At 40.0% G+C, this 72,089-nt stretch overlaps 2 non-coding genes across 2 annotated transcripts; both read right to left on the bottom strand.

The window, feature by feature from the left end:
• Positions 1-7,926: 7,926 nt before the first annotated feature.
• Positions 7,927-8,034, bottom strand: LOC112752970 (small nucleolar RNA R71). The gene has a single exon (XR_003177376.1). It is a non-coding gene; the product is annotated as a small nucleolar RNA R71 (small nucleolar RNA).
• A 30,288-nt stretch (positions 8,035-38,322) lies between these two features.
• LOC112753285 (small nucleolar RNA R71) lies at positions 38,323-38,426 on the bottom strand. The gene has a single exon (XR_003177678.1). It is a non-coding gene; the product is annotated as a small nucleolar RNA R71 (small nucleolar RNA).
• Between the last annotated feature and the right edge of the window lie 33,663 nt (positions 38,427-72,089).

Below are 72,089 nucleotides of genomic sequence, written 5' to 3' on the forward strand. Positions count from 1 at the left end.
ATCTCCAGATTGGTGATCCTCTGAGAGTCTTGTGAGATTGGTTGGTTGTGGGGTGTTGGGGGTTGGAAGAGTGGGTAGTGTGGTGGTATGTAGTGATTGTTGTTGGTATGGTGGTGTTTTTGCAGGTTTGGGAAATTGGGGTTGTTGTAGTTGAAGTCCCTTTGTTCCTGCTATTGAGATTCCCTCATTCTTAGGTAAGAATGTGGCTTCCATGGTGGAAATTGTGCATTCACTGTAGTAGAATGTAGAAAATCGATTTGTCTAGTTATTGACTTCAATTGTTGCTGAGTTTGCTGGTGTAGCTGTTTGTTTTGATTCATGACTGCCTTTACTCCTTCAAGATTCATTACTTCCTTTTCTGGAATTGCATTCTGTGGTGTCTCAAATGAGTGTTGGTATTTGGCTTTTTTGTCATTGAACTCTGCAGTTTCTTGGCCAGTTGCTGTTGCTTTGAGTAGGCCATCTGAGAAGTAATCCACCGCTCTTCTTGTTTCTGAGGTTAATCCTTCATAGAACGCTTGGAAACCCACTTTGTCACTTGCTTTCTTGTATCTTTCCTATGCTTTGAACAAAGTTTCTTCCTCTCCTTGTATGAATGGATGTATTCCCTCTTTCATCTTGATGTTTTGTTGGGATGAGGAGAATTTGGCTAGAAACTTGGCAACCAAATCATCCCAACTAGTGATACTTCCTTGGGGAAAGGTTTCAAGCCATTGTGCCGCTTCATCCTTCAGTGAGAAAGGAAATAACAAGAGCTTATAGGTATCATGATTTACACTATTGAGATTGACAGCACCACAAGTCCTCAGAAAAATGGATAGGTGCTGTTTAGGATCCTCCAATGGACTTCCACCATAGGAACAATTGTTCTTGATTAGTGTAATGAGTTGCGGCTTCATGTTGTGGTGTTCTTATTTCTCAGAAACTCCTTCTTCAATGATATCCTTCCCTCTGGCCTCTCTTCTTTCCTGTGACATATGAACCAACAAACAGAACACACAGTGGTACTCTTGAAAATTGAGTATAGTCAGTTGAGACAAAACTTCAAACAGTTAGTGGGTTAGTCAAAAATTAAAGAAAAAGTGCTTGATCTAAACTACCACCTCACTTAATCATTGTCAATCTATTCAATCCCCGGCAACGGCGCCAAAAACTTGATGTGCGGAAAACGATCCGACAAAAAACTCACCGGCAAGTGTACCGGGTCGCATCAAGTAATAATAACTCACATGAGTGAGGTCGATCCCACAGGGATTGAAGGATTGAGCAATTTTAGTTTAGTAGTTGATTTAGTCAAGCAGATCAAGAGTTGGTTGAGTGATTTGTGATTAACAGAAGTTAAATTGCATGAAAAGTAAAGGGAGAGGGGTAAATTACAGGAAATTAAAGAGAACAGAAAATAAAAGTGCTGAATCTTAAAGAACAAGAAATTAAATGGCAGAAACTTAGAATGCAAGAAATGTAAATGGCTTGAATTGTAAATGGATCAGGGATGTGGGATTGCAAAAATTAAACAAGAGAGCAGTAAATCTCAACAAACAGAAACGTAGAAGATGGATCTAATTGAACCGGATCTTAAATGCAAATGAAAATAAACCTGGTGTAGCAATGTAACAAGGAAATTGAAATTGAAAGATGTAGATCTCAGGACTCAAGAGACTAGATAACCAAGTCTAGATCTCACTGCCTTCTTAGATCCAAATTTAGAATTCAATTGCAAGAGATTAAAAATCAAAACAGAAGAAAACTTGGATTCAAATCTCAATTCTCCAATGGTGCAGTGAAAGAAACAAAAAGAGATCTCAAGGTGAGATTGAGACAGAATTTCCTCAATTCTTCAACACCCAAGACTCTAAATCTCCAAATAGCTCAAAACCCAAAAGTTCTCTACTGTGAATACTCTGAAAACTCTTAAAGAAAACTCTCAAAGAAAAGCTCTCTAAGACTTCAAATCCTAAGCTATTTATACACTTTCTTCAAATGATCATTAAGCCTTGAATTGGGCCTTTAGACTTGATGGAATTGGGTTGATAGTAGCCTCCGTTGATTGCTCTTGGTGTTGGGAAGAAATCCATTAGTGAACTGGGCCATGAACCATTCACGTTTGAGTCAACGTTTGAGGCAAACGTTGACTCAAACGTCACTTGTGTAAAATTATGCAGCTAGGCCAAGATGCTGTCATCCATGTTTGGCTCAACGTTTGAGGTCAAACGTGAGCTCAAACGTGGATATCCCCATGCTCTCTTTTTGGCCAACGTTTGGCCCAACGTTTGAGGCAAACGTTGGCGCAAACGTGGCTCACTCAATGCATCAAACAGTGGTGCTCTTCCTTGCTTTTATGGCGCCAACGTTTGACCTCACGTTTGAGGCAAACGTTGGCGCAAACTTTGGTTTGCTCCAGGGGTGCTTCTCCTTGCTCATATGTGGCCAACGTTTGACCTCATGTTTGAGGCAAACGTTGGCTCAAACGTTGCCATCCCTTGCTCCTTCTTCAGCCAACGTTTGCCTCAATGTTTGAGGCAAACGTTGGTGCAAACGTTGGCTCTTCTCCAGGGTGTTCTTCATCTGCTTCTCACGTTTGAGTTAACGTTTGAGGTAAACGTTAGCTCAAACGTGAATCCCTCTTTTCAAGCCATTCTTGCAACCTTCTTCCAAACTTTATTCCACCTATCATCAACCAACATTTGCATCAAAGCTATGCTCTAATCATGAGAGTTATTCTTTTTCTTGTCATATAAGTAATTATGGCATAAAACTCATGAAAATGCATCAATTCATCCATAGTTGATTGAATCTAAGGAAACATGAAATTCCAGCCAATTGGCTTACTTGTGGCTTAAGAAAGTGCATAAAACTAAATGAAAACAAAGGAAAAAGACTAGTGAAACTAGGCTAAGATGACTTGTCATCAAAAGACTTTGTTCATTAGCCTTTGATAAGTAGCTCCCGTGTTTTTAAGACCAAAAGGCATTACGATGTAGCAGTAGTTTTCTTTTGGTGTTAAAAACGAGGTTCTTTCCTGATCAGGTGAATACATTGGGATTTGATTGTATCCAGAATATGCATCCATAAACGAAAGGTATTTATATCCTGATGAGGCATCCACCAGAGCGTCGATACTTGGGAGTGGATAAGGATCTTTTGGGCAGGCTTTGTTGAGATTGATGTAGTCAGTGCACATCCGCCATTTTCCATTTGATTTTTTCACCAAGACGACGTTGGCTAGCCATAGTGGGTACTTGACTTCTCTTATGAATCCTGCCTCCAGTAGTGCTTGTACCTGCTCCTCTACATCTTGGGATCATTCTGGCCCAAGTTTTCTTCGTCTCTACTGTACCAGCCAAGATCATGGATAGACCGCCAACTTGTGGAACATTAGTTTGGGGTCTATGCCTGGCATGTCCACCGCTTTCCATGCGAAGAGGTCGACATTATCTCGTAAGAACTCTACTAGTGATTCTTTTGCGTCTCCTTTTAGGATTGTGCCAATATTAGTTGTTTTGTCCGAGGTGTCTCCGATCTGAACTTTCTCTACTTCACCTTCGGGTTGTGGACAGAGTTCCTCTCGTCTCTGAACTCCTCCAAGATCAATTGTATGGAATTCTTCTCCTCTGCCTCTGAGGTTTAGACTTTCATTATAGCAGTGGCGCGCCATCTTTTGATCTGCTTTTATTGTAGCTATCCCTTTTGCAGTTGGGAATTTCATGCACAGATGTGGAGTTGAGACTATTGCTTCGAGTTGATTCAATGTTGTCCAACCTATTAAGGCATTGTAAGCTGAACTCACGTCGACCACTATGTAGTCTATTTTGAATGTTCAGGATTGGTTTCCTCTTAGCGAGATGTAACCAAGTGGTTGCACTGGGGTGTCTCCCAGTCCAAAAAGGCTGTTTGGGTATGCTCTAAGCTCCTTTTCTTCTAAACCAAGCTTGTCGAAGGCCGTTTTAAATAAGATGTCGGCGGAGCTCACTTGGTCTATCAGCATGCGGTGGAGATTTGCGTTTGCTAGTATGATGATGATGACCATGGGATCGTCGTGTCCCGAGATAATACCGGATGCATCTTCTTTGGTGAACGTAATTACAGGGATGTCAGGTTCTCCTTCCTTCCCCTCAACATGATATACTTCTTTAAGATATCTTTTGTGAGATGATTTGGAGATTTCTCCTCCTGCAAATCTGCCGTGTATCATGTGGACGTGTCTTTCTGGTGTACGAGGTGATTGCTCAGCTCGTCCGACATCTTCATCCCTTCTTCTCTTTCTTTGCTCATCATCTTGGGTGGCCAGAAACCGATCTAGTTTTCCTTCTCTCATGAATTTTTCTATGACGTTTTTTAAGTCGAAGCATTCGTTGGTGGAATGTCCTCGGACTCGATGATATTCACAGTATTCATTCCGATTTCTTCCTCCTCTTTTGCCTTTGAGTGGTCGAACTGGGGGTATCTTTTCTTTGTTACAGACTTCTTTGTAAATATCCACAAGGGACACCCGAAGAGGGGTGTAATTATGATACTTTTTTATTTTTTCCCCTGTTCGATCTTCCTTCCTCTTGGATTCTTTATCTTTATCTTGGTAGGTGAAACCGGATCTCGAGGCTTCTCGAAGTCGGGAATTTTCTTCCATGTTGATGTACTTCTCCGCCCACTCTTGCACCTCATCCAGAGATGTGGGGTATTTCTTTGATATAGATTGGCTAAAAGGTCCCTCCCATAGGCCGTTGATGAGGCCCATGATAGCGGCCTCTGTTGGTAGGCTTTGTATGTCTAGGCATGTTTTGTTGAATTTTTCCATGTAGTTGTGAAGCCTTTCCCAATCTCCTTGCTTGATTCCTAAGAGACTGGGGGCGTGCTTAGCCTTATCTTTTTGGATTGAAAATCTAGCCAGGAACTTTTTGGCTAAGTCATCAAAGCTTGAGCTAGATTTCGGAGGTAGGTTGTCGAACCATCTGATGGCAGTTTTGGTGAGGGTTGTTGGAAAAGCTTTGCAACGAACTGCATCCGAGGCATCGTTGAGGTACATTCTACTTCTGAAATTGCTGAGGTGATGGTTGGGGTCTGTGGTGCCATCATACAAAGTCATATCCGGAAGTTTGAAGTCTTTTGGGATTTTGGTCTTCATGATCTCCCTAGTGAATGGATCCTGATCCTTGCGAGAGCTGTCTTCAGGGGTGGATCGAGTAGTTTTGGCTTCGAGATCGGCTTCGATTTTTAGAAGTTTATCTTCCAATTCCTGGAGTCGCCTTATCTCTCTTTGTAGATCCTTTCTTGCTTCTCACTGATGTTGGGCTTCTTTCTCAAATTGCTTTAAACGATCTTGAAGCGCCTCTATCGGATTTGATGAGTTTTTGTCCCCGTTAGGGTCCGGAGTGTCTTTTGGTGTAGCGTCTGCATTTTTGTGCGGCGTTTTATCCTCTAGATTTGAATCATGGTCGTTGTCATGGTCGTCCGCCATGGTGATGGGATGACTTTCTGGTTCCCCAGCAACGGCGCCAATGTTCCGAGGGTTACCTGAAACTGTAGGTCGATCTCGGACGAGATCTTCTGTACTGGTCGGAGTTGACGTGTCCGGCTGGCGGGTGGCGGCCGGAGCTGGTGTGTCCGACTTGTTGGACTGATAGCGCTGCTAATCCTCTGTCACCGAAGGGTGGGGGGCACCTGCAAGGGATGAGTTATACCTGGGTGCTCCAGTGTATTTATAATAGTGTGGGATGAACTTCTTAGATAGATAAGTTAGTTATCTTATCTTATCTTATCTTTTGGCGAGGTCAGCTTATCTTCAATGGAACCGCCCTTATCTCTATAGGCTTGGGCTGCCTTTGGATATGGGTCGTATTCCTTGAGTTGGGCCCTTTTTTGGGCTCTCTTGTCGATTTGACCGAGCTCTTTTAGGAAGAGGTCGGATAGTCTGACCTGAAGAGGTCGGTCGCTTTGTCGCCAATCATTCCGGCTCGGATAGCTCGACCCAGGGTATGAACACTAACATTGCATGATTCCTGGAATTCTCATTAAAAATTTTGAAATCCTAATTTTCCTTTTCAAAATAATTTTCAAAAAATATACAAAAAATTAATAAAATCATAAAATCAAAAATAATTTGATGTTTCTTGTTTGAGTCTAGTGTCAAATTTTAAGTTTGGTGTCAACTGCATGTTCTAATCTTTCATAAAAAAATTTTCGAAAACTCATGCATAATGTTCTTCATGATCTTCAAGTTGTTCTTGATGAATTTCTTTGTTTTGATCTTTGCATTTTCTTGTTGTGCATCTTTTCTTGTTTTTCATATGCATTTTTAATTTGTTAGTGTCTAAACATTAAAAATTTTCAAGTTTGGTATCTTGCATATTTTTCTTTTCTAAAAAAATTTTCAAAAACATGTTCTTGATGTTCATCTTGACATTCAAAGTGTTCTTGGTGTTCATCTTGACATTCAAAGTGTTCTTGCATATTTTTCTTGTTTTGATTCATAATTTTTATGTCTTGTGTCTTTTGTGTTTTTCTCTCTCCTCATTAAAAATTCAAAAATCAAAAAAATATCTTTCCCTTATTCTCTCATAAATATTCGAAAATTTGAGTTGACTTTTTCAAAACTTTTTAAAATTTAGTTGTTTCTTATGAGTCAAGTCAAATTTTTAATTTAAAAATCCTATCTTTTCAAAATTTTTTTTAAAAAATTAAATCTTTTTCAATTTTCTTCTTAATATTTTCAAAAATTTCAAAATAATTTTCAAAAATCTTTTTCTTATTTTTGTTTCATATTTTCGAATTCATTGCTAAATTTTAATATTTTGATTCAAAAATCTCAAGTTGTTACTTGCTTATTAAGAAAGGTTCATTCTTTAAATTTTAAAATCCTATCCTTTAGTTTCTTGTTAGTCAAGTAATCAACTTTAATTTTCAAAAATCAAATCTTTTTAATTTCCCTTTTAAATCTTTTTTCAAATTAAATTTCAATCATATCTTTTTCAAAATCAATTTCAAAATCTTTTCTAACTTCTCACCCTTTCAAATTTGATTTTCAAATCTTTTTCAATTAACTACTTGACTTTTTGGTTTTTTTTTAAAAGTTTTCTATTTCAATCATATCTTTTTCAAAACCACCTAACTACTTCTCTCTCTTATTTTCGAAAAACCCCTCCCCTCTTTTTCAAAATTTCTTTTTAATTAACTATTTGCTTTAAATTTTAATTTGATTTAATTTTATTTTTTCTTTTTAAATTTTTGAATTCTAACTAAGAATTAAAATAAAAATAAAAATACTTTTATTTTATTTTATTTAATTTTCAAATTTTTCTCTTCCCCTTCTTCTATTCTTCTCTTCTTCTACTCACATAAAGGAATCTCTATACTGTGACATAGAGGATTCTATATTTTCTTTTCTGTTCTCTTCTTTTTCATATGAGCAGGAACAAGGATAAGAACATTCTTGTTGAAGCTGATCCAGAACCTGAAAGAACTCTAAAGAGGAAGCTAAGGGAAGCTAAAGCACAACTCTCTGGAGAAAATCTGACAGAAATTTTCGAAAAAGATTGAGACATGGCCGAACCCAACAACAACGCAACGAAGATGCTTGGTGACTTCACTGCACCAAATTCCAAGTTACATGGAAGAAGCATCTCAATCCCTTCCATTGGAGCAAACAATTTTGAGCTAAAGCCTCAATTAGTTTCTCTGATGCAACAGAATTGCAAGTTTCATGGACTTCCATCAGAAGATCCTTTTCAGTTTTTAACTAAATTCTTGCAAATCTGTGAGACTGTTAAGACCAATGGGGTTGATCCAGAGGTCTACAGGCTTATGCTTTTCCCATTTGCTGTAAGAGACAGAGCTAGAATATGGTTGGACTCTCAACCTAAAGATAGCCTGAACTCTTGGGATTAGCTGGTCACGGCTTTCTTAGCCAAGTTCTTTCCTCTTCAAAAGCTTAGCAAGCTTAGAGTGGATGTTCAAACCTTCAAACAGAAAGAAGGTGAATCCCTCTATGACGCTTGGGAGAGATACAAGCAACTGACCAAAAAGTGTCCTTCTGACATGCTTTCAGAATGGACCATCCTAGATATATTCTATGATGGTCTGTCTGAATTATCTAAGATGTCATTGGACCATTCTACAGGTGGATCCATTCACCTAAAGAAAACGCCTGCAGAAGCTCAGGAACTCATTGACATGGTTGCAAATAACCAGTTCATGTACACTTCTGAAAGGAATCCTGTGAGTAATGGGACACCTCAGAGGAACGGAGTTCTTGAAACTGATACTCTGAATGCCATATTGGCTCAGAATAAAATATTGACTCAGCAAGTTAATATGATTTCTCAGAGTCTGAATGGATTGCAAGCTGCATCCAACAGTACTAAAGAGGCATCTTCTGAAGAATAAGCTTATGATCCTGAGAACCCTGCAATAGCAGAGGTGAATTACATGGGAGAACCCTATGGAAACACCTATAATCCCTGACGAATGGATTTTCTATCTGTAAATAAATTCACAAATATATTATCGCATTGTAAGTATAGCTTCTAAACTAACAGAAAATCCTTTTGTACAAACGTTTGGTTGTCACAAATAACAAACCCCTTTAAAATTTATAACCGAAGTATTCAAACCTCGGGTCGTCTTCTCAAGGAATTGCAGGGAGGTGTTCTTATTATTGGTTATGAAAAATTGTGTTTTGGGGTTTTTGATTAAGATAAAAAGCAAGAATAGCAATGGCAGAGGAAATAAAATAATAACAATAAAAGCCTTGATTATGAGAGATTAATCGGAAGTTCTATCCTTGTTGGATTTTTCCCAAGATCAATTGATAATTGAAGGTTGCCTCTACTTAGTTATCCTTTACCAAGTAAAGTAAAAGAAAGTCAAGTAACTTGGAAGTCTGCTTCTATTCACAAGTTCTAATCCTCTCCCTTGGGAAGGATTAGCGTTAGTGACTAGAGAGCCAGCCAACAATGAACCCAATTATAATTTAACTCTTGAGTAATTCAACTCAAGGGTCTCCAAATATTAATCAATTCCAAAATCAAGTTAGGATCTAACTTAGAACATCAATTAATAACAAACAATAGAGGAAGTGATAAATCTGAAATACCTCAAAATGCATTAAATAAAAGAAATCAAGTTAAACATGAGAATTCATGAACCAAATTGGAAAAATAAATAAAAGGAACATTGAACCTGGAAATTGAGAAGAAATAGTTCTAAATCCTTTAAGAGGAATCCTAATCCTAAATCCTAAGAGAGAGAGGAGAGAACCACACTCTCTAAAAACTACATCTAAATTATGAAAAGTGAATAATGGAAGACATGTTAATGAATGGATGCATTCCCCCACTTTATAGCCTCTAATATGTGTTTTCTGGGCTGAAAACTGGGTCAAAAACAGTGCGAAAATCTCCTCCAGCGTATTCTGGTACGTACAGGTTGAGGGAAAGTGACGCGGAAGCGTCGTCCACGTGTTTGCGTGGATTGCGTTTCTGCCAGGTCACGCATCCGCGTGATCCATGCATTTGCATCACCTGGCTTCGGAGCAGCTATGGAAAATTATATATCAAATAGAAGCCCCAAACGTTAGCTTTGTAACGCAACTGGAACCGCGTCATTTGGACCTCTGTAGCTCAAGTTATGGTCGTTTGAGTGCCAGGAGGTCAGGCTGGACAGCTTTAGCAGTTCCTTCAGTTTCTTGTATTCCTTCCACTTTTGCATGCTTCCTTTCCATCCTCCAAGCCATTCCTGTCCTGTAATCTCTAAAAACACTTAACACACATATCAAGGCATCGAATGGTAATAAGAGAGGATTAAACATATCAAAATTAAGACCAAAGAAGCATGTTTTCAATCATAGTACAAAATCAGGAAGGAAAACGTAAACTCATGCAAATCATATGAATAAGTGTATGAAAGATTGATAAAATCCACTCAATTTAGCACAAGATAAACCATAAAATAGTGGTTTATCAATCCCTCATGGAGAAGTCATCCAAATTTCTCATGGAAGGATCAACAAAAGCCTCAACAAGGCTTTAATAATGGTGGAAGAAACAGGTTTAGCAATAGCAAGCCTTTTCCATCATCCTCTCATCAACACACAGAGAATTTTGAGCAGAATCCATCTATCTTAGCAAATATAGTCTCTGATCTATCTAAGGCCACTCTAAGTTTCATGAATGAAACAAGGTCCTCCATTAGAAATTTGGAGGCACAAGTGGGCCAGCTGAGTAAAAGAGTCACTGAAACTCCTCCTAGTACTCTCCCAAGCAATACAGAAGAAAATCCAAAGAGAGAGTGCAAGACCATTGATTTGACCATCATGGCTGAACCTACAAGGGAGGAGGGGGATATGAATCCCAATGAGGAAGACCTCATAGGACGTCCTCTGAACACTAGAGGGTTCCTCAATGAGGACCTGAAGGAATCTGAGGCTCATACAGAGACCATAGAGATTCTATTCAACCTGTTTCTGCCCTTCATGAGCTCTGATGAGTATTCTTCCTCTGAAAAGGATGAAGACATTACTGAAGAGCAAGTTGCTAAGTACCTTGGTGCAATCATGAAGCTAAATGCCAAATTATTTGGTAATGAGACTTGGGAAGATGAACCTCCCTTGCTCACCAATGAACTGAATGCATTGGATAGGCAGAAATTACCTCAAAAGAAACAGGATCCTGGTAAATTCTTAATACCCTGTATCATAGGCACCATGACCTTTGAGAAGGCTCTGTGTGACCTGGGGTCAGGCATTAACCTTATGCTACTCTTTGTAATGGAGAAACTTGGGATCTTTGAGGTGCAAGCTACCAGAATCTCATTAGAGATGGCAGACAACTCAAGAAAAAAGGCTTATGGACTAGTAGAGGATGTGCTACTAAGAGTTGAAGGCCTTTACATCCCTATTAATTTCATAATTCTAGACACTGGGAAGGATGAGCATGAATCCATCATCCTTGGAACATCCTTCCTAGCCACAGCAAAAGCTGTGATTGATGTGGACAGAGGAGAGTTGGTCCTTCAACTGAATGAGGACTACCTTGTATTTAAGACTCAAGGTTCTCCTTCTTTAACCATGGAGAGGAAGCATGAAAAGCTTCTCTCACTGCAGAGTCAACCAAAGCCCCCACAGTCAAACTCTAAGTTTGGTGTTGGGAGGCCACAACCAAACTCTAAGTTTGATGTTGGACCCCCACATTCAAACTCTAAGTTTGGTGTTGGGAGGTCCCAACAATGCTCTGAACATCTGTGAGGCTCCATGAGAGCTCACTGTCAAGCTGTTGACATTAAAGAAGCGCTTGTTGGGAAGAAACCCAATGTTATTTAATTATATCTATTTATTTTCCATTACTATTTTATGTTTTCTTTAGGTTGATGATCATGTGAAGTCACAAAAACAATTGAAAAATCAAAAACAGAATGAAAAGCAGTATTAAAAACAGCTCACCCTGGAGGAAGAGCTTACTGGCGTTTAAACGCCGATAAGAAGCATCAAACTGGCGTTTAACGCCAGAAAGAAGCATCAAGCTGGCATTAAACGCCAGAAACAAGCACCAGACTGGCGTTTAACGCCAGAACAGAGCATGGAATTGGCGTTAAACGCCAGAAACAAGCAGCAAGCTGGCGTTTAATGCCAGACATACATTCTAAGGGCGTTTTGCACGCCTAATTGGAGCAGAGACGCTAAGTCCTTGACCCCACTGGATCTGTGGACCCCAAAGGATCCCTACCTACCCCACCTCTTCTTCTCTCCTCTTCACACCTATTCATAACTCTCTTCCCCAAATACCCTTCACCAATCACCTCCATACCTCTTCCCCAAATACCCTTAACCACTCACATCCATCCACTCTTCCCTATAAACCCCACCTACCTACAAATTTCAAATTCTTTTCCCTCCCAAACCCAACCCTAATGGCCGAAACCTACCCTCCCCCCCACCCCTATATAAACCCCTCAACACTACTCCATTTTCACACATTACAACACTACTCTAATTTCTCCTTTGTGCGAGTCTGGTATTGCCCTTTTTAGTTTGTTGAGAGGTCTTTTCAACCTTCTTCTGACTTTGTTTGTCTTCACTGCTCGGGCTTTTTAGTCATAATCCAACAACTTTTTAGGTAGTGTTCCAATGGGGAACCTTTTTATAGTTTGTTTGGACGACTTTTTAGCTCCGTCTTTGAGGCCGTGCTTTTTGCTTTTTAAGTAGTGTCTTTTTTCAACACTTTGTACTTTTCAGCGAAGCACTTCTAGCTTTGGTTTTTTGACCTTTCCTTGGCCTTTGTGAGATGTTTATAGAGTGTTGGTACTTTGCTGTCCGACCTCTTTTTGATTAGATCTTTTTTAGTCCGTCTTCGGTTTAGGCGGGATGACCTTTGGGGCTAACTTGTCCGACAACTTTTTAGTGTTCTTGGTAGAACTTTTTTAGTTGGTCTGAACAATTTTGATAGCCTTGTCGTGGAGCCGTGGCTTTTTGGGCGGAGTGATAAACCACTATTTTATGGTTTATATTGTGTTTAATTGTGCAGTTTTATCAAATCTTTACCCACTTATTCATGTGATTAGCATGCATTTATAATTCCTTCCTAAAAAAACTTCATGGTTGAAAACTTGCTTTCTAGAGACTTTTAATTTTGTATTTTAATTCTCCTTTATTCCATTCAATGCCGTGATCTGTGTGTTAAGCGTTTCAGGCTTTATAGGGCATGAATGACTTGGAGATTAGAAAGGAAGCTTGCAAAAATGGAAGGAGCACAAGAAATTGAGGAGATGACCAGCGAGAAGTGACGCGGACGCATGGCTCATGCAACCGCGCGACGTAGAGGAAATTGCAGTGACGCGGACGCATGGCTCACGCGACCGCACGGATTGGAAACTGCACAAGTGACGCCAAGACGTGGACGACGCGCACGCGTGGCAAGGCAAAACGCTAGATGACACGAACGCCTGGATGACGCGATCGCGTGACGTGCGCGATCTGCAGAATCTGCAGAATTCGCTGGGGGCGATTTTAGGTCCTGTTTTGACCCAGTTTTCGGCCCAGAAAAGTAAATTGGAGCCAAGGAACATGCAGAGACCAGAACAAAACATTCATTCTGCATAATTTTAGTTTTAGATCTGATTTTACTCCTCCTCTAGGTTTTCTCTCTACACATTCATAGTTTTGAGGATTTTGATTTTATTGCTTTTTGGACTGGGATATTGAGAAGAGTTATTACCTCCGTCAAGACCTCGTCATTCTAGTTTGTTTCCTTACCTGTCACTTACTCTTCCATGTCCTTTATTTACTCAGAGTTACTCGTGGATTATTTTTAGAATTTATTTATACAAGAACTATTTTTATTTTTAATTGATCCTTTTGATTATTATTTATCATGTCTTTCAATATTTCCCTTTCTTATTTCGTGGATTTTACAATCATAATGAGCGAGTAGTTCCATAACTTGATGAGGAGTTGATTGACAGGAAGACCTTGAGTTGGATGCTCAAGAGTAAAATTATAGTTGGGTTTCGCGTTGGGTCGCCCTCTAATCACTGACACTAGTCCTTCCCAAGGGAGAGGATTAGAACTTGTGAATAGAAATTGACTTTCAACTTGCTTAACTTTCCTTTACCTGGTAAAGGATAAGTGAGCAGGCAACCTTTAATTATCACTTTTATCTTGAGAGAACTCCATCAAGGATAGGGCTTCCAACTAATCTACTCCCGGTCATGGTTCTTATTTAAATTACATAAATTCTCTGATTTAATTTCCTGTTTATCAACTCAAACCATTTTTAGAAAATATCTAATTAATAAAATAGCACATCTTCATGCAACTCATTGGGAGACGACCTGGGATTCATACTCCCAGTATTTTAATTTTAATTTTGTGACAACCACTTCTAAATTGATAAGCGGATTTTTAGTTGGTTAAGAACTGTACTTGCAATGTATCTCTTATAACAATTTCTTAACTCGCCAATTTCCGCCACGTCAATTTTTGGCGCCGTTGCCGAGGAGTTGCAATAGAGTGCTAAGTTATTCATTGGAATTTATTTATTTGCATTTTATTTTATTTTGCTACTATGAGCTACATGTTTCTTTCATTAAATGACGCGTTCACTTCCTGATCCAAGCTTGCTAGTATTTGATCCTGAGATTGAAGGAACTATTTCACGTATAAGGCAAGCTCGGCGTCGGTTAGTCCTCTCTGAGGGCGAATCTGAAACGTCACTTGAGGAAGAAACAAGCCCCCGTTCTACTGATTCGGTTGATTCACGCGCAGGTGACATGGCAGCACCTAGGAGAGTTACTATCCAGGAGGCTGGAGCCCCTGATTTCACAATACAACCGTTTCAAGCGCATCACCCAGTAGTGGCTACAGATTTTGAAATAAAGACTACACTACTCAACTTGATGCCTAAGTTTCATGGCTTACCTGCTCAAGAGCCTATCAAGCACCTGAGGGATTTCCAAGCAGCCTGTTCTACTGTTAGGCGCGATGGTGCAGATGAAACTTCTATTTTGTTAAAAGCTTTCCCATTCTCTCTTGAGGGAAAGGCGAGAGAGTGGTACTACACTCAACCCGCAGTAACTGTTTTCGACTGGGATACGCTTAGAAGAGAATTTTTGGAAAAATTCTTCCCAGCTGAAGTTATTGATAAACTGAGGAAAGACATTTCCATGATTGTCCAGCACGAGTCCGAGACTCTCTACGAATACTGGGAGTGCTTCAACAACCTTCTGGAAGTATGTCCCCACCATATGATTGACAAGATAGTGTTGCTCGGCTACGTCACACAGGGCATGAGGCCCCAAGATAAGACCACATTGGAAAGTGCTAGCAATGGGTCTATGAAAAAGTACAAGACCATTGATGAGGCATGACAATTGATCAGTGACTTGGCTGAGTCTACAAGGAATCACAGGCAGAAACAAGGCCAGTCAAAAGCTGTTGCGGAGGTATCTTCTAGCAAGGAAACTACTGCTCTGACTCAGAGTATATGTGAGATGACCAACTTACTGAAGCAGATGCAGTTGAGTCAACAACAAGCACAACAAAGCCAACAGTTAGTCCCATAGAGAGTGTGTGGGATCTTTGCTGATTACAGCCATTATACTGATGAATGCCCGCAGCTCCAGCAGGAAGACAACACTGTGGCAGCCACTCATAACTTCTATGACCGCCCCAACCAAGGGTACAATCAAGGTGGCAGTTACAACCATGGGTGGCAGGACAATCCCAACCAAGGTTGGAGGGATAATTCCAACCAGAATTGGAGAGACAACAATAACAGAGGAGGTAGAGACAATCAAGGAAATCAGAGGTGGAATAATAACAACAACAGGCAGCAGAACCAGAACCATCCTTACAGAGCACCTCACTTGAGGCAATCCCAAGGACCACAGCACAACCAACAGCAGACCTCTCAGATCACTTATCCATCTTCATCTTTTAATGACGAGTTACTACAATCTATTGATCGAAGACAGCAGGCCATGGAAAACAACCTTACTTCTACTCTAAATGGTCTGAACTCTACCTTGCAAGCTCTTATCTCTCAAATTGGATCACTAAATAACTCCAACAACTAGCCTTTGAGCTCCAGTGGAATCCCCTCTCAACCATTGCCCAATCCAAAGGGTGGCATCAATGCCATCACCCTAAGGTCCGGAACCACACTGCAAGAGAGGAATCAGGAGGAGCCAAACCCACTAGAACACGCCTCAGCTGAAGAGGTGGTGGAAGTAGAGGATGCTGAAGAGGAAGAGGACATACAAGACATGGTTGAAGAAGAAGAAGTTCAACCACAGAAAGAAGCACCAAAGGATGCAGGCGCTGCAGAAAACGTCCTTTCTATTCCATTTCCACAAATTGCGAGGAAGCCCAGGAAGCAGATGGAACTTGACCCCAAAATGGTAGAGATATTCAAAAAGGTTGAGGTAACTGTTCCCCTTTTTGATGTTATTCAGCAGGTACCTAAATACGCAAAATTTCTAAAAGATTTATGCATACATAAAGACAAAATTAATGAATTAGAAACTATTCCTTTAGGTAGCTCTATATATGCTTTAATGGGAGGTATACCTGAAAAGTGTAGTGATCCAGGTCCATGTATGGTTAATTGTACTATTGGTGGTGTGATATTTTCTGACTGCATGTGTGATTTAGGAGCATGTGTTAGTATAATGCCTTTGTCTATATATGATACTTTGAGGCTCCCTCCCTTAAAAAGGTCAGCACCTCGTTTTGTGTTAGCAGATAAAAGCATTATTACAGTGGTTGGAGTTGCTGAAGATGTATTAATGAGCATTAAGAGACTCACATTTCCCATTGACTTCTATATTCTGGAAATGCCCCCTAATGACTAAGGACGGCCATCATCAATCCTGCTTGGAACACCATTCCTGATGACTTCAAAGTTCAAGCTGGATGCATTTTCTGAAACTTATTCCTTTGAAATAGATGGCAGAATAGTGAAACTCAGTTTAAATGGAGCTATGAAGCACCCTCTGGATGACCTTTCAATCTCCCAGTATGACATCATAGTTGAAACCGTGGCTGAAGTTCACCAGGAGGAGTTAGAAGAGAAGTACACCGGATAAGATCCAAGTGTGGGGACACTCTTGGAGGAAAATGAGGGCACTTTGCCATTATCACCAACCCCAGATAATCCAGAGCCTGACAATGAGCAGAAATTAGAATTAAAGCCCCTCCCTCCACACCTAAAGTATGCTTACCTTGAGGATAAGCAGAGATTTCCAGTTATCATTGCAAGGGAACTCACTTCCCAACAAGAAGAACATCTACTCAATGTGCTGAGGAAACACAAGAAAGCAATTGGATGGAGCCTGGTGGATATAGTAAGCATCAGCCCTCAAGTTTGTGAGCACAGAATATTCCTGGAAGAGGGAGAAAAGCCTGTCCGTCAACCTCAGAGAAGACTGAATCCCACCATCTTAGAAGTTGTCAAGAAAGAAGTGACCAGGCTACTTGAAGCAGATTTCATTTACCCCATCTCAGATAGCGAATGGGTCAGTCCAGTACAAGTGGTGCCCAAGAAGTCTGGAATCACAACAGTAAGAAATGAGCATGGAGAGCTTCTGACAACTAGAGTGCAGAATTCTTGGAGAGTTTGCATTGACTATAGGCGTCTTAACCAAGTCACTCGCAAGGATCATTACCCCTTGCCGTTCATTGATCAGATGCTTGATCTCCTGTCAAGTAAATCCCATTATTGCTTTTTAGATGGTTATATAGGCTATTTTCAAATTCATATAGCTCTTGAAGATCAGGAAAAGACTACTTTTATATGTCCTTTTGGGACTTATACTTATAAGAGAATGCCCTTTGGCTTGTGCAATGCACGAGCTACTTTCCAAAGGTGCATGATGAGTCTTTTATCTGACCTTATTGAGAACTGTATGGAGGTTTTTATGGATGATTTTAGCATTTATGGTGATTCATTTAGCCTTTGCTTGGATAGTTTATCTAGAGTATTAGATAGATGTGTCAGTACAAACCTTGTATTGAATTTTGAAAAATGTCACTTTATGGTAAAACAAGGGATTGTACTTGGACATGTTGTATCTAATACTGGCATTTTTGTAGATCCAGCAAAGGTGGATGTTATTTCTAGTTTAACTTACCCCTCCTCTGTGAGGGAAGTCCGTTCGTTCCTTGGCCATGCAGGTTTTTACCGGAGATTCATTAAGGACTTCAGTAAGGTAGCACTACCCTTATCCAGACTACTGCAGAAAGATATTGAGTTCGAGTTCAGTGAGGATTGCAAACAAGCATTTGATAAGCTAAAGACTGCCCTGACTCAAGCTCCAATTGTGAGAGGACCTGACTGGAGCCAGCCATTTGAAATCATGTGCGTTGCTTCCAACCATACAGTAGGAGCAGCGTTGGCTCAGCGTGAAGGTAAGGATCCTTTTGTAATTGCTTATGCATCTAAGACTTTAGACACAGCTCAGTCTAATTACACTACTACTGAGAAAGAGCTTCTTGCTATTGTTTTTGCTCTGGATAAATTCCGAGCCTATTTACTTGGTACTAAAGTAGTAGTGTACTAAGACCATACAGCTCTAAAGTATTTATTAGCTAAAAAGGAGTCCAAACCAAGGCTTATATGTTGGATACTGCTACTACAAGAATTTGATTTAGAAATTAAGGATAGGAGTGGTAACCAGAATCTAGTGGCAGACCACTTGAGTCGCCTTGAGCACATTAAGGATACCGCCACTCCTATAAATGATAATTTCCCATTTCATGACTTACAAGTAGTATCTGAAGTAATCCCTTGGTATGCACCTGTAGCTAATTATCTAGTTAGCCGCATGATAAGCGGATAATTTATACGCTTTTTGGCATTATTTTTACACAATTTTCAGTATAATTTAATTAATTTTTAGTATATTTTTATTAGTTTTTAATTAAAATTCACATTTCTGGACTTTACTATGAGTTTGTGTGTTTTTTTGTAATTTCAGGTATTTTCTGGCTGAAATTGAGGGACTTGAGCAAAAATCAGATTCAGAGGTTGAAGAAGGACTGCAGATGCTGTCGGATTCTGACCTCCCTGCACTCAAAGTGGATTTTCTAGAGCTACAGAACTCCAAATGGCGCGCTCTCAATTGCGTTGGAAAGTAGACATCCAGTTCTTTCTAGCAATATATAGTAGTCGATACTTTGCCCGAGTTTAGATGACGCAAACTGGTGTTCAACGCCAGTTCCATGCTGTATTCTGGAGTTAAACGTCAGACACAGGTTGCAAAGTGGAGTTAAACGCCAGAAACAGGTTACAAACTGGCGTTCAACTCCAAGAGAAGCCTCTACACGTGTAAAGCTCAATACTCAGCCCAAGCACACACCAAGTGGGCCCCAAAAGTGGATTTCTGCATCATTTACTCATTTCTGTAAACCCTAGTAACTAGTTTAGTATAAATAGGACTTTTTACTATTGTATTTACATCTTCGGATCAGATCTTTGATCAGTTTTATGATATCTTAGACCTTTATAGGGGCTGGCCATTGATGCACGGAAACTTGTCTCTCAACAGATTTCCCTCGGCAAGTATACCGAATTGTCGTCAAGTAAAAACTCACAATAGAGTGAGGTCGAATCCCACAAGGATTGATTGGTCAAGAAACTTTAATTGGAGGAATGTTCTAGTTGAGCTAAGCAGAATTTGATATGAGAATTGCAGGAAATTAAATGGTGGGAAAGTAAATGGCAGAAAATGTAAATGCTGGAAATAAAGAGCTGAATATAAATGACAGAAAGTAAATTGCAGAATCTTAAATGGGGAATGGGGAATTTAGCATGAAAGTAAATGGCAAAAACGAAAGAGAATGGGTAAGATCAAAAATGGGGAATTCATTGGGCTTAGGAGATGTTGCATTCTTCGGATCAGGTTCATTTTCATCTCTTCCTCAATCAATGCATTCATTGATCTCCTTGGCAATCTTAAGTGATTGAATTCCAATTCCTTGGTAACTCAATCTATCAAATCTTGATCAATAGCCAATTCCTTTGTCTGATTGCTCATGAGAAGAGATGAGGTACGGTCACTGATTATACCACATGTATTTCCAAATCAAAGTATTGGGAGAATTATATGTCACCATATCCGCCCAAACCGCAATTTGGTCCAACTTGAGAAAGCATTTCTAGCATGATCTCTTCATTCATCTTCCAAGGTTCAGAAGAGATCCAAGTATGAATAATTTCTTTTCCAAGACAACTATCCAATTGGATGAAGATTGAAAGCTTTCAAGTAAAATAAAGAGAAAAGAAAGAAGAAGAATAATGAAAACTATTATTGTTCCATCAAATTACAACAGAGCTCCCTAACCCAATGAAAGGGGTTTAGTTGTTCATGGCTCTAGGAGTGAAAACCAAAGATGGAGAGTACATTCTGAAGTAAAACTAGAAGTTGCAGAGAAAGTAAAATTATACAGAGAGTAGTCCTCTCAATCCCCCAAAAGCTCCTCTCTAGTTCAAAACTACCTATATATATACTACTCTTCTGATCTTCCAGTTGGCTCTTCAAGTCTTGGATATGGGCCCTTGGATCTTGAGTTGAAACAGTTTGGAATCTTCAGTGGGCTCAGCTTTACTTGCAGAGAAAATGTGAAGTAGGCATGGACTTTGGCTAGGACGTTAGTGGCGTTAACGTTAAGTGAAAATGTGGGTTCGAGAACGTTAGTGACAATCACCTTTTGCACTAACGTTCCTAGCCCAAGATGAGTTACGTTAACTTCAATGTTAGTGGCACTAACGTGACCACTAACGTTGCCTCTTGATCCATCGCGAGTGTTATTGGCGTTTACTTTTGCCAATAACGTTGCCCTTGGCCCCTTCTTCCCTACGTTAGAGTCCACGTTAGTGTAGCTAACGTGACTCTTAACGTGGGTATGCCTCAACTTCGAGAGCGTTAGTGACACTTACCTTTGTCACTAACACTCCAAACACCCTTCTTCCCACGTTAGAGTTCACGTTACTTAGGTTAACTTGACTTCTAACGTGGTAGTGATAGTCATCTCCAACGTTAGTGACAAAGGTGAGTGTCACTAACGTTGGCTCATCATTCCTTTCCTCCACGTTAGCTTCCACGTTAATGCAATTAACGTGGCAACTAACGTGGCTAATAGAGACTTAGTCCAACGTTAGTGACAAAGGTGAGTGTCACTAACGTTGGCTCTTCATTGCTTCTCCCACGTTAGAGTTCGCGTTAATGTAGTTAATGTGACTCTTAACGTGGCTAAGTGTGCCCCTCTCCCCAACGTTAGTGGCATTCACTTTTACCACTAACGTTGGAGCTTTACTTCTCTTCCATGTTAGCTTCCATGTTAACATAGTTAACATGGACACTAACGTGGGCTATGATGGCTCACGAAAGCGTTATTGGTGTTCACTTTTCTTGTTAACGTTGTAAGCTAGCCTCCTTTCCACGTTAATGGTCACATTAGTTCGACTAACGTGGCTATTAACGTGGCATCTTCCTTGCTTCCTTTGTCCTGAAATCAAGCAAATAAAGTGCATCAAAGCTAGGTTCTAACGCATGAGATCATGCATCATTCAATTTATCATTCAATTCATGCATAATTCTCATGAAATCATATAAAATTCACAATGTTTGCTTGAATCAAGATGTAAATGATTATTTACCCAAAACTTGCTTATTTCCTAAGAAAGTGCATGAAACTACCTTAAAACCATAAAGAAAAGGTCAATAAAATTGGCCAAAATGCCCTGGCATCACAACACCAAACTTAAAGCTTGCTTGTCCCTAAGCAAGTACTGAAACATGAGAATGATGAATGAATTGTCAAGAGAAATGAATCATTATTGTGGAAGTCATGTCCTTGGTTTTATGAGGTTTCATGCATAGCAACTTAGGTTCATTCCTTTATTGGCTTTCAGACCTTTACCATGCCCTGGGATACTCACTTGATTGCACCCTTTGAGACTTTTATTTGTTAATCCCTTTGTCTTTCCACGGTTTATTGCATCCTTAGGCTAAGTGTTCTGTGAGGGGGCGACTCTTTAAGATAAGCTTTCAGCCAACACTCCCGAACCAGTTGGTTCAAGGTGCTAGGTGTTGAAACACCCCTAAGGACTTACTCCCTCAAGTCTCTCTCCCCCATACATGCACACCACAGGCACATGGTTTGTTATTTTCTTTCCTTGAGGCCTTAGTGTCCAGCACCTCTTTGGGTTACTAAATGTTCTGTAGCAAGGTTGCTCTTGATAGTGGATTTTCAGTTGATAATCCCGGGTTAGTTAACCCAAGTTACCAAGAGATGAAGCACTCCTAAGAACTTATTCAGCCAAGCAGATCCTTGGTACAAGAGCACCACAGACATATCCCTCAAGATTCAAGCCCTTGGTGCCTAGCCTTATTTCTTATTACTTTTCTTTCTTTGTCAACTCTTATTGTTCTTTTCCTTTTTCTTATTAGGATCTTGTTATTTAGCTAGTCTCATGGGGTGTGTTTCAAGCATATGATTCAGGACAGATAGTTGCCTTCCTACCTTGTTGGTGAACCAACTTAGCTAAGTGATTACTACACCACAAATTTAAGGACCTACTCCACAACTTGAACATCACTCTGGTCTTTCATACCATCTCTTTTTATTTGGTTTAAAAGGACAAACATACAATAAGCAAGATGCAGATGAAAACAGGTAACTTGAACCAGCACACATATGACAAAAGCAGGGAAAGAAATTATTAAATTCTAGTGGTTTAAGCTAAAGAGTAACTATTAATCAGGGGCACATTCAAACTTCCAATTTTTAACATTTCCAAGCACAATGAATCAAGTAACAATACAACCTTTTGGTGGTGCTTTCTGTTTATCTCTTTGTTGTCATCATCCATAGCTTCTACGTCCTTCTTCGCCTCCTTGGGTGGTGGTGCACTGTTTTTCCAGAAGGTTGATTGAATTCCTGCAAAGTTATTGGAAGTTGCTTGTTCCCCAAGCACTTGAGGGATGGTTAGCATGCATGTATACTTATGATTTTCTGAACTTCATTTGGTGTGCGAACACCAAACTTAGTTCCTTGCCTAATGCACAGATTGAATACATGCAGAGAACCTCATGTGCTTTTATTAATAAAATGACTGTAAGATAGAAACTAAACTATTGTTAAGTGGTTTCCCTGATTGGTTAGGGCTAGCACTTTCCATTGAAGAGGTGTAATGTGATTCTAACTGAAATCTTTGGTGGAACACCAAACTTAAAATTACACATTCACTCTTGGATTGTTTTGGTGTGCAACACCAAACTTAGCTCCTCACAATACGGGGACTTACTTATAGCCTTCATTGAAATGATCATGAAAAGAAAACTACCTTAGGTTGGGTTGCCTCCCAACGAAGCACTCTTTTAGCGTCGCTCGCTCGACGATTTCTCCATCAGTTGAGATGATATTTCATTTTGGGACTTTCCCCCATGTTGCCCATGTAGTGCTTGAGCCTTTGTCTGTTCACAGTGAACGTCCTCCTTGAACTTTGCTCCATGATTTCTATGTGTCCATATGGCGAGACCTTTGTGACAAGAAAAGGTCCTGACCACCTTGACTTGAGTTTCCCAGGGAAAAGTCTTAATTTGGAGCTGTAGAGGAGCACTTGCTGTCCTTTCTCGAAGCTTATGGGTTGCAGATGGAGGTCGTGCCTTCTCTTTGCCTTTTCTTTATAAATTTTGGCATTTTCATAGGCTTGAGATCTGAATTCCTCCATTTCCTGCAGCTACAAGACCCCCTTTTCACCAGCAACAACGCTATCAAAATTTAGTAGCTTGAGAGCCCAGAGGGCTTTGTGTTCCAACTCCAATGGTAAATGACAGGCCTTTCCATACACCAATTGATATGGGGACATCCCGATTGGTGTTTTGAATGCCGTTCTGTATGCCCAAAGAGCATCATCCAGCTTTTTCGACCAATCCTTTCTTGATGCTCCTACAGTCTTTTCCAGAATCCTTTTTAGCTCTCTGTTAGATATCTCGGTTTGCCCACTGGTTTGGGGTGGTAAGGTGTGGCAACCTTGTGTTTCACTCCGTATCGTAGGAGGAGAGCTTCTAGTAGTCTGTTACAAAAATGGCTCCCTCCATCACTGATGAGTGCTCGTGGGACTCCGAACCGGCTAAAGATGTTCTTTCTGAGGAAGTTCATGACTACTTTGTTGTCATTCGTTGGGGTTGCAATAGCCTCTACCCCCTTGGAGACGTAATCCATTGCTACCAAGATGTACTTGTTTGAATATGAGGTTGGGAATGGTCCCATGAAATCGATTCCCCACACGTCAAACAGTTCCAGTTCTAAGATGAAATTTTGTGGCATCTCATTTCTTTTGGGTAGGTTTCCAGCTTTTTGACATTCATTGCAGTTCTTTACTAGTTCTTTGGCATCCTTGAATAGGGTGGGCCAAAAGAATCTGCTTTGTAACACCTTGGCCGCAGTTCTATCCCCTCCAAAATGGCCTCCATAGCACGAGCCGTGGCAGTTCCACAAGACCTCCCGTCCCTCTTCTTCCGAAATACATCTTCTCAGGATTCCATCTGAACACTTCTTGAAGAGATATGGTTCATCCCAAACAAAATACTTTGCGTCATTGATGAGCTTTCTTTTTTGATGTTTGTTGATTTCTGGAGGTAAAGCCCCAGTTGCCTTAAAATTGGCAATATCTGCAAACCAGGGTGCTCTGTGAATCGTCATCAACTGTTCATCTGGGAAGAACTCATTTACATTTGTATCATGTGTTCCTCCTTTATCATGAGGGATTCTGGATAGGTGATCTGCTACATTGTTCTCTACTCCTTTCTTGTGTCTGATTTCAATATTGAATTCCTGCAATAATAAGATCCATCTTATTAGTCTTGGTTTTGATTCTTGCTTGGCAAAAAATATTTAAGTGCTGTGTGGTCTGTGAAGACAATCACTTTGGCACCAATGAGGTATGATCTAAACTTGTCAAATGCAAAAACTATTGCCAGCAACTCCTTTTCAGTAGTGGTATAATTTCTTTTGAGTATCATTGAGGACTTTGCTGGCATAGTATATCACATGGACCAAGTTATCTTTCCTCTGTCCTAACACTGCCCCAATTGCGAAATCAGATGCATCGCACATCAGTTCAAATGGTAAATTCCAATTAGGTGGGGAAATGATAGGGGCAGAGGATAGCCTCTTTTTCAAGTTTTCGAATGCTAGCATGCACTTTTCATCAAAGATAAATGGTGTATCAGATACAAGGAGATTGCTTAAAGGCTTGGCTATCTTTGAAAAATCTTTAATAAACCTTCTATAAAAGCCAGCATGTCCTAGAAAACTCCTAATTGCCTTAACATCACTTGGTGGGAGTAATTTTTCAATGAGTTCCACTTTAGCTCTGTCCACCTCAATGCCATGGTTAGAAACCTTATGGCCAAGAACTATTCCTCCTGTCACCATAAAGTGACATTTCTCCCCGTTCAAAACCAAATTATTCTCTTGACATCTTTTCAATACCAGGGCAGGTGATTTAGGCAATTAGGAAAGGAATCTCTGAATACTGAGAAGTCATCCATAAAGACTTCGATGAATTTTTCTATCATATCTGAGAAAATGGAGAGCATGCAGTGTTGGAAAGTTGCAGGCGCATTGCATAGCCCAAATGGCATGCACCTGTAGGCAAACACTCCATATGGGCAAGTGAAGGAGGTTTTCTCTTGGTCTCTTGGATCAACCACTATTTGGTTATATCTTGAATAACCATCGAGAAAATAGTAATATGCATGTCCTGCAAGTCTTTCCAGCATTGGATCCATGAAAGAAAGGGGGAAATGATCTTTTTGTGTAGCTTCATTGAGTTTTCTGTAGTCTATGCACATCCGCCATCCTGTGACGGTCCTTGTAGGGATTAGTTCGTTCTTCTCATTGGGGACTACAGTGATTCCTCCTTTCTTTGGGACAACTTGCACAGGGCTGACCCAAGGGCTGTCTGAGATCGAATAGATCACCCTTCCTTGCCACAACTTCATGACTTCTTTCTGTACCACTTTCTTCATGACTGGATTCAGCCTCCTTTGGGGTTGAATGGATGGTTTGGCATCATCTTCCAACAGTATCTTATGCATGCATATGGCCGAACTGATTCCCTTCAAGTTAGCAAGGGTCCATCCAATGGCCTCCTTGTGCCTTTTTAACACTTGGAGTAGCTCATCCTCTTGTTCTTGGCTGAGAGATGAGTTTATGATCACTGGATAACTTTCATTTTCCCCTAGATATACATACTTGAGAGTGGGTGGCAGTGCCTTCAGTTCAAGTTTGGGTGCTTCTTTTTTTTCATTCTTCTCCTCTATTGTGTCCTGAACCTGAACCTCAGCTGTTGCAGCTTCTTCGCTTGATGCTGATTCCTCCTCTTCTGTTAACTCTTCAAGTTCTTCTTCTTCAAAAGTCTCTTGTACCACATCTTCCAGTGAGTCCAACCTCATACATTCTCCCAATGGTTCCTGTGGGTAGTTCATGGCCTTGAACACATTGATCATCATTGTTTTATTGTGTAGTCTAAGGGTAAGTTCGCCCTTTTGGACATCGATGACAGCTCTGGCAGTAGCTAAGAATGGTCTACCCAAGATGATAGAAGCCTTAGCTCCTTCCTTCATGTCTAACACTACAAAATTTACTGGAAAGATAAAGTCTCCTACCTTCACTAGCAAGTCTTCCACTATGCCGTGAGGAAACTTGAATGATCGGTCTGCCAGTTGCAAGGCCATTTTTGTTGGTTTGGCCTCCTCAATCTTCATTTTTCTCATCATAGCTACAGACATCAGATTTATGCTGGCTCCTAAATCACATAGAGCCTTTTCCACTGTTATTTCTCCTATAATACAGGGAATCTGGAAGCTCCCAGGATCCTTCAATTTCTGGGGCAGTTTATGCTGAATGATAGCACTACATTCTTCGATTAGTATCACAGTATCATTGTTCTTCCGGCTTCTCTTCTTGGTCATCAACTCCTTCAAGAACTTGGCATAGAGCGGCATTTGCTCTATTACTTCAGCAAAGGGTATGTTAATCTGTAGTTTCTTGAAAATTTCTAAAAATCTGGAGAACTGGCTGCCATCCCCCTTCTTCCTCAATTATTGAGGATATGGGGCTTTCAGAATATATGGCCTCAGCTCTTCTCCCTTTGGATGTGCATTGGAGGTGGGGACTTGAACTTCATTTTGTTCCTCCTTTCTTCCAATTACATCTTTCTCTTGTGGTTGCTTGGAAGTCTCCTTCAATTTCTTTCCACTTCTGAGGGTGATAGCATGACACTCCTCCCTCCGGATTTGGTTCAATGTTACTGTGAAGGTCATGGCTGGGAGCTTGCTGAAATAGGTAGCCAATTTGTGTCTCAAGTTTCTTGATGGCAGCGTCTTGATTATGCATGTTGGATCGCACTTCCTCTCGGAACACCTTACTATCTTGGATTTCCTTGCATATGCCTTCAAGTAGAGTCTCAATCCTTGATAGTCTTTCTTCCGATGATGGAGAGTTGAGATTGGAGGGATGAGAAGGGCCATTTTGGCTTTGGTATGGATGCTGAGATGTGTTGTTAGGTGAGTGCTGATATGATCTCTGTGTGGGATGTTGGTGAGCTGCATTGTTGTTGGGGTTGTGGCGTCTCTGATCTTGGCCTTGGTCTTGTTGATTTCCCCACCCAAAGTTTGGGTGGTTCCTCCAACCAGGATTATACATTTTGGAGTATGGGTCATGGTTCTGCCTAGGTGAATTTCCAATGTAGTTGGCTTGCTCCTGACTACCCTCTACTTCTTCATTCACTCCTTCTTGAGTTGCTGCTGAAGTGGTGATTGCTGCTACTTGATTCCTCTCCATCTTCTTGGTGAGGTCAGCCAATTGCTTGGTAATCATCTTGTTTTGAGCTAGCAGTGCATCCACATTGTTTAGCTCCATCACTCCTTTAGTGTTGCCTCTTTCAGAAGCTTAGAAGTAGTCATTCTCAGCTACAGTCTCAATGACATCTATGGCTTCTTCAATGGTCTTCTTCTTGTTCAGAGATCCCCCGGATGAGTGGTCTACTGCCTTCTTTGATTCATAAGAAAGACCTTCATAGAAAATGTGTAACTGCACCCATTCATTGAACATATCTGGCGGGCACCTTCTTGTCAAGTCTTTAAACCTCTCCCATGCTTCATATAGAGTCTCACTATCTTGCTTCCTGAAAGTTTGAACCTCAGCTCTCAACCTGTTGATTCTTTGAGGAGGATAGAATCTTGCTAAGAACTTGTTTACCATGTAACAACCCTGATTTTCGAGTACATGAGATCTTTTCTGAAAGTACGGATTTCTCCAGAAGATCAGTAAAGGAAACACCTATGTTATATCATCAAGCATCTCAATCCTCATTATCATTATGTAATCCTTAAGCTAGAACCTCCTCTGAGGCAAGCTCGATAATGCAATCGGGAAGAACCTAGTTTTTGAACCGTATTGGTTGGCAGTTTTGATTCTGATTTTCGTAAATAGTCTCTGTTTGATGAACCGGACTCGATTCATGAGAGAAGAGATATAGTATTATAATATTATCATTATATTAGTATTAGAAGCTTCTTGAATAATATTATAAGGTTACCTGGTCAGTTTTAGTTAAAAATAGAAAATCGGTTTAACCGGGTTTACAGTTTACTAGTGCAGCTTAGCACCAGCACTCCCTGATGACTTTAGCAATGCTAAGGCCTCATTATTCATGTTTTATTCTCATAATAAATATGTTACTAGTGTCATTTATGCTAGTAGCTCAGAAAAATAATTTTTAGAGATGTTTTTGCAAGTGTTCCGATCATCTAGTTTTAGTAGTTATACACCTGAGATATTTTAATATTATTTTAACCCACCTCCAAGCCAACCAATCACAAGTCACCTTACACCCCCAAGACCTCCAAGGCTGTCTCATTTCATCATTTTGGCCGAAAATAACAAGAGAGAAAAGAGAGAAACTTTCATGAACACTTAATCTTCAAAGCTTGATTTCTTCTGAACTAAAACTCAAATCAAAACTCCGATTTCACCAAAATGATCCTCTCTTATTCCTCTACATAACCATGTAACTTATCAAGGATGGAAATAAGATAATATGGCTGTCTCCCTCCCATTTCAATTCGGTTTTCAAGGAAAACCATGCAAAACATGTGTTTTCTTGATGTTCTTCCTTAGGAATCATGCTTAACTTGACTTGAGGGCCAAGAAACGTGAATTTCCAGCAAGTCTAAGGTGAGATATCTCTTTCTAACGTACTGAGTGAGATTTGGTCAGTTGAGAGTTTTTGGATTTAAAGTTGTTCTTGATGTGATTTAGGAGGAAAAAGTGCTTAAGGACCACCTGAAAGTTTAACCGAATTAGGAGCAGCAAAACCAGGTAGGGATTGACAAATTTAATCTTGATTGATTGTGTTTGAGTTGTGTGATTATGATATGGTTTGGCTGTGCTTGAAATTGATGATTTATATGAGTGATTCTTGTTGAAATTTTGGTGAAAATTTGATGAAATTTGATGATATTCAACTTTGAAATTATGTTCTTTATGGCTGCTGGAAAAACGAACCCTAGAGCTTAAATTGAGGTTCAATTTGTGTTAAAATCATGTAGAAAAGATGGGGCTTTAGTGGCTGGAAATTTATTTTGAATTTTGGTAAAAATCGGTAAAATTTTAATGACAGAAAAATAGACAGAGACTAGTGAACGAACTAGGGCAACTTAGTTAGTACTTGAGTTGTGACTAGGGTTAGGTGTTATATGAAAAGTTAAACTGTTTCAGTATAGACTTAATGAACCTATTTCTGTAAGCCGAAGTTCACTTACAGAGGTGCTATTTCTGTAGGCCGAAGTTCACCTACAGAAAGTTATTGTGATTAAACCATTTCTGTAAGCCGAAGTTCACTTACAGAGGTGTTATTTCTGTAGGCCGAAGTTCACCTACAGAAAGTTGTTGTGTTGTGTTTATATTATTCTTGTAAGCCGAAGTTCACTTACAGGGGCACTATTTCTGTAAGCCGAAGTTCACTTACAGAGGTGCCATTTCTGTAGGCCGAAGTTCACCTACAGAAAGTTGTTCTGTTGTGTTTAGACTATTCCTGTAAGCCGAAGTTCACTTACAGGAGTGCTGTTTCTGTAGGCCGAAGTTCACCTACAGAAATAAAGCCATATCTAGGACTAGTTCCTGGGTAATGTCAGGTTGCAGGGTGTAAACCGACACGTGAGCTCATGGCCTGCATAGGACAGACATGCATCATACTTGGTTGTGCATTTCCTCTGTTATGATTGTTGTATTAATGTATGCTTTCCTTGTTTTTATTCTATTCTCTGTGTTTGTATTTTACTTTCTTATATTCTTCTGTTTGTGATCTGTTTTTAGTTTACTCTATTTTCTCTATTCATCTGTCTTCTATTTACTGCATCTCTATATTCTGCTATATGTCTGCTAAGCGACACAGATTAATGAACTTAACTAATAACCCCGGCCCTACTAAGAACTCCCCAGTTCTTACCCCTTCTCTCTCCCTTCCCCCTTCAGATGGAAGCATGAGTACCCTTCCATAATTCGCTGACGATCATTCCCAAAAAGGATTCCGCTCTAGGTAGTCTTCTGAGTCTAGAGTGAACTCTGTTTCTGTTTATATGTATATACTGTGAGACCAGCCAACGTCTGCACCCCGTTCGTATGCGCACTTTAACCTAAATCCTGTGTACGAGATTCCTATTGTGTGGCTACTTCATGAGGTACCAGAGAGACGTCATATGGCAACGTCTGATCGTGCAGAGGAATAGCAGATGATGTTCTATCTTTTGATGAAGTTTCACCTGACTTGAGTTGTGAAGACTTAGAACGTACTTTCCCTCAGTTTAGTAGTTTACAGGGACTAGGTGAGTATAGAGTCTAGGCTAGCCTAGGCGCCAGCTTAGGGACTTCTTGAACGGGTCAGGGCCTAGGATATTGTATGTATATATATGTATATAGTTATTATCTAGCTATATCTAGAGGTGTTCTAACTAAAAGTCTATACTCTAATAAAGCCTGAATCACTGAATGTTGTTGACTACCTGTGATATATTTATGTGTGGTTGTTTATAACTGTTTTATCTGTTATCAGTTCTGAATTGATTATGAATGATTCTGTTTATTAATTCAAACATTTTCAATAAAAAAATTCCTCGCAAATTAACTACGCTTTTAACAACGAACAGGCTCATATAATAAATAATAGATAATAATTAGGAAGACAAGTTGGTAGCTCTCAGTTTCTAGTATGATCATGACGTACCAGAAATTGGGTCGTTACATACCACATCTTCCCAGGTTGTTAAGCTCTCCTTCGGGAAGGATTCTAGCCATTTAGATGCCTTGTCCTTGAGTGAGAAGGGGAATAAAAGTAGTCTGTAGGTGTCAGGATGAACACCATTAGACTTCACAGTGTCACATATCCTCAGGAAGGTGGTTAGATGTTGATTGGGATCTTCTTGCACACTTCCTCTGAATGAACAGTTGTTCTGAACAAGGGTGATAAGCTGTGGCTTTAGTTCAAAGTTGTTGGCATGTATGGTTGGCTTTTGGATGCTACTTCCACAGTTTCCTGGGTTTGGATTGATGTAGGATCCTAGAACTCTTCTCTCTTGCCCAGCATGATGCACTAGGCCTTCTCTGCCATGGTTGTGAGCCTCTTCTTCATGATGGTTCTCCATATTCTCATTCATGTCTGGTTCAAAATACTCCTCTTCTTCCTCCGTACCAACTACTCTCTTTCCTCTTGCTTCCCTCCTTAATCTAAGGAAGGTCCTTTCAGGTTCAGAATCAAAGGAAGTTGAAGCCCCGCTTCTTCTACCTGTCATACACCCAACAAGGCAAAAGCAAGAAGGGGGTAGATGCAGAGAGTATTCTTGTTAGAAATGTTGTTAGTGTGAGCGGTGCAATATATCAAACAGTTAGTGGGTTAGTAAACTGAATTGTAAACAACTAAAAAAAATGATAGGGGGAAAAGGAAGAAAACAGCTAAACTGAAAGTGAATTACTCAAATGAAATCAAACAAAATAAAAAAATTGCTCAATCTAGTTATCCACCAATTTAATCATTGTTGATGCAAAATCAATCCCCAGCAACGGTGCCATAAACTAAATGCACGGAAACTTGTCTCTCAACAGATTTCCCTCGGCAAGTATAACGAATTGTCGTCAAGTAAAAACTCACAATAGAGTGAGGTCGAATCCCACAGGGATTGATTGGTCAAGAAACTTTAATTGGAGGAATGTTCTAGTTGATCTAAGCAGAATTTGATATGAGAATTGCAGGAAATTAAATGGCAGGAAAGTAAATGGCAGAAAATGTAAATGCTGCAAATAAAGAGCTGAATATAAATGACGGAAAGTAAATTGCAGAATCTTAAATGGGGAATGGGAAATTTAGCAAGAAAGTAAATGGCAGAAATGAAAGAGAATGGGTAAGATCAAAAATGGGGAATTCATTGGGCTTAGGAGATGTTGCATTCTCTGGATCAAGTTCATTTTCATCTCTTCCTCAATCAATGCATTCATTGATCTCCTTAGCAGTCTTAAGTGATTGAATTCCAATTCCTTGGTAACTCAATCTCTCAAATCTTGATCAATAGCCAATTCCTTGGTCTAGTTGCTCATGAGAAGAGATGAGGTGCGGTCACTGATTATACCACATGTATTTCCAAATCAAAGTATTGGGAGAATTATATGTCACCATATCTGCCCAAACCCCAATTTGGTCCAACATGAGAAAGTATTTCTAGCATGATCTCTTCATTCCTCTTCCAAGGTTCAGAAGAGATCCAAGTATGAATAGTTTCTTTTCCAAGACAACTATCCAATTGGATGAAGATTGAAAGCTTTCAAGTAAAATAAAGAGAAAAGAAAGAAGAAAAATAATGAAAACTATTATTGATCCATCAAATTACAACAGAGCTCCCTAACCCAATGAAAGGAGTTTAGTTATTCATGGCTCTGGGAGTGAAAAGCAAATATGGAGAGTACATTCTGAAGTAAAACTAGAAGTTGCAGAGAAAGTAAAATTATACAGAGAGTAGTCCTCTCAATCCCCCAAAAGCTCCTCTCTAGTTCAAAACTACCTATATATATACTACTCTTTTGATCTTCCAGTTGGCTCTTCAAGTCTTCGATATGGGCCTCTGGATCTTGAGTTGAAGCAGTTTGGAATCTTCAGTGGGCTCAGCTTTACTTGCAGAGAAAGTGTGAAGTAGGCATGGACTTTGGCTAGGACGTTAGTGGCATTAATGTTAAGTGAAAATGTGGGTTCGAGAACGTTAGTGACAATCACCATTTGCACTAACGTTCCTAGCCCAAGATGAGTTACGTTAACTTCAACGTTAGTGGCACTAACGTGACCACTAACGTTGCCTCTTGATCCATCGCGAGCGTTATTGGCGTTTACCTTTGCCAATAACGTTGTCCTTGGCCCCTTCTTCCCTACGTTAGAGTCCACGTTAGTGTAGCTAACATGACTCTTAACGTGGGTATGCCTCAACTTCGAGAGCGTTAGTGACAGTTACCTTTGTCACTAACGCTCCAAACACACTTCTTCCCACGTTAGAGTTCACGTTACTTAGGTTAACGTGACTTCTAACGTGGTAGTGATAGCCATCTCCAACGTTAGTGACAAAGGTGAGTGTCACTAACGTTGGCTCATCATTCCTTTCCTCCACGTTAGCTTCCACGTTAATGCAATTAACGTGGCAACTAACGTGGCTAATAGAGGCTTAGTCCAACGTTAGTGACAAAGGTGAGTGTCACTAACGTTGGCTCTTCATTGCTTCTCCCACGTTAGAGTTCACGTTAATGTAGTTAACATGACTCTTAACATGGCTAAGTGTGCCCCTCTCCCCAACGTTAGTGGCATTCAGTTTTACCACTAACGTTGGAGCTTTACTTCTCTTCCACGTTAGCTTCCAAGTTAACTACGTTAACATGGACACTAACGTGGGCTATGATGGCTCACGAAAGCGTTATTGGTGTTCACTTTTCTTGTTAACGTTGTAAGCTAGCCTCCTTTCCATGTTAATGGTCACGTTAGTTGGACTAACGTAGCTATTAACGTGGCATCTTCCTTGCTTCCTTTGTCCTGAAATCAAGCAAATAAAGTGCATCAAAGCTAGGTTCTAACCCATGAGATCATGCATCATTCAATTTATCATTCAATTCTTGCATAATTCTCATGAAATCATATAAAATTCACAATGTTTGCTTGAATCAAGATGTAAATGATTATTTACCCAAAACTTGCTTATTTCCTAAGAAAGTGCATGAAACTACCTTAAAACCATAAAGAAAAGGTCAGTGAAACTGGCCAAAATGCCCTGGCATCAGCCATTCAGCCATGCCTGGACCTTCATCACTTATGTATTTTCAATGGTAAAGTTTCTACACACCGTAGATTAAGGTGTGGAGCTCTGGTGTTCCTCATGAATTAATGCAAAGTACTATTGTTTTTCTATTCAATTCAAGCTTATTCCTATTCTAAGATATCCATTCGCACCCAAGAAAATGATGAATGTGATGATTATGTGACGCTCATCATCATTCTCACTTATGAACGCGTGCCTGACAAACACTTCCGTTCTACATGGAAATAAGCTAGAATGAATATCTCTTAAATATCTAATACAGAGGACCGAGTCCGAGATATTAGAATTTTCGTGGTATAAGTTAGAACCCATGGACGGCCATTCCTGAGATCCGAAAAGTCTAAACCTTGTCTGTGGTATTCCGAGTAGGATTTGGGAAGGGATGGCTATGACGAGCTTTAAACTCGCGAGTGCTGGGCGTAGTGACAGACGCAAAAGGATAGTAAATCCTATTCCAGTATGATCGAGAACCGACAGATGATTAGCCATGCAATGACAGCGCATTAGACCATTTTCACAGAGAGGATGGGATGTAGCCGTTGACAATGGTGTTGCCCTACATAAAGCTTGCCATGGAAAGGAGTAGAAATGATTGGATGAAGACAGTAGGAAAGCAGAGGTTCAGGAGGAACGAAAGCATCTCTATACGCTTATCTGAAATTCTCACCAATGAATTACATAAGTATCTCTATCTTTATTTTGCGTTCTATTTATCTTTTAATTATTAAATCTCCATAATCAATTGAATCTACCTGACTGAGATTTACAAGGTGACCATAGCTTGCTTCAAGCCGACAATCTCCGTGGGATCGACCCTTACTCACGTAAGGTTTATTACTTGGACGACCCAGTGCACTTGCTGGTTAGTTGTGCGGAGTTGTGATAAAGAGTTGAGATTACAATTGTGCGTACCAAGTTGTTGGCGCCATTGATGATCACAATTTCGTGCACCAAGTTTTCGGCGCCGTTGCCGGGGATTGTTCGAGTTTGGACAACTGACGGTTTATTTTGTTGCTTAGATTAGGAAAATTTTTTCTTTTTGGTTTAGTGTCTTCTATTATTGTTTTTAGTTGAATTTTTTTTTTAATCCTTATTTTCTCTTTTTAATTTTTTCGAAAATTTTTATAAACTAATAATTGAGTTTTTCTGTTTGAGTTTAGTGATGCCAAGGCATCATAGGCTAGTTTCACTAGCATTTTTCTGTTAGTTTTAGTTGTTTTATGCATTTTCTTGAGCTTAAAGTAACCAAAAATGGTTAAATGAAGAACAAAGTAATGAACCATCCAAACAATATGATTTAGATGCAAATTCCATGAGTTTTAGTTATAATACTTAAATGCTATGAATGGAAGATTTCTCATGAAATTTTGCAAGACTTTGATGCAAGTGTTTGGATGATTTCAGGGAAGAAGAGGCTAGGCAAGGAAGCAACAAAATCAATAAAGGAAGCTTGAATATCACATGTGGAGTTTAAGTTCCAGTTTAAGCCTAAACTAGAGCTTAAACGCCAAAAATCATGAAGGATAAGAAATGCTGGGATTGAAGTTTAACCTCCAGTTTGACCTCAAACTGGAGGTTAAACGCCAGAATGAATAGCCTCACTTAAGGAGCATTCCACGTTTAACCTCCAGTTTGACCTCAAACTGGAGGTTAAACGCCAGAATGAGTATGCCACCCAGGGAGGAGTTCCACGTTTAACCTCCAGTTTGACCTCAAACTGGAGGTTAAACGCCAGAACCAGGAAGAGTACCAGGGAGCCATTCCACGTTTAAGCTCCAGTTTGACTCAAACTGGAGCTTAAACGTGTTCGATAGCTTTTCTACTCCAGGGTTGCTCTCTCCATTTCCACGTTTAACCTCCAGTTTGACCTCAAACTGGAGGTTAAACGTGTTCGACACCACCAGGGCTACCATTCTAAGCTTCCACGTTTAACCTCCAGTTTGACCTCAAACTGGAGGTTAAACGTGTTCGACCTCCAGTATGCCTCCACCCTTTTCCACGTTTAACCTCCAGTTTGACCTCAAACTGGAGGTTAAACGTGTTCGACCTCCAGGGCTGCCCTTCCTATCTCCACGTTTAAGCTTCAGTTTAACCTTAAACTGAAGCTTAAACGTGTTCGACTACATGACTCTCCAGGGCTACCTTCTTCCATTTCCACGTTTAAGCTTCAGTTTAACCTTAAACTGAAGCTTAAACGTGCTTCTACAAAAGGCCTCACTGGAAGTGTCTGGCGTTTAAGCTGCAGTTTAAGCGTAAACTACAACTTAAACGCCACTCTTGGAAAAGGTTTCTGGGCCAAAAATATTGTGATTTAAGTTAGTCTTTGAGCACAAATATTAACTTAAACTTACTTTGGTATGAAACCCAATTGAATATCATGGTTTATGGGATTGGGCCTGAAGGATTGATGAGTTTGAAACCTCAATTTATTGAGTCATGTGTCATTATTTGATTATCACTAAGTTGGCTCAATAAATGTTACAGGATTTGGATCAACAACCTCATCAAGATTATGGATCATAAACCCAAGGCAAAAGGAAAGCAAGGAGAGGCCTCAAAGCCCAAGAAGCACAACTGAAGCTCAATATAGAAAGTGTATAAATAGGATAGAAGTTAAGTTAGACGGGGACTTTCACTTTTAGCTAGTTTTCTTTTTCTTTGTAATTGAATTCAGAGCTATGATTCACTAAACCCCCTTTCATTGGGTTAGGGAGCTCTATTGTAATTCAATGAATCAATAATAGTTTGTCTTCTTCTTCAATCTTTTCTCTTGAATTTTGTTAGAAAGCTTCTCGATCTAATTCCATTGAGTAGTTGTCTTGGGAAAGAAACTACTCATACTTGGAATCCTTCGGAGCCTTGGGAAAGGAATGGAGGATTCATGCTAGAGAAGCTTTCTCACAGTGGATTGGATTGGGGTTTGGATGGATATTGTGACATGTAATCCTACCAAATTGTGGTTCATGAAATTGTGTGGTATAATCAGTGATCAAGCATCATCTCTTCTTATGAACATTTAAACCAAGGGATTGGGAATTTGTTTGTTTTTAGAGAGCATTGGTGAGCCAAGGAATTGGGATCCAATCATATAAGATTGCCAAGCAAAATTCAATGAACGCATTGGTTGAGGAAGAGATAAACATGTTTTGATTCGGAGATCTCAATATCTCCTATAACCCAATGAATTCCCCATTTCTGATTTCCACTTTCTCTTTACATTCTGCAACTCAATTCTTGCAATCACCCCCATTCCCTTTTAATTTCAGCAATTTACATTCTGCTCTTTAATTCATGCAATTTAAGATTCAGCCATTTAATTTTCTTGTCATTTACTTTTCCCGCCAATTTTACATTCCGCAATTCTCATCTCAAATCTTGATTCAGCTCAATTAGAACACACTTCTAATCCGAATTGCTCACTCAACCAATCCTTGTGGGATTCGACCTCACTCTATTGTGAGTTTTTACTTGACGACGATAACCGGTGCACTTGCCGGAAGGAATTTTGCCGATCGTGCAATTTCCTAAATCGTAGCATAACAAGTTTATGTGCATCAAGTTTATGGCGCCGTTGCCGGGGATTGGTTTTCGATTGACAATTCTCAAATTGGAAGCTAACTAGATTGAGCAATTTTCTCTTGCTTTGTTAATTCTGTTCTAGATACTTGTTGAATTTTAATTTCTGCATTTGGTTACATGCTTTCCTTCTTTATGCCTTTAAATTCATGCAACTAACTCACTGACTCACTAACTGTTTGAATTAATTCCTCAATTGAGCTAACCATACTCTTCCATTAACCAAGAGTATTTCACTTGTTTGTGTTTGAGCTGTGTTCGTGTATGACAGGTAGGAGAGGAGAGACATCAACTCCTCCATATACCGAACCAGAGAGGACCCTTCATAGACTTAGAAGGGAAGCAAGAGGGAAGAGAGTAGTGGGAGAAGAGGAATCTGAAGGAGAATCTGAGGACAATTTTGAGGAAGCTTTAGATCTCAACATGGATAGAGAAGTTCACAACCATGAGAGAGCTGATGGAAACGATGCCATCCCTGAGAGGAGGGTTCTTAGTTCATACATAAACCCAACCTCTGGGAATTGTGGTAGTAGCATCCAGAAACCACCCATTCAGGCCAACAATTTTGAGCTCAAGCCACAGCTAATATCACTTGTGGAAAATCATTGTTCCTTTGGAGGAAGTGCTAATGAAGACCCAAACTAACATCTCACAAAATTCCTGAGAATTTGTGACACTGTGAAGTCCAATGGAGTCCAGGAAGATGCCTATAAACTGCTTTTGTTCCCATTTTCACTTAGGGACAAAGCAGCTAAGTGGCTGGAATCATTCCCAAGGGGGAGTCTAACAACATGGGATGAGGTGGAAAGCAAGTTTCTGGCACGTTTCTACCCTCCACAAAAGGTCAATAGGCTTCGATCTGAGGTTCAGACTTTTAGACAACAAGATGGTGAAACTCTCTACGAGGCATGGGAGAGATTCAAGGACTTGACAAGGAAATGCCCACCAAACATGTTCCATGATTGGGTGCAACTGCACATCTTCTATGATGGGCTCTCTTATGAATCAAGGAAGGCTGTAGACCATTCATCAGGAGGTTCATTGAACAGGAAAAAGATTGTGGAAGAAGCCATTGAAGTGATCGAGACAGTGGCTGAGAATGAGTACTACTATGCATCAGAAAGGCACAACACTAAGGGAGTCATGGAGGTGAACCAGGTTGATACAATTCTAGCCCAAAACAAGGTGTTTGCCAAGCAACTAGCAGAGCTTACCAGGCAATTAGAAACAAAGCAAGTGGCTGCAATACACACACAAGATCAAGAGGAAGTAGGCATTGAAGGAGGTGATTGGGATGAGGCTAACTATGTGGGAAACCAACAAAGGCAATCATATGATCCACATTCCAACACTTACAACCCAGGCTGGAGAAACCACCCAAACTTTGGGTGGGGAAACCAACAAACCCAACCACAAAACCACAAACCTTACAACCACAACCAACATAACAATTCCACATACCAAAACTCCAACCAAAGATCATACCAAGCCACACAAAACACTTACCCCCAATCATCATATCATGGCCAAAATAATCAACATACCCAACCTAATCCGAACCAACAATTTCAAGATCAATTAAACCGGATAGAAGGAATGCTTGCAACCATGAGCCAAGACATAATTGAATTGAAAGCTTTTAAGGAAGAAGTAAATTCTAACTTGCAAAACCAAGGAGCTGCCATCCAGAAGCTAGAAAATCAAATTTTGTATTTGACTAAGCAAGCCCCTGGGACAAGCGGTTCTCATGCTGCCAAGGCTATAGCAAGGGAAGAATGTAAGGCCATAACCCTCAGAAGTGGAAAGAATCTAAAGGAGATCTCAAGGGAAACCACAGAGGATGAAGCAAAGGAAAATGTGAAAGACAAAGAACAAGGACAATCTTTTACACCGTTTGCAACAAAAGAAAAAGAAAAAGAGGTCCTGAAGCCTTACACACCAAAAGCACCTTATCCTCAACGTTTGATGAAAAGTGAAAAGGATGGCCAATTCTCCAGGTTCTTGGAGATTTTCAAGAAGCTTCAAATCAGCATTCCCTTTGCTGAGGCAATAGAGCAAATGCCACTCTATGCAAAATTCTTAAAAGAATTAATGACCAAGAAGAGAAGCTGGAGAAATGAGGAAACTGTGTTGTTAACTGAAGAATGCAGTGCCATCATTCAGCACAAATTGCCTCAGAAATTGAAGGACCCAGGCAGTTTCCAAATCCCCTACATCATAGGAGAAGTCATGGTGGAGAAGGCCTTGTGTGACTTAGGGGCCAGCATCAATTTGATGTCGCTAACAATGATGAGAAGAATGAAGATTGAGGAAGCCAAACCAACAAGAATGGCCCTCCAATTGGCAGATCGAACTTTCAAATTCCCTCATGGGATAGTTGAGGATTTGTTGGTGAAAGTGGGAGAATTTATATTTCCTGCTGATTTTGTAGTGTTAGATATGGAGGAAGAAGCCAAAGCTTCAATAATTCTGGGAAGACCCTTCCTAGCTACTGCTGGAGCCATCATAGATGTACAAAAGGGTGAACTCACTCTTAGAGTACATGATGAGAAATTGGTGTTTAATGTATTCAAGGCAATGAGCTATCCATCAGAATCACTAAGGGAATGCATGAGGGTTGATGTAGTGGACATTGCAGTACAAGAAACTTTTGAGGAAACAATAAAGGAAGTGGCAGAGGAGGAGTTCACCAAGGATATTGAAGTTAGTGATATCAAGGGTGCTGACACAACCATGCTAAGCATGCCAGAGAAAGTGAAAGAAGAAAAGGAAGCACCAAAACCTGAGCTCAAAGCATTGCCCCCTAATCTCAAGTATGCATACTTGGGTAGTGATGAGAGTCACCCTGTTATCATTAGCTCGGCCTTGAGCCAAGAACAGGAAGAAGAATTGATCAAGGTGCTGCAAACTCATCAAGATGCCATTGGATGGACCCTAGCTGATTTGAAGGGGATAAGTTCATCCATATGCATGCATAAAATCTTGTTAGAAGAGGATGCTAGACCCTCCATTCAAGCTCAGAGAAGATTGAATCCCGTCATGAAAGAAGTGGTACAAAAGGAAGTCAGGAAGTTATGGCAGGCAGGGGTAATCTACCCCATTTCCGATAGCCCATGGGTTAGTCCCATCCATGTAGTTCCCAAGAAAGGTGGCATAACTGTGGTGCCAAATGAGAAGAACGAACTCATACCCACAAGAACCGTTACTGGGTGGAGGATGTGCATAGACTACAGGAAGCTCAATGAAGCCACCAGAAAAGATCATTTCCCACTCCCATTCATGGATCAGATGCTTGAAAGGCTTGCCGGACATGCTTACTATTGCTTCTTGGATGGATATTCAGGCTACAACCAAATAGTAGTTGATCCTAGTGATCAAGAGAAAACATCATTTGTTTGTCCATATGGAGTTTTTGCTTATAGACGCATGCCCTTTGGATTGTGCAATGCACCTGCCACTTTCCAAAGATGCATGCTGTCCATCTTTTCGGACATGATTGAAAAATTTATTGAGGTCTTCATGGACGATTTTTCTGTGTTTGGGGATTCTTTTCCCAGCTGCCTACACCACCTTGCCTTGGTGCTTAAGAGGTGCCAAGAGACTAACCTAGTATTAAACTGGGAAAAGTGTCATTTCATGGTCACAGAAGGAATAGTCCTTGGCCACAAAATCTCTAATAGAGGCATGGAGGTGGACAGAGCTAAGGTGGAAATCATTGAAAAACTACCTCCACCAAGTAATGTCAAGGGAGTTAGGAGCTTTTTGGGTCACGCTGGTTTTTACAGAAGGTTTATTAGAGACTTTTCTAAAATAGCCAAACCTTTGAGTAACTTGCTTGTCTCTGATACACCCTTTGTATTTGATAAAAATTGCATGCTAGCCTATGAACTTTTGAAGCAAAAACTTTCCTCTGCACCTATCATTGCCCCACCTGATTGGAACTTACCGTTTGAACTGATGTGTGATGCATCAGACCTTGCTATTGGGGCAGTGTTAGGACAAAGGAAAGACAATTTGGTACATGTGATTTATTATGCCAGCAAAGTCTTGAATGCTAACCAAAGGAATTACACAACCACTGAAAAAGAACTCTTGGCAATAGTCTTTGCATTTGAAAAATTTAGATCTTATCTCATTGGATCTAAAGTCATTGTCTTCACTGATCATTCAGCTTTAAAATATTTACTTGCCAAACAAGAATCTAAACCGAGACTTATTAGATGGGTTCTTTTGTTGCAGGAATTTGACATTGAAATCAAAGACAAGAAGGGTGTAGAGAACAAGGTGGCAGATCATTTATCAAGGATACCATGTGAAGAAGGAAGCACACAAAGCACACATGTAAATGAGTGCTTTCCTGATGAACAACTCATGACAATTCACAAAGCACCCTGGTTTGCAGACATAGCAAACTTCAAGGCCACTGGGAGTTTACCTTTGGAATTTAACAAACATCAAAGGAAGAAATTGGTAAATGATGCCAAATACTTCATCTGGGACGAACCATACTTGTTCAAAAAATGTTCCGATGGCATACTCAGAAGATGCATATCCGAGGAAGAAGGAAGGGAAGTTTTATGGGACTGCCATGGCTCCACTTATGGAGGGCACTTTGCAGGGGAAAGAACAGCAGCTAAGGTGTTGCAGTGTGGTTTTTATTGGCCTACTATCTTCAAAGATGCAAAAGAATTAGTGAAGCACTGCCATGAATGCCAGAAAGCTGGGAACTTGCCAAGAAGAAATGAAATGCCACAACAATTCATTCTGGAACTTGAATTGTTTGATGTATGGGGGATAGATTTCATGGGACCATTTCCCTCCTCATACTCAAATAATTACATTCTTGTGGCAGTAGATTATGTCTCCAAATGGGTTGAAGCAATAGCAACTCCAACCAATGATAATAAGGTAGTCATGAACTTCCTCAGAAAACACATTTTTTGCCGTTTTGGGGTTCCAAAAGCAATCATCAGTGATGGAGGAAGCCACTTTTGCAACAAACCATTAGAGGCATTGCTCCTAAAATATGGAGTCAAACACAGGATAGCCACACCATACCATCCACAGACAAGTGGGCAAGCCGAAATATCTAACAGAGAACTCAAAAGAATCCTGGAAAAAACTGTGGGAACTTCAAGAAAGGACTGGTCGATTAAGCTAGATGATGCTCTTTGGGCATATAGGACAGCATTCAAAACACCAATTGGAATGTCTCCTTACCAACTAGTATATGGAAAAGCTTGCCATCTGCCACTGGAGTTGGAGCACAAGGCATACTGGGCCTTGAAACTTCTGAACTTGGACAACAAAGCCGCTGGAGAAAGAAGGATGTTGCAAATTCAAGAGTTGGAAGAATTCAGAGCGGAAGCTTATGAGAATGCCAAAATTTACAAAGAAAGAGCAAAGAAGAAGCATGACAGCAACATAGCCCCAAGGAAATTTGAAGAAGGGCAAAAAGTATTGCTCTACAATTCTAGGCTGAAGCTATTTCCAGGGAAGCTAAAATCAAGGTGGTCTGGACCATTCCTTGTCACCAAGGTCTCCAATTATGGACAAGTAGAAATCATGGAAGAAAAGTCACAACGAACCTTCAGTGTTAACGGTCAAAGACTCAAACATTACTTGGGAGATGTGGAGGAGAAGGACAAGGTTAAATATCACCTCAACTGAGGAAGCTGACCGTCAAGCTAATGACGTTAAAGAAGCGCTTGTTGGGAGGCAACCCAACCTGAGGTAATACCTTGTTGCTGTTTCTTTTATTTGTTTCAATAAAAAGGGTAAAGTAGTTTCTGTGCATTGCAAAGAATTAAGTTTGGTGTTTCACACCAAACAATGAATTCATGGATCAATAAGTCAAGGGGGAATGTGTGACTCTAAGTTTGGTGTTCCACCATAAAGATCAACTGAACACAACAACCTTTGAATTATATGAAAAGAACAACTATTCTAAGCAGTCACAGAAATGCTTAAAACCCTTAGTAGCAACATCATTCCAAGATAACTCAAGGATTCAAAGAACAGAGAGAAGTAAGTGGGAGACTAAGTTTGGTGTTCACACACCAACCTAAGAATCCGATACTTACCCACATATAGTTGAGCTAACCAGTCAAGTGCTTGAGAAGCAAGCAACTTCAGTACTCTTTGCAGGAAAGGAAACAAGAACCTTAAAGCATGAAGCAACATTTAGGAAGAAGAAGGAGAAATCAAATTGTTTCCTGACAACAAAGAGAAAACAAGGAATTTCACAAGGTGGTATTGTTCCTTGATAATTCTTTAAAAAGGGCAAACAAAAGCATGCGTGTTCTGGTTTAAACTGTAAATGTTGAATCTTTCTGGAATGTGTAGTTTTTTTTAGTATGTCTGTTTGTTAATTGCTTTGAATAAAGTGAATGCCTAGATGTTTGGATATAACTTCACCTTCTTAAACAAGTGCGTGCCATGCTTGTTCTGTTTCCAAAAATAAAAGAAAAGTTTGAACAAAAGTAACTTGGCTAAATTAGTGACAAATCAAGTAGAATTAAGTGGTGGTATGCATGCTTGATTGTTTAGTCAGATCACTAAAATTAGAGTGTAGAATTATCATTTTTTTATGTAGAAAGTGAACATTGTCTATGGATCTTGATGAATAAATGTCTTTGGCCATGAAAAAGAAAGAAAAAGAAAAAGAAAAAGCCACGGAAAAAGGCAACCAAAAAGCAAAAAAAATTGAGAAAATAAGCTAGGTACCAATGGTTTGAACTTCTGAGACAAATGCCTGTGGTGTTTATGTATTAAGGATATGCTTGGATGAATAGGTTCTGAGGAGTGTTTCAACACTTGGTAACTTGGGTTAACTAACCCGGGATTATCAACCAAAAGTCCATTATCAAGAGCAACCTAAATACAAAACATTTAGTCACACAAAGAGGTGCTGGGCACCAATGTCTCAAGAAGAAATGTGAACTAAAATGCCTAAAGTGGATATGTGTAGTGCACTGATAAGAAAAAGAAAATGCCAAAGGCTTGTGCAACACATGACACTAAGCAAACAAGGAGCAAAAGAATCTCTAAGAAAAAGAAAAGAAAAACAAAGAAGAAAAAAGTGCCAAAGACATAAGAATAACAAGAGGCCATAGCAATGTTTGATGGATGCAATGAAAAAGTGATAATCCTACCTGATAAGTATGAAAAAGTGATGCTGCAACTTTCTGCATAAAACCCTTCTGATGAACTTCAAATGCTTGCTAATATAGCCAATGTAATTGCTTTCTGTTTCATACTTTCTTCTCAAATAACTCAGGACTTGCTTAGGGACAAGCAAGTATTAAGTTTGGTGTTGTGATGCCAAGGCATCATAGGCTAGTTTCACTAGCATTTTTCTGTTAGTTTTAGTTGTTTTATGCATTTTCTTGAGCTTAAAGTAACCAAAAATGGTTAAATGAAGAACAAAGTAATGAACCATCCAAACAATATGATTTTGATGCAAATTCCATGAGTTTTAGTTATAATACTTAAATGCTATGAATGGAAGATTTCTCATGAAATTTTGCAAGACTTTGATGCAAGTGTTTGGATGATTTCAGGGAAGAAGAGGCTAGGCAAGGAAGCAACAAAATCAATAAAGGAAGCTTGAATATCACATGTGGAGTTTAAGTTCCAGTTTAAGCCTAAACTAGAGCTTAAACGCCAAAAATCATGAAGGATAAGAAATGCTGGGATTGAAGTTTAACCTCCAGTTTGACCTCAAACTGGAGGTTAAACGCCAGAATGAATAGCCTCACTTAAGGAGCATTCCACGTTTAACCTCCAGTTTGACCTCAAACTGGAGGTTAAACGCTAGAATGAGTATGCCACCCAGGGAGGAGTTCCACGTTTAACCTCCAGTTTGACCTCAAACTGGAGGTTAAACGCCAGAACCAGGAAGAGTACCAGGGAGCCATTCCACGTTTAAGCTCCAGTTTGACTCAAACTGGAGCTTAAACGTGTTCGATAGCTTTTCTACTCCAGGGTTGCTCTCTCCATTTCCACGTTTAACCTCCAGTTTGACCTCAAACTGGAGGTTAAACGTGTTCGACACCTCCAGGGCTACCATTCTAAGCTTCCACGTTTAACCTCCAGTTTGACCTCAAACTGGAGGTTAAACGTGTTCGACCTCCAGTATGCCTCCACCCTTTTCCACGTTTAACCTCCAGTTTGACCTCAAACTGGAGGTTAAACGTGTTCGACCTCCAGGGCTGCCCTTCCTATCTCCACGTTTAAGCTTCAGTTTAACCTTAAACTGAAGCTTAAACGTGTTCGACTACATGACTCTCCAGGGCTACCTTCTTCCATTTCCACGTTTAAGCTTCAGTTTAACCTTAAACTGAAGCTTAAACGTGCTTCTACAAAAGGCCTCACTGGAAGTGTCTGGCGTTTAAGCTGCAGTTTAAGCTTAAACTACAACTTAAACGCCACTCTTGGAAAAGGTGTCTGGGCCAAAAATATTGTGATTTAAGTTAGTCTTTGAGCACAAATATTAACTTAAACTTACTTTGGTATGAAACCCAATTGAATATCATGGTTTATGGGATTGGGCCTGAAGGATTGATGAGTTTGAAACCTCAATTTATTGAGTCATGTGTCATTATTTGATTATCACTAAGTTGGCTCAATAAATGTTACAGGATTTGGATCAACAACCTCATCAAGATTATGGATCATAAACCCAAGGCAAAAGGAAAGCAAGGAGAGGCCTCAAAGCCCAAGAAGCACAACTGAAGCTCAATATAGAAAGTGTATAAATAGGATAGAAGTTAAGTTAGACGGGGACTTTCACTTTTAGCTAGTTTTCTTTTTCTTTGTAATTGAATTCAGAGCTATGATTCACTAAACCCCCTTTCATTGGGTTAGGGAGCTCTATTGTAATTCAATGAATCAATAATAGTTTGTCTTCTTCTTCAATCTTTTCTCTTGAATTTTGTTAGAAAGCTTCTCGATCTAATTCCATTGAGTAGTTGTCTTGGGAAAGAAACTACTCATACTTGGAATCCTTCGGAGCCTTGGGAAAGGAATGGAGGATTCATGCTAGAGAAGCTTTCTCACAGTGGATTGGATTGGGGTTTGGATGGATATTGTGACATGTAATCCTACCAAATTGTGGTTCATGAAATTGTGTGGTATAATCAGTGATCAAGCATCATCTCTTCTTATGAACATTTAAACCAAGGGATTGGGAATTTGTTTGTTTTTAGAGAGCATTGGTGAGCCAAGGAATTGGGATCCAATCATATAAGATTGCCAAGCAAAATTCAATGAACGCATTGGTTGAGGAAGAGATAAACATGTTTTGATTCGGAGATCTCAATATCTCCTATAACCCAATGAATTCCCCATTTCTGATTTCCACTTTCTCTTTACATTCTGCAACTCAATTCTTGCAATCACCCCCATTCCCTTTTAATTTCAGCAATTTACATTCTGCTCTTTAATTCATGCAATTTAAGATTCAGCCATTTAATTTTCTTGTCATTTACTTTTCCCGCCAATTTTACATTCCGCAATTCTCATCTCAAATCTTGATTCAGCTCAACTAGAACACACTTCTAATCCGAATTGCTCACTCAACCAATCCTTGTGGGATTCGACCTCACTCTATTGTGAGTTTTTACTTGACGACGATAACCGGTGCACTTGCCGGAAGGAATTTTGCCGATCGTTCAATTTCCTAAATCGTAGCATAACAAGTTTATGTGCATCATTTAGTTTTATATTTTTAGTTTGGTGTCAATTGCATGTTTTTTTTTTTACTTTCTTTTAAACTTTCGAATTTGTGTTCATTGTTCTTTCTTAATCTTCAAGTTGTTCTTGTTTGTTTTCCTTGTTTGATCTTTAGCTTTTCTTGTTTTTTAATTTTTCTTGTTTTTCTTGTGCATTTTTGAATTATTAGTATCCAAAAAAAGAAATAAGATATTTTATACATTAAATACCTTTATTAAAACACTTTAAATTTATAACTCAATTGGCTAGAGCGTTGTGTCTATGTTCTTGTGAATAGTTACTCCTTTGAGTCTTTCTTTCTAAAATCTTTTCAAAAATAATTTTTCTTTGATTAAATCTTGTGTCAAGTTATAAGTTTGGTGTTTTCTTGTTAGTTCTTATTTAATTTTCGAAAATTAGTTTTTGGTTTTATAAAAATTTTAAGTTTGGTGTTCTTTTTTTATGTTCTTGAGTCCTTTGAGTCTTTGACTTTTTGTTCTTCGTGTTCTTGTGAATCTTCAAGGTGTTCTTAAGTCTTTCTTGTATTTTGATCTTAAAAATTTTAAGTTTGGTGTTCCTTGCTGTTTTTCCTCCAAATTTTCGAAAATAAGGAGCATTAGATCTAAAAATTTTAAGTTTTGTATCTTTTTATTATTTTTCTCTTTCCTCATTGAATTCAAAAATATATTTTTCCTTTATTTTAATTGATTTTTCGAATTTTCCTTTTAAAAATTCAGATTTTATTTTAAAATTTTTTATTTTATCTTATCTTAGTTTTAAAATTTCAAAATTCAAATCTTTTTTAAAAAAAAAAACATATCTTTTTCAAAATCTTATCTTTTCTAATCTCAAATCTTAAAATCAAATCTTTTTCATATCTTTTTATTTTATTTTCTTACAAGTATCTTAAATTTTAAGACATATCTTTTTCAAAACTTCCTAACCAATTTCTCTCTCTTCAATTTTTTTCGAAAATCCTCACCCACATCCTTTTCAAATCTTTTTAATTAATTAATTTAGTTTTCAATTTTATTTTATTTATTTTTCTTCAAATTTTTGAAATCATAATCAATTTTTCATTCATTTTCTTTTCTTTTATTTTATTTTAATTTCGATTTTCAAAAAAAAATTAATAAAAATAAAAATATTTTATTTGCAATTCACAACATCTCTCTTTCTCCATCATGGACCTAAGTGGAAATGAACAGTCCAGAAGGACTCTGGGGTCATATGCTAACCCCACTACTGCTTCATATGGGAGTAGTATCTATATACCCTCCATCGGAGTCAGTAATTTTGAGTTGAATCCTCAGCTCACCATCATGGTGCAGCAAAGTTGCCAGTATTCCAGTCTTCCACAGGAAGAACCTACAGAGTTTTTGGTACAGTTTTTACAAATTGCTGACATAGTACATGATAAGGAAGTGGATCAGGATGTCTACGGATTATTACTGTTTCCATTTGCTGTAAAAGATCAAGCTAAAAGGTGGTTAAATAACCAACCCACAGCAAGCATAAGGACATGGAAACAGTTATCAGACAAATTCCTGAATCAATATTTCTCTCCAAAAAGGAAGACACAGCTAAGGCTGGACATCCAAGGCTTTAAACAAGAGGATGATGAATCCCTTTATAATACCTGGGAGAGGTACAGAGGGATGCTAAGGAAATGCCCCTCTGAAATGTTTTCAGAGTGGGTGCAATTAGACATCTTCTACTATGGGCTTACAGAAAGAGCTCAGATGTCCCTAGACCATTCAGCTGGTGGATCTATACACATGAGGAAAACTATTGAAGAGGCTCAAGAGCTTATTGATATAGTTGCCAGAAACCAGCATATGTACATAAGTAATGGGTCCTCCATAAAAGAAGAAGCCAAAGCAGTGTCTACTGAAATTGGTCCTCCAGAACAAGTTGCTAAACTCAATCAACAAATGTGCTTTCTAACAAAATAGCTAGCAGAATTCAAGGAGATGCTACAAGACACTAAAAATGCTAATAAAAATATGGAGGCACAATTGAATCAGACAAAATAGCAATTATCAAAGCAGATAACAGAAGAGTGCCAGGCAGTTCAATTAAGAAGTGGGAAAACACTAAATACCACACTTCAGAATAGCAGAAAGCCAAGGAAAGAACAACTGACAGAGGATGAGCAAAATATCATCTAAAATCCCTCTGAGGACAGTAAGAGCCCATAGAGGAATGATTCTGGCGCTCAAACGCCAGAAAAGGATGGAGAGCTGGCGTTAAACGCCCAACCCATGCTCAGTTCTGGCGTTCAAATGCCAGGAACAAGCAAGGAGTTAGCGTTAAACGCCCAAAGAAAGCTCAGTTCTGGCGTTCAAATGCCAGGAACAGGTAAGGAGTTGGCGTCCAACGCCAATCCAACTTCCACCCCTAGCATTCAAATGCCAGTGAGGGATCAGACACACACAAGTGCTGATAATAACCCCTCTAAAAAGGCTTCCCCAACCACTCTGTAGGAAATAAACCTGCAGCAACCAAGGTTGAGGAATACAAAGCCAAGATGCCTTATCCTCAAAAACTCCGCCAAGAGGAGTAGGATAAGCAATTTGCTCGCTTTGCAGACTATCTCAGGACTCTTGAAATAAAGATTCCATTTACAGAGGCACTTGAGCAAATACCTTCTTATGCCAAGTTCATCAAAGAGATCTTGAGTCATAAGAAGGATTGGAGAGAAACTGAAAGAGTTCTCCTCACTGAAGAATGCAGTGCAGTCATTCTGAAAAGCTTTCCAGAAAAGCTTAAAGATCCTGGGAGCTTCATGATACCATGCACGTTAGAGGGTAATTGCACCAAGACAGCTTTATGTGATATTGGGGCAAGTATCAATCTAACACCTGCATCCACTATCAGAAAGCTTGGTTTAACTGAAGAAGTCAAACTAACCCGGATATGTCTCCAACTTTCTGATGGCTCCATTAAATACCCATCAAGCGTGATTGAAGACATGATTATCAGGGTTGGGCCATTCGCCTTCCCCATTGACTTTGTAGTACTGGAAATAGAGGAGCACAAGAGTGCTACTCTCATTCTAAGAAGACCTTTCCTAGCAACTGGACGAACTCTCATTGATGTCCAAAAAGGGGAAGTAACCCTGAGAGTCAATGAGGATGAGTTTAAGTTGAATGCTGTCAAAGCCATGCAGCATCCAGACACACCAAAAGACTTCATGAAAGTTGATCTTATTCACTCTTTGGTAGAGGAGATCAACATGGCTGAGAGTCTCGAATCAGAGCTGGAAGATATCTTTAAAGATGTTCAGCCTGATCTGGAGGATTCAGAGGAATTGAAAAAGCCTCTGGAAATTCCTCAGGAAGAGGAAAAACCTCCTAAACCCGAGCTCAAACCATTACCACCATCCTTGAAATACGCATTTCTGGGAGAAGGTGACACTTTTCCAGTGATCATAAGCTCTGCTTTGAATTCATAGAAAGAGGAAGCACTACTTCAAGTGCTAAGGACACACAAGACAGCTCTTGGGTGGTCCATAAGTGACCTTAAGGGCATAAGCCCAGCTAGATGCATGCACAAGATCCTATTGGAGGATGATGCTAAGCCAGTGGTTCAACCACAGAGGCGGTTAAATCCAGCCATGAAGGAAGTGGTGCAGAAAGAGGTCACCAAGTTACTAGAGGCTGGGATTATTTATCCTATTTTTGATAGCCCCTAGGTGAGCCCTGTTTAAGTTGTCCCCGAAAAGGGAGGCATGACAGTGGTTCATAATGAAAAAAATGAACTGGTTCCTACAAGAACAGTTACAGGGTGGCGCATGTGTATTGATTACAGAAGGCTCAATACAGCCACCAGAAAGGATCATTTTCCTTTACCATTCATAGATCAGATGCTAGAGAGACTAGTAGGTCATGATTTTTAGTACTTTTTGGATGGCTATTCAGGTTACAACCAAATTGCAGTAGATCCCCAGGATCAAGAGAAAATTGCATTTACATGTCCATCTGGAGTATTTTCCTACAGAAGGATGCCATTTGGTCTGTGCAATGCACCTGCAACCTTTCAGAGGTGCATGCTCTCTATCTTCTTTGATATGGTAGAGAAATTTTTGGAAGTCTTCATGGATGACTTTTCAGTCTTTGGAGACTCATTCAGCTCCTGCCTTAACCATTTAGCACTTGTTATGAAAAGATGCCAAGAGATCAACCTAGTTTTAAATTGGGAAAATGTCACTTTATGGTGACCGAAGGAATTGTCCTTGGGCATAAAATTTCAAACAAGGGAATAGAGGTGGATCAAGCTAAAGTGGAAGTAATTGAAAAATTACCACCACCTGCAATGTTAAGGCAATCAGAAGCTTTCTGGGGCATGCAGGATTCTTTAGAAGGTTTATAAAGGATTTTTCAAAAATCGCATAACCTCTGAGCAATCTGCTAGCTGCTGACATGCCATTTGTGTTTGACACAGAGTATCTGCAGGCGTTTGAAACTCTGAAAGCTAAGCTGGTCCCAGCACCAGTTATTTTTACACCAGACTGGACATTACCATTTGAATTAATGTGTGATGCCAGTGATCATGCCATTGGTGCAGTATTGGGGCAGAGGCATAACAAGCTTCTGCATGTCATTTATTATGCTAGCCGTGTTTTAAATGATGCCCAGAAAAATTACACAACCACAGAAAAAGAATTGCTTGCAGTGGTTTATGCCATTGACAAGTTTAGATCATACTTAGTAGGATCAAAAGTGATTGTGTACACTGACCATGCTGCTCTTAAATATCTACTTACAAAGCAGGATTCAAAACCCAGGCTCATAAGATGGGTGTTGCTTCTACAAGAGTTTGATATAGAAATAAGAGACAGAAAAGGGACAGAAAACCAAGTGGCTGATCATCTGTCACGGATAGAGCCAGTAGAAGGGGCGTCCTTTCCCTCTATTGAGATCTCTGAAACCTTTCCTGATGAGCATTTGTTCGCCATTCAAGAAACACCATGGTTTGCAGACATTGCAAACTATAAAGCTGCAAGGTTCATACCCAAGGAGTACAGCAGGCAACAAAAGAAAAAATTAATTACTGATGCAAAGTACTACTTGTGGGATGAACCCTATCTCTTTAAGAGATGTGCAGACGGAATAATCCGAAGGTGTGTGCCTAGAGAAGAAGCACAGAAGATCTTATGGCATTGCCATGGGTCACAATATGGAGGCCATTTCGGAGGTGAGCGAACAGCCACCAAGGTCCTCCAATGTGGCTTCTACTGGCCTACCCTCTATAGAGATTCCTGAGAGTTTGTACGTAACTGTGATAGTTGCCAGAGAGCTGGTAATCTACCTCATGGTTACGCCATGCCTCAACAAGGAATCTTGGAGATTGAGTTTTTTGATGTATGGGGTATTGACTTCATGGGGCCTTTCCCACCATCATACTCAAACACTTATATTCTGGTTGCAGTCGACTATATATCCAAATGGGTAGAGGCCATTGCCACACCCACTAATGATACTAAGACAGTGCTGAAGTTCCTCCAGAAACATATCTTCAGTAGGTTTGGTGTCCCTAGAGCACTAATTAGTGATGGGGGCACTCACTTCTGCAACAAACAACTTTACTCTGCTATGGTCCGGTATGGAATTAGTCACAAGGTGGCAACTCCATATCATCCACAAACAAACGGGCAAGCTGAAGTCTCTAATAGAGAACTAAAAAGAATCCTGGAACTGACTGTAAGTACCCGTAGAAAGGATTGGGCGAGAAGCTTGGATGATGCTCTGTGGGCTTACAGAACAGCATTCAAGACTCCTATAGGGACCTCTCCATACCAGCTTGTGTATGGTAAGGCCTGTCATCTGTCCATAGAACTGGAGCATAAGGCCTACTGGGCAACCAGATTCCTAAACTTTGATGCCAAATTAGCTGGAGAAAAAAGATTGCTCCAGCTGAATGAACTAGAGGAATTTAGACTCATTGCTTTCGAAAATGAAGCAAAAAGGTGGCATGACAGAAAGCTGTCATCTAGAGTCTTTGAACCAGGATAGAAGGTTCTGCTATTTAACTCTAGGCTCAGGCTATTCCCCGAGAAACTAAAATCCCGGTGGAGGGGACCATATGTGATTACAAGTGTGTCACCATATGGCTATGTGGAGCTTCAAGACATTGATTCTAATAAGAAGTTTATTGTTAATGGACAGAGAATCAAGCATTATCTTGAAGGCAATGTTGAGCAAGAGTGCTCAAGGCTGAGGCTAGATTAAAAGCTCAGTAAGGTCCAGCTAAAGACAAAAGAAGCGCTTGTTGGGAGGCAACCCAATGTTATTTAATTATATCTATTTAGTTTCCATTGCTATTTTATGTTTTCTGTAGGTTGATGATCATGTGAAGTCACAAAAACTACTAAAAATCAAAAACAGAATGAAAAACAGCATTAAAAATAGCTCACTCTGGAGGAAGAGCTTACTGGCATTTAAACGCCAGAAAGAAGCAACAAGCTGGCATTTAACGCCAGAAAGAAGCATCAAGCTGGCATTAAACGCCAGAAACAAGCACCAAGTTGGCGTTCAATGCCAAGAAAGGGGAAAAATGGCGTTTAATGCCAGAAACAAGCAGCAGTCTGGCGTTAAACGCCAGGATTGCACACTAAGGGCATTTTGCATGCCTCAATGGAGCAGGGATGCTAAGTCCTTGACCCCTTAGGATCTGTGGACCCCACAGGATCCCCACCTACCTCACCATTCCAATTCAAACCATTTCCCTCCCATACCCACCCATTCACACACCTCCTTCTCCTCCACTTCTCCTTCTACTCACTTTTATCTTCTTTTGCTCGAGGACGAGCAAACCTTTTAAGTTTGGTATGGAAAAAAGCGTTGCTTTTTGTTTTTCCATAACCATTTATGGCACCTAAGGCCGGAGAGGAAAAGGAAGGCAGTTGCTTCTACCCCCGAGTCATGAAAGATGGAGAGGTTCATCTCAAGGGTCCATAGTTCAGTGGTAGAGCATTTGACTGCAGATCAAAGAGCTATGAGGAAGGAGCAACAAAGACAAGGAAGAGACATAGAGGAGCTCAAGAGCACCATTATTTCTTCAAGGAGAAGAAGACGCCACCTTCACTAAGGTGGACTCATTCCTTAATCTCCTTGTCTATTTATTTTCTGTTTTTTGGTTTTTGAGCCTTATGTGTTATTTATGTTTGTGCCTTTACTACATGATTATTAGTGTCTAAGTGTCTATGCCTTAAAGTTATGAATATGAATCCATCACCTCTCTTGAATGAAAAATGTTTTAATTACAAAAGAACAAGAAGTACATGGTTTCGAATTCATCCTTGAAACTAGTTTAATTATTTTGATGTGGTGACAATACTTTTTATTTTCTGAATGAATGCTTGAACAGTGCATATGTCTTTTGAAGTTGATGTTTATGAATGTTAAATATGTTGGCTCTTGAAGAATAAGGAAAAAGGAGACATGTTATTTGATAATATGAAAAATCATAAAAATGATTCTTGAAGCAAGAAAAAGCAGTGAATACAAAAGCTTGTGAAAAAAAAAGAGAAAAAGAAAAAGAAAAAGCAAGCAGAAAAAGCCAAAAGCTCTTTAAACCAAAAGGCAAGAGCAAAAAGCCAATAGCCTTTAAAACCAAAAGGCAAGGGTAAATAAAAAGGATCCAAGGCTTTGAGCATCAGTGGATAGGAGGGCCTAAAGGAATAAAATCCTGGCGTAAGCGGCTAAACCAAGCTGTCCCTAACCATGTGCTTGTGGCGTGAAGGTGTCAAGTGAAAACTTGAGACTGAGCGGTTAAAGTCGAGGTCCAAAGCAAAAACAGAGTGTGCTTAAGAACCCTAGACACCTCTAATTGGGGACTTCAGCAAAGCTGAGTCACAATCTGAAAAGATTCACCCAGTTATATGTCTGTGGCATTTATGTATCCGGTGGTAATACTGGAAAACAAAGTGCTTAGGGCCACGGCAAGACTCATAAAGTAGCTGTGTTCAAGAATCAACATACTGAACTAGGAGAATCAGTAACACTATCTGAATTCTAAGTTCCTATAGATGCCAATCATTCTGAACTTCAATGGATAAAGTGAGATACTAAAACTATTCAAGAGGCAAAAAGCTACAAGTCCCGCTCATCTTATTGGAGCTAAGTTTCATTGATATTTTGGAATTTATAGTATATTCTCTTCTTTTTATCCTATTTAATTTTCAGTTTCTTGGGGACAAGCAACAATTTAAGTTTGGTGTTGTGATGAGCGGATAATTTATACGCTTTTTGACATTGTTTTTACACAGTTTTTAGTATAATTTAATTAATTTTTAGTATATTTTTATTAGTTTTTAACTAAAATTCACATTTCTGGACTTTACTATGAGTTTGTGTGTTTTTCTATAATTTCAGGAATTTTCTGGCTGAAATTGAGGGACTTGAGCAAAAATCAGATTAGAGGTTGAAGAAGGACTGCAGATGCTGTTGGATTTTGACCTCCCTGCTCTCAAAGTGAATTTTCTGGAGCTACAGAACTCTAAATGGTGTGCTCTCAAATGCGTTGCAAAGTAGACATCTAGGGCTTTCCAGCAATATATAATAGTCTATACTTTGCCCGAGTTTAGATGACGCAAACTGGCGTTCAACGCCAGTTTCATGCTGCATTCTGGAGTTAAACGCCAGAAACAGGTTGCAAAGTGGAGTTAAACGCCAGAAACAGGTTACAAACTGGCGTTCAACTCCAAGAGAAGCCTCTACATGTGTAAATCTCAATGCTCAGCCGAAGCACACACCAAGTGGGCCCCAGAAGTGGATTTCTGCATCATTTACTCATTTCTGTAAACCCTAGTAACTAGTTTAGTATAAATAGGACATTTTACTATTGTATTTACATCTTCGGATCAGATCTTTGATCAGTTTTATGCTATCTTAGACCTTTATGGGGGCTGGCCAGTCGGCCATACCTGGACCTTCATCACTTATGTATTTTCAACGGTAGAGTTTCTACACACCATAGATTAAGGTGTGGGGCTCTACTGTTCCTCATGAATTAATGCAAAGTACTATTGTTTTTCTATTCAATTCAAGCTTATTCCTATTCTAAGATATCCATTCGCATCCAAGAACATGATGAATGTGATGATTATGTGACGCTCATCATCATTCTCACTTATGAACGCGTGCCTGATGATGAGATATTTTGATGAGAAACGAATTTCTACCAAAACACCCAAAACTAACCGGCAAGTGTACCGGGTCGTATCAAGTAATAAAAACTCACGGAAGTGAGGTCGATCCCACAGGGATTGAAGGATTGAGCAATTTTAGTTTAGTGGTTGATTTAGTCAAGCAAATCGAGTGTTGGTTGGGTGATTCGTGACTTGCAGAATGTAAATTGCATGAAAGTAAAGAGTGCAGGGAATTAAATTGCTGAAACTTAAAGAACAAGAAATTGAATGGCAGAAACTTAAAGTGCAAGAAATGTAAATTGCGAAATCTTAAAGTGCAAGGAATGTAAATTGCTTGAAATGTAAAGGGGATTGGGATGTGGATTTGCAGAAATTAAACAAAGAAAAACTAAATTGCATTAAACAGAAGAGGAAAAGGGAGTTGGGATTGAACCGGATCTTATAACAGCAAAGTAAATGAACAATGAAAGCATTAAACAGAGAATTGAAATGAGAATTTAGATCTCAGGACCCAGAGACTAGAAAACCAAGTCTAGATCTCAATGCCTTCCTAGATCCCACAAGAACAATAGCAAGGAAATTGTAAATTGCAAAGAAAAGAGATGAAGATCAAGTAACAGAAACAGAAATGCTAATTCAATTAACAGTAAAGGAAACAGAGAGATCCAAGATTGAGATTGAAACAGAATTTCTTCAATTCTCCAATCCAAGATCCAAGACAAAAGTCAAAAAAAATTGAAAGCAATGAAAGCAAGAAATTAAAGTTCACTCAAGTTCAAAAGCTCTTTGAAAACTATTATGAAAATTCTAAAAGGAAAGCTCTAAAAGAAAACTCTCCCGAAAAAGCTCCCTAAACAAATTGAATTCTATCCTATTTATACACTTTCCAAAATGATCTTCAAGCCTTGAGTTGGGCCTTTGTTCTTGGTGGAATTGGGTTGAAAGAGGCCTTGGTTGATTGCTCTTGAAGATTGAAGAAGAACCGAAGTGAACCAATTGAACCGGAAATGGAGTTAGCCAACGTTGGTCTTCAACGTTAGGGTCAAAGTTAGGGGTCTAACTTTGACCCTAACTTTTCATATCAGCAAACCACATTCTTCTGGTTTAGACGTTGGCGCCAACGTTAGGGGTCTAACTTTGACCCTAACGTTGGCCTTGCTTGGTGTGATTGGTGCCAACGTTAGCCTCCACGTTAGGGGGCTAACGTTGGCGCAAACGTTGCCTACTCCCCCATTGTGATTTAAGTGCCAACGTTAGCCTCCAAGTTAGGGGGCTAACGTTGGCGCAAACGTTGGTAGCCCAGGGAGAAACTCTCAAGTTCCAACGTTAGCCTCCAAGTTAGGGGGCTAACGTTGGAGCTAACGTTGGCTACTTCCAAAGAGTGATTCATATGCCCAACGTTAGCCTCCAAGTTAGGGGGCTAACGTTGGGGCTAACTTCATGCAACCCGGTTCAATTTTCACTTATTCCATTGTCCTCTCTTCACTCCTAGCCATTCCTCTTTGCTTCAACCTTTCTCCAAGCCTTCTTCACCTATCATTGATCAACCAAACTAATCAAAGTTTTGCTCAAAATCATGAGGTATTCAATCTTCCACAATATGCAACAAATATAGTTCAAAACCTCATGAAATGGCATGAATTCACATATGGTTGGTTCAATCAAGGGAAACATGAAAATCTACTCAATTAGCTTGCTTGTAGCTTAAGAAAGTGCATAATTCTAATGAAAACAAAAGAAAAAGACTAGCTAAAATGGGCTAAGATGACTTGTCATCACAACACCAAACTTAAAGCTTGCTTGTCCCCAAGCAAGAAATGAATTTATTAAGAAGAAAGAATGAAATGGAAGAGGAAGTTCATGCTAGCAAAGTGTTATTGATAGTTCATGGGGTTTTATGTGGATATGCAAATGCTCACTTCTTATTGACTCCTAGGCCTAGAAAGTTTCCTTCAAGTTTCAAGTGACATACTGCTATGACCTCTCATTATTCCTTTATCCTTGGCTATTACTTTATTCAAAAGCTTTATTTGAGTGTCATGTGTAGCAAGTTCATTTTCTTTTTATACTTGACACATTATTCACCATAGACACTTGGCTCACATTCCTTCTTAAAACATTGATGCCCAGCACCTCTTTGGGCTACTAAATGCTTTGTAGTTAGGTTGCTCTTGATAGTGGATTTTCAGCTGATGATCCCGGGTTAGTTAACCCAAGTCACCAAGTGTTGAGGCACTCCTAAGAGCTTACTAATCCAAGCAGATCCTAGTACAAAAACATCACAGGCATATATTTCAGAGTTCAAGCTATTGGTGTCCAGCTTTATTTCTTTTTGTTTTTCTTTTGTTTTGCCACCTTTTAGCTTTCTTTGTTCTTTCTTTCTTTTTTTTGTTTTTCTTTCTAACCAAGGAATTCTATTCAATTGAGATTCATAGACAATAGGCCACTCTCTACTTAGAAGGAGATATCTTAGCTCTTTATTCACTAAAGTGAGTTATAATGCAATCACACACACCACCACTTACTTTTATTCCACTTCTAACTAACAGAGACCATTTCACTTCACATTCAAACTGTTCTTTTATTAAATTTAAAGATGCAGGGGACAACACATACTTCTTGTTAAGTGAAAATGAGCACACAAGCCAACACATAAAAAACCAGCCTACAAAAACATAATTGATGCATACTACACTAACAGTTTCTGTTAAAATGGGCATATTCATACTTCCAAATTTGAGCAATTCAATACTGATGGAGTTAAATGACAATACAACCTCTTGGTGGCTCCTTCTTCTTTCATCTCAGCTAATGGTGAGTGGTCCTCCCATAAGAGTGATTGATTTTCTGCAGTGTTAATGGAAGTTGCTTGTTTCTCAAGCCCTTATGTGATTTGTTAGTGTGCAAGACTTTCTTGTAGGCGTTTGAACTTACTTTGGTGTGTGAACACCAAACTCAGTCTCTTGCCATGTTTCTTATCCATAACCATATGTGAAAGCTTAAATCTTCGCTAAAGGTAATAAAATTGAAAACTAGAAACAGACAATGCTTAAATGATTTGTCAGATTGCTTGGAGCTGGTAGCTCTTTATATAGAAAGTGAGAATGTGCTTTTAAGTAAGATTTTGGTGGAACACCAAACTTAGAATCCTTCATTCTCCCTTAATATGTTTTGGTGTGAAACACCAAACTTAGCTCCTTGCAATACATACTACTCATTTAACCTTTTTATTGAACTAACTATGAAAGAAAAGTACCTCCGGTTGGGTTGCCTCCCAACAAGCGCTCTTTTATTGTCACTAGCTTGACATCTTTCAATTCTTTTTAAGAGGGCTGTAGGTGTTGAACCTCTTTTTCCTTAACCCATTGTCCTCCTAAGTACAACTTTGCTCTGTGCCCATTCACAGTGAATTGATTCTTTGTTGCCTCATCTAGCAGTTCAATATTCCCATAGGGAAAAATCTTTGTCACCAAGTATGGGCCAGTCCACTTAGACTTCAGTTTGCCAGGGAAGATTTTAAGCCTTGAATTATACAGGAGTACTTGTTGTCCAGGCTTGAATTCCTTCTTTGTGATCTTCTTGTCATGCCACTTCTTAGCTTTCTCCTTGTATATCTTCGCATTTTCATAAGCTTCCAGTCTGAATTCATCCAGTTCATTTAGTTGTAACAACCTTTTTTCTCCTGCAGCTTGGGGGTCAAGGTTGAGGAGTTTAGTGGCCCAAAAAGCTCTATGTTCAAGCTCTACAGGGAGGTGGCAGGATTTGCCATACAATAGCTGAAAGGGTGACTTGCCAATAGGAGTTTTAAAAGCTGTCCTATATGCCCACAGTGCATCCTCTAGCTTTCTAGCCCAATCCTTTCTTGTGATTCCCACTGTTTTCTCTAGGATCTTCTTTAATTCTCTATTTGCAAGTTCAGCTTGGCCGTTAGTCTGAGGGTGGTAGGGTGTGGCTACTTTGTGAATTACTCCATATTTGTGAAGGAGTTTCTCCATTTGTTTGTTGCAAAAGTGACTACCACCATCACTAATAAGACTTTTGGGCACTCCAAACCTAGTGAAGATGTGCTTTTTGAGGAATTGGAGGACGATCTGTGAATCACAGGTGGTTGTGGCTATAGCTTCTACCCATTTTGAGACATATTCCACTGCTACCAGGATGTATCTAAAAGAATAGGAAGGAGGAAAAGGCCCCATGAAATCAATTCCCCACAGATCGAACAATTCTAATTCCAAGATAAAATTTTGAGGCATCTCATTCCTTCTTGTTAATCCTCCTGCTTTCTGGCATTCATTACATTGGTGTACATATCTTCTGGCATCCTTGAAAATAGTTGGCCAATAGAAGCCACTCTGTAGTATTTTTGCGGCTGTTTTTTCTGGGCCAAAGTGTCCACCATAAGCTGAACCATGACAATGCCACAAGATGTCCCTCACTTCACTTTCAGGAATACACCTCCTGATCACTCCATCAGAGCATCTCTTGAATAAGAAGGGTTCATCCCATAAAAATTTCTTTGCTTCTTTAATCAACTTCTTCACTTGTTGCTTAGAGAATTCTTGCGGTATCTTCCTTCCCACTTTGTAATTTGCTATGTCAGCAAACCAAGGTGCTTGATGGATCTGCAGAAGGTGCTCATCTGGGAAGCTTTCATTTATTGGCTGGGATGCTTTTTGATTTGTTTCATGTGGTAGTCTTGACAGATGATCAGCGACCTGGTTTTCAGTGCCCTTCCTATCTCTTATTTCAATGTCAAATTCTTGTAGAAGCAGTATCCACCTGATGAGTCTTGGTTTAGCATCCTGTTTTGACATCAAATACTTAAGTGCAGCATGATCAGTATAAACTACAACCTTCGATCCTATCAGATATGATCTAAACTTATCAAATGCATAGACTACAGCTAGCAACTCTTTTTCTGTTGTAGTGTAATTTCTTTGGGCCTCATTCAACACTTTACTTGCGTAATATATGACATGATGCAAATTCCCCTTCTTTTGCCCAAGTACAGCACCAATTGCAATGTCACTTGCATCACACATGAGTTCAAAAGGTAATCCCCAATCTGGGGGTGTGATTATTGGTGCTGTTGTGAGTTTATTTTTTAAAGTTTCAAATGCATGCTGACAGTTTTCATCAAAAACAAAAGGGTTATCAAGCATTAACAGATTACTTAAAGGTTTGGCTATTTTTGAAAAGTCCTTGATAAACCTTCTGTAAAATCCGGCATGCCCCAAGAAACTTCTAACAGATTTCACATTAATTGGTGGAGGGAGTTTTTCTATAATCTCAACTTTTGCCTTATCAACCTCTATCCCTTTTCTTGAGACTTTATGGCCAAGAACAATTCCTTCGGGTACCATAAAATGGCATTTCTCCCAGTTTAAAACCAAATTAGTTTCTTGGCACCGTTTCAAGACAAGAGTTAAATGGTTTAGGCAAGCATTGAAATTATCACCAAAAACAGAGAAGTCATCCATGAAGACTTCTAAAAATTTTTCGACCATATCAGAAAAAATGGAGAGCATACACCTTTGAAATGTGGCAGGGGCGTTGCAGAGCCCAAAAGGCATCCGCCTATACGCAAAAACTCCAAATGGACATGTGAAGGCAGTTTTCTCTTGGTCCTTGGGGTCTACCACGATTTGATTATACCCAGAATATCCGTCCAAGAAACAGTAATAGGCATGGCCGGCTAACCTTTCCAGCATCTGATCAATGAATGGGAGAGGGAAATGATCCTTCCTGGTGGCATCATTCAATCTTCTATAGTCTATGCACATTCTCCACCCAGTCACTGTTCTAGTAGGGATCAACTCATTCTTCTCATTAGTGATGACTGTCATTCCTCCCTTCTTTGGTACAACTTGAACTGGGCTTACCCATGGGCTGTCAGATATTGGGAATATTATCCCTGCATTCCACAACTTCATTACTTCCTTCTGGACAACTTCCTTCATTGTAGGATTTAGCCTTCTTTGTGGTTGAACCACTGGTTTGGAATTATCTTCCAAGAGGATCTTATGCATACATACTGCAGGGCTGATTCCCTTCAGATCATCAATGGTCCATCCTAAAGCATCTTTGTGAGCTTTGAGTACATCAAGAAGTTCTCCTTCTTCCTTCTTTGACAGGGATGAATTAATGATTACTGGGAGGCTCTCCGATGTGCCAAGGAATGCATATTTGAGATGGGTGGGTAAAGGTTTCAATTCTTGTCTTCGTACATCTTCTTTCTTATCTTGCCTTTCATATTGCTCAGTAAAGGTCTCAGCCACTTGTTCCTCTGTTGTTTCTTGATTTCCTTCTTGCTCTTGAAACTTTTCTTCCAAAGTTTCTTCCACCAAACTATCTATCATATCCACTCTCACATAATCTTCTTGCTCAGGAGCGTTTTGCATTGATTTGAACACATTTATAATCATTTGTTCATTATGGACCCTGAAGGTCATTTCTCCTTTTTCAACATCAATGATGGCCCTTGCTGTGTGTAGAAATGGCCTTCCCAGAATGATTGAGTCGTTTCCTTCTTCTTCGGTATCCAAAATTACAAAATCTGCTGGGAAGATAAACTCCCCAATCTTTACTAACAGATTCTCCACAATTCCATTAGGTGTCTTGATTGATCTGTCAGCCATGACTAGCGACATCCTGGTGGGTTTAAGTTCTTCTATGGCAAGTTTTCTCATCATTGAGAGAGGCATTAAGTTGATGCTGGCACCCAGGTCACAGAGGGCCTTGTTGAGAATTATCTTGCCAATAGTGCATGAGACTACAAAGCTTCCCGGATCCTTAAGTTTTGGTGGAATACCCCGTTGGATTACAGCACTGCATTCCTCTGTGAGTAATATGGTTTCCCTTTCAAGCCAACTTCTTTTCTTGTTGATAAGATCCTTCAGAAACTTGGAATATAGAGGCATTTGCTCAAGTGCTTCGGCCAAGGGAATGTTGATTTCCAGCTTCTTAAAAATCTCAAGGAATTTGCGAAAATGCTTGTCATTAATCTCTTTGTTGAACCTCTGAGGGTATGGCAAGGGAGGAGTGAAGTTATTTCCCTGCCTTTGGTCCTTAGTTGGTCCTTCAATTACTTCCTTTCCCTTTCTTGATTTTTGTGGCTGATCTTCTTTTTCTTGAACTTGATTCTGAGTTGGCTTGCTTGCTGCCTCCTTCTTGTCATTGACTTTCTCTTCTTCAGCTTGTTTCTTGTCACTTTCCTTTGGCTTCTTGGTTGCTTCTTCATTTTTCACCAAGACTTTTCCACTCCTCAATTGTATTGCCTTGCATTCTTCCTTAGGATTTGGGATTGTGTCACTTGGCAGTGAGCTTGAAGATTTCTCAACAGAAATCTGTTTGGAGATTTGCCCAATTTGCCTCTCTAGGCTCTTCATGGAGGCTTCATGGTTCTTGGTTGTCATTTCTTGGTGTTTCCACATTTTGTCTATCAAGGTTTCCAAGTTGGTGAGTCTTTGAGATTCAGGTGATGCTTGTGGTGGGTTGTGAAATGTGGATGGTGGATGGTAGGCATTTTGGTTGGTGAGTTGGTTATTAGATTGGTAATGGTTGGGGTTGGAGTAGTTGTTTTGAGGTTTTCTGTAGGGGTTTTGGTTGGTTTGCTGCTGGTTGTGGTTTTGGTTGTTTCTTAAAGTGTTTTGGTTTGAGTTTCTCTGCCATGGTTGTTGATTTTGGTTGTGATTGTCTCCCCACCTAAGGTTTGGGTGGTTCTTCCAAGAAGGGTTGTAAGTGTCACCATATACTTCATTTGGCCCAGAATTTTGGTTGTGCATGTACTGGACTTGTTCTTGTTGTTGCTCCTCTTGAGTCTCTTCACTCTGACCCCATGTGGTTGATGGCTGGCTAGTGTTGACTGCTGCAACTTGGAGACTGTCAATCCTCTTAGCCATTTGCTCAAATTGTTGTTGAAATTGCTGCTGCATCATCTTGTTTTGAGCTAGGATTGAATCCACTCCGTCTAGTTCCATTACTCCTCTTCTTTGTGATGGTTGGCGGCTTCTTTGATGAGCAAAGAAATATTGATTGTTGGCCACCATGTCCACAAGATTCTGAGCTTCCTCAGCAGTTTTCATTAGTTGTAGTGAACCTCCAGCAGAATGATCTAATGCCTCCTGAGATTTCAATGTCAGGCCTTCATAGAAATTTTGCAGCACATCCCATTCATTGAACATCTCTGGAGGGCACTTTCTGATTAAGGCTTTGTACCTCTCCCATGCTTCATACAAGGATTCAGCATCTAATTGTGTGAATGTCTGCACCTCAGTTTTCAGCCTGATGACTCTCTGGGGTGGATAGAATTTGGCTAGAAATTTAGCCACCAAGTCATCCCAACTAGTGATACTTGCTTGGGGAAAAGTTTCAAGCCATTGTGCAGCCTTATCCCTTAATGAGAACGGGAACAGCAGAAGCTTGTAAGTCTCAGGATTCACACCATTGGATTTGACAGTGTCACAGATCCTCAAGAAGGTAGATAGATGTTGATTTGGATCCTCCAATGGTCCTCCTCCAAATGAGCAGTTATTCTGGACCAATGTGATGAGTTGTGGCTTCAGTTCAAAGTTATTTGCATTGACATTAGGGGTGAGAATGCTGCTTCCACAATGTCTAGCATTTGCAAAAGTATAGGAAGCCAATACTCTCCTCTGTTGTGGTGGATTATTAACTCCTTCTCCTGGATTAGATGTATCTCCTTCCATCTCGTGGTATTCTTCCTCAGATTCTTCTTCTCCAACAATACTTTTCCCTCTTTCGGCTCTTCTTAACCTCCTGAGAGTTCTTTCGTCTTGTTCATGAAAATTGGGTATGGCTCTTTGTGTACCTGACATACAAGCAGAACATAAGAGCACACAAACCAGTGATACTTCAATCTACTGCTAGAATGAAGTTTTAGTTAGCTTAAGCAAAAATTCAAACAGTTAGTGGGTTAATCAAAGGTTAAAGAAAAATAAAGAAAAAGTGCTTGATCTAGATTACCACCTCACTTAATCATTGTCAATCTAATCAATCCCCGGCAACGGCGCCAAAAACTTGATGAGATATTTTGATGAGAAACGAATTTCTACCAAAACACCCAAAACTAACCGGCAAGTGTACCGGGTCGTATCAAGTAATAAAAACTCACGGAAGTGAGGTCGATCCCACAGGGATTGAAGGATTGAGCAATTTTAGTTTAGTGGTTGATTTAGTCAAGCAAATCGAGTGTTGGTTGGGTGATTCGTGACTTGCAGAATGTAAATTGCATGAAAGTAAAGAGTGCAGGGAATTAAATTGCTGAAACTTAAAGAACAAGAAATTGAATGGCAGAAACTTAAAGTGCAAGAAATGTAAATTGCGAAATCTTAAAGTGCAAGGAATGTAAATTGCTTGAAATGTAAAGGGGATTGGGATGTGGATTTGCAGAAATTAAACAAAGAAAAACTAAATTGCATTAAACAGAAGAGGAAAAGGGAGTTGGGATTGAACCGGATCTTATAACAGCAAAGTAAATGAACAATGAAAGCATTAAACAGAGAATTGAAATGAGAATTTAGATCTCAGGACCCAGAGACTAGAAAACCAAGTCTAGATCTCAATGCCTTCCTAGATCCCACAAGAACAATAGCAAGGAAATTGTAAATTGCAAAGAAAAGAGATGAAGATCAAGTAACAGAAACAGAAATGCTAATTCAATTAACAGTAAAGGAAACAGAGAGATCCAAGATTGAGATTGAAACAGAATTTCTTCAATTCTCCAATCCAAGATCCAAGACAAAAGTCAAAAAAAATTGAAAGCAATGAAAGCAAGAAATTAAAGTTCACTCAAGTTCAAAAGCTCTTTGAAAACTATTATGAAAATTCTAAAAGGAAAGCTCTAAAAGAAAACTCTCCCGAAAAAGCTCCCTAAACAAATTGAATTCTATCCTATTTATACACTTTCCAAAATGATCTTCAAGCCTTGAGTTGGGCCTTTGTTCTTGGTGGAATTGGGTTGAAAGAGGCCTTGGTTGATTGCTCTTGAAGATTGAAGAAGAACCGAAGTGAACCAATTGAACCGGAAATGGAGTTAGCCAACGTTGGTCTTCAACGTTAGGGTCAAAGTTAGGGGTCTAACTTTGACCCTAACTTTTCATATCAGCAAACCACATTCTTCTGGTTTAGACGTTGGCGCCAACGTTAGGGGTCTAACTTTGACCCTAACGTTGGCCTTGCTTGGTGTGATTGGTGCCAACGTTAGCCTCCACGTTAGGGGGCTAACGTTGGCGCAAACGTTGCCTACTCCCCCATTGTGATTTAAGTGCCAACGTTAGCCTCCAAGTTAGGGGCTAACGTTGGCGCAAACGTTGGTAGCCCAGGGAGAAACTCTCAAGTTCCAACGTTAGCCTCCAAGTTAGGGGGCTAACGTTGGAGCTAACGTTGGCTACTTCCAAAGAGTGATTCATATGCCCAACGTTAGCCTCCAAGTTAGGGGCTAACGTTGGGGCTAACTTCATGCAACCCGGTTCAATTTTCACTTATTCCATTGTCCTCTCTTCACTCCTAGCCATTCCTCTTTGCTTCAACCTTTCTCCAAGCCTTCTTCACCTATCATTGATCAACCAAACTAATCAAAGTTTTGCTCAAAATCATGAGGTATTCAATCTTCCACAATATGCAACAAATATAGTTCAAAACCTCATGAAATGGCATGAATTCACATATGGTTGGTTCAATCAAGGGAAACATGAAAATCTACTCAATTAGCTTGCTTGTAGCTTAAGAAAGTGCATAATTCTAATGAAAACAAAAGAAAAAGACTAGCTAAAATGGGCTAAGATGACTTGTCATCACCTGACAAACACTTCCGTTCTACATGGAAACAAGCTAGAATGAATATCTCTTAGATATCTAATACAGAGGACCGAGTCCGAGATATTAGAATTTTTGTGGTATAAGTTAGAACCCATGGACGGCCATTCCTGAGATCCAGAAAGTCTAAACCTTGTCTGTGGTATTCCGAGTAGGATCTGGGAAGGGATGGCTGTGACGAGCTTCAAACTCGCGAGTACTGGGCGTAGTGACAGACGCAAAAGGATAGTAAATCCTATTCCAGTATGATCGAGAACCGACAGATGATTAGCCATGTAGTGACAGCGCATTGGACCATTTTCACAGAGAGGATGGGATGTAGCCATTGACAACGGTGATGCCCTACATAAAGCTTTCCATGGAAAGGAGTAGAAATAATTGGATGAAAACAGCAGGAAAGCAGAGGTTCAGGAGGAACGAAAGCATCTCTATACGCTTATCTGAAATTCTCACCAATGAATTACATAAGTATCTCTATCTTTATTTTGCGTTCTATTTATCTTTTAATTATTAAATCTCCATAATCAATTGAATCCGCCTGACTGAGATTTACAAGGTGACCATAGCTTGCTTCAAGCCGACAATCTCCGTGGGATCGACCCTTACTCACGTAAGGTTTATTACTTGGACGACCCAGTGCACTTGCTGGTTAGTTGTGCAAAGTTGTGATAAAGATTTGAGATTACAATTGTGCATACCAAGTTGTTGGCGCCATTGATGATCACAATTTCGTGCACCACCGCACCTTTCCTCCAAACTTTACTAAGCATCAAAGAGACAAGCTGAAAAGTGAGTCCAAATATTATATATGGGATGACCCCTATCTATGGAGATGTGGCACTGACCAAGTAATTAGACGGTGTGTGCCTCAATCAAAATTCTAGTCCATTTTAGAGGCCTGTCACTCATCTGAGAGTGGAGGATATTTTGGCCCTCAAAGAACAGCTAGAAAAATTTTAGACTGTGGATTCTGGTGGCCTACCCTTTTTAAGGACGCTGCTGAGTTTTGTAAATCTTGTTCCCCATGCCAAAGGTTTGGTAATATATCCAAGAGGGATAAGATTCCTCAACAGGCTATGCTTTTCTGTGAAATTTTTGATGTTTGGGGCATTGACTTCATGGGTCTATTCCCAAATTCTAATGGTTATTTTTATATATTGTTAGCTGTAGATTATGTTTCTAAATGGGTGAAAGCAATTCCTACCCGCACTGATGATGCTAACACTGTTGTTTCCTTTGTGAGAAACCACATTATTTGTCGCTTTGGATCACCACGAGCAATCGTGAGCGATCAAGGCACCCATTTCTGTAACAGGAGACTAACAGTATTACTGAAGAAGCATGGGATAGTTCATAAAGTGGAAACAGCCTACCATCCCCAGACTAATGGGCAAGCTGAGGTGTCTAACAGAGAGATAAAGAGTATATTGCAGAAGATAGTCAAACCTAATAGAAGAGACTGGAGCACCAGGCTACAAGATGCACTCTAGGCATACAGAACTGCATACAAGACACCTATTGGGATGAGTCCCTTCTGCTTAGTTTATGGAAAGGCCTGTCACCTCCCAATAGAGGTAGAGCACAAAGCCTTTTGGGCAGTAAAGGAATGCAATATGGAATTTGAGAAGGCCGGAACTGAGAGAAAGTTGCAACTCCAAGAATTAGAGAGCCTATGCCTAGAAGCTTATGAGAACTCAATACTGTACAAGGAAAAGATGAAGGCTGTGCAAGATAAGCACATCAAGAGGAGAGAGTTCCAACCTGGGGACTTTGTCCTCCTTTACAACTCTAGACTGAGACTCATGCCAGGAAAGTTAAGATCAAGATGGGAAGGTCCATATAGAGTAGAGAAGGTTGAGCCATACAGAGTTTTCCACCTGAGTCATCCTTCAAGCTCTGAATTCATCAAAGTTAATGGACATCGCCTGAAGCTATATCATGGTGCGAAGCCAAAACCCAGGGAGCTAGAGATCTTCCTCTTGGAGGATCCACCCACAGCAGAAGACTGAGCTAGTGGAGCGTCCAACTTAAGGACGTTAAAGCAAAGTGCTGGGTGGGAGACAACCCACCATGGTATGATCGTTCCTTTCTTTATTCTTAGTTTTCTTTTTCAATAACTCTTCTCTTTATTAGCACATTTAGTTTGCATCTGTTTTTGCATATTTTTATTTAAAAAAAGAAAAGAAGGTGAGCACGAGACGCGACAGCGTCGCCGACGCGTCCGCGTCACAGGTGGCTCAGAAAGAATAAGAAATCGAACAGAAAGTCAGGCGAGAGTGTGGCTGGAGGCGTGCCTATGGCACAAATCGCCCCACGCGACCGTGTCGCTGACGCGTCCGCGTCACCCACGCGGACGCGTAACCTGAAAATCGACGTACAAAAGGGTGCATTGCCGAAAGTTTTGCTAGAGTGGTGCTGGATTGGTGCTGGATGCACAGTTCCTACCACGCGAACGCGTGCCCCACGCGTTCGCGTCATCTCCCAAAATTGGCCACCCACGCGATCGCGTCCACCACGCGACCGCGTCACCCTGGAATTTGGCAATAATGAGTTTTGAACAGAAAGTTGTGCGAGCGCGAGGCTGCCCTCGCGCCAGTTGCACAAAACGAGCCACGCGTCTGCGTGACCGACGCGACCGCGTCGACCCATCTAAGCGACATCCGCGCGAACGCGTACCCCACGCATCTGCATCGCTTGCGCCGCACAGCTTAACCTAATCTGCCAAAATATCTTATCTTTCTCTTCTCCAAATCCTATTTTTTCTTTTCCCTCCTTATTTCTTCCTTCTTCCTTCTTCCTTCTTTCTCACTCTCTACTTTTTCTCTCTCTCACCACCATTAACAAGGTTTTTCTTTTCTTCTTCCCTCCTTACTTTTCTATTCTTCTTCTTTTTATGTTATCTTTTTTTTTCTTTTCCTTTTCCTTGCATTATCCATGTTTTCTTTTTCTTTATTTTTCTTTTAATTGGTGTTGGAAATTTTTTGGGTCACTATTATTTCCTATGATTTGCTTGTGTATTATTCAGGAATTGTTTGACAATTATATATTACTTTTTAAAAGGGTTGCTTGCATGTTCAATTTAATACTTTCAATAGCTTATTTACCATGCATGCTATGTGTTTATGAAAACGCCTGTACGGCATTATGCACTATTTTTTAGATTTCTTTTAATCTACCACTCTATATGCTTGCTTTTCACAATACCCTCTTTTATATTTTATTAGTTCAATATAATTGTTAATACAAACAGATTGTTAGTATGACATTCTTGGTAATCTAACTTAGACATTAAATGCTTGATCTATGCTACTCATGCCTTTGCCTGCATGCCAATAAACACCTTGCATTTATTTGTCATCATATGCACTTGCTATATTTCCATTGTTGTTTCTCACATGTAGTCATGACCATGTGTTAACATCATTCATCTTTTAATGTGCATTGATTACCACCTTCCCCGTCCTCTTCCTTGCTCCAAACCTTGACATTTTAACAAACTTTCTCTTTTCTTTCTTTTAGGATGGCCACCAAGAAAGGCAAGGAGAGAGCTACTCCCAAACCACCAGCAAGAAGAGGTACAAAGAGAGCATTAGTGGCAGAACCATCTTCGACTGCAGTTAAGCCCTCAACAAAAAGAATCAAGAGGATTATAAAGGTTGATGAAAAGGAGAAAGCCTTCCCAGCAAAGGACACTGCGCGATTTCCTAATCGCTTCTGTGAGTAGATGTTCCCCATCCTGGCAGAAAGGAGTTACAACAACGAATACCTTCTTATCCTCTCGACCCGTATTGCTGGATTTGTTGAGCTGCAAATTAAACGAAGACAATGGGGTTTCCTATGGAGACAGCCACGGCAGGTTAATCTTTCTTGGGTAGTCGAGTTCTACTCCAATTTCCACCTGCCAACCCTGCAGTCTGTCTATGTCCGTCAGTAGCAAATCCCTATTACAGAAGAGGCCATTCAATGAGCTTTAGATCTTCCCCCCTACTCCAGAAGGACTGGATGTATTTCAAGAAGCCGCACTCAAGCGCCAGATGTACCAATTTGACTGGACGCTGTTCTCAGAGTTATCGCCCTACCTGGCAGCAGATGGATCTACGGATACCATCGTTCCCGTCCTAACGGAATATTGGCTTTCGCACTTACCTTGGAGGCTCGCGTATCGGCACAGATTATGTCCCATTACGTCTTTCCGAGCACTCACGAGTCCTCCTTCACTGCAGACATGGCCGTTCTACTATGGTGCATCCTTACAGATCAACCTCTGAACCTACCAAGACACATCCAGAATGCTATGGGACACGTACAAATCGTGGGCAACTTACCTTTTCCTGCCTTGGTCTCAGATCTTGTCTCAGCAGCCGAAGTCTGCTACAGAGCTGGGTACACTAAAGCCATGCTTCCACGGGATGATCAGTATGTCTCTAACGGGAAATATATCAGACCTCCAGCAGCCACTACAAGCCAGCCTACTGAACCGGCTAAAGACATTCCTCCTTCAACACCACAAGCACCTACAACCAATCAACTGCTCCATCAGATACTTGAAAGGTTGGATCGGCAGGAACACAAAGCAAAGCTAAGAGAGCGCCGTAACAAGAGCCGATTCACATACCTCAAGGAGCTACTTAAGGGAAAATACAGAGACTCAGACACCCCGGACTCCACTTTCTTTACCAGCACAGGGAGCCATGATGGCCCCGACTGTGGAGATACTGCTACCAGCCCACCCTTGTTCCTGACAGATGGCACCGAGGATAGTGCAAAGCCTTAAGTGTGGGGAGGTCGGTCAGTACCTGACTTCCGGAGGTAAATTCTCTTCCCTAACACCAATAAAATAGGATATTTAGTTAGTTTTTCTTTTGTAGAATAGGATAGATTGCATAGTAATAGATTAGTTGCATGCATGTTC

Source organism: Arachis hypogaea, chromosome 15, assembly GCF_003086295.3.
Source record: "Arachis hypogaea cultivar Tifrunner chromosome 15, arahy.Tifrunner.gnm2.J5K5, whole genome shotgun sequence".
NCBI classification, from domain to species: Eukaryota; Viridiplantae; Streptophyta; class Magnoliopsida; order Fabales; family Fabaceae; genus Arachis; species Arachis hypogaea.